We start from the raw sequence: 57,208 nt of genomic DNA on the forward strand, positions 1-57,208 counted from the left end.
CCGATCAGGGGTACGGGTCAAGCTTTCACAGGCCGATCTGGGTTTGTGGGTTTTAGAGCTCTTAAACGCCCAGACTGTTTACTGCGGAGTATTAACAGTGTTAGTCAAATTAATTAGTTTCAGCTAATTAGGGTTAATTAGTTTTGCTTAATTAGCATAGTTAGATACCTTAGTTTCTTAGTGTGGCTTACTTCATTGTAATTGTGTGATGCCAGGCTGTTATAGAGTTAGTTAGCTCTCTGCATAGATGACTGACACGTGGCCATCATCTGTGCATTCATTCCTTGTATAAATAGGGGCTGCTCCCTCATTCTGTAACAATAAAGCAATACGATCAATTTCTCAGAAATATTTCTCTCTCAACTTTTTCTTCTTCCTTTAAGCAAATACTCAAAGCTATCATGGCATCAAGAGCCAGGTTCGATTAAGGATCACAATAGGTTGGAGATTCAAGCAAGGATTGACGATTCTATACACTCGTCTTAGCTCATCATCAATTTTCAGCAGCAACAAATATGTACTTCGTTTTCAATCAGATCTAGTAGACCTTTCTTTGAGATTTGTTGAGATTTACTGCCATTTTTACATCATCGAAGCTCAGATCCATTATAATCAATACTTGATTTCATTGTGAGAAGCTTGAATTTACTATAAAGTTCAGAAGTTCATTTTAGTTCAAGATTCACTGGAAATTGTTGAGATTTCTGTACTCCTTTTCATCTTCGAAGCTTAGATTCATCATAATCAGTGCTCGCCCTTGTTCTAGTGTTGTTTACTGCTATAAACTCCGAAAGTTGAAGATTCTGTTGAAACCCTAGCTTGTTTGCTAAATTTTTTGGTACTATTTCATACTAGAGCTACATATTTGTCATATTAAGTTCTTGATTTTACTACTAGCAGCCTTCTCTTTGTCTCAAGCTCAGAAAGTCACATTATCAGTTAAAACCCTAGCCTTCTTGCTAAGTTTGATAAGATTGAAGTCATGCCTACCACTTAGACCACGGTTTACCTACCTAATATTCTCTTGGATGAGACAAACTACCCTACATGGTTGTTTAGACTTGAGTCTTTTCTCAAAGGCCAGAATCTCTATGGCTTTGTAGATGGAACTATTCACTGTCCACCACAATTTGTTCTTGACTCTGATGGAGTTACAAATGTGATCAACAATGAGTTTGTTACCTGGAAGACTCAAGATCAGAGTATTGTAAACATGCTTGGACAAACACTTAGTCCAGTTTCCATGTCCTGTGCTGTTAGCAGTAAGTCTGCTGCTGAAATGTGGGCTAATCTTAAGCTCAAGTTTGCTGCTCCTAATCGTCAAAACATCCTTCAGTTGAAGTCTAATCTTCAGGGGTTAAAGAAAGGATCTGATAATATAGAAACCTACTTGGATAAGGTCAAGTCAGCCAGGGATGCATTAGAAACAGTTGGTGTATTTCTTGATGATGAAGATATTGTGGTTGTTGTTTTGCGTGGTTTGTCTTCTGAGTATGCTGTAATTAAGATAGTAATCCGTGCTCAATTTGTGATATGTTCAATGGGAGAACTAAAGACACTTTTAAAAGCTGCTGAAGTAGATATTGAAAATGAGATGCAGCCCAGCTCCTCAATGACACTCACTGCCATGCTAGCTCAAAATCATGCATCAACCTCAACTGTACTTGATTCATCTCCTGTATCTGTCCATACTGCAAGTACATCTAGCTCACCTGCCATTTCAACTCAGTCCCCAAAAGTACCTCCTGGTTTCAGTCAGCTACCACCACAGCCTGTTGTCCAGTCACATTCTCCTCCAGCTCCAGAGTCTCCATACATTCCTATACCTGCTCTTCCTTATGGATTCTCTCCATATACACCATTCAGTCTCTTTGACACTTCATTCCCCATGGCTGGCCTTTATGCAGGGAGAGGCAGAAACAACAATTTCACTGGAGGAAGAGGCAATTTTGGTGGTGCTGGCAGAGGCTCATTTTTCAATAGACACAACAATGGTGGCTTCAATATTGCTAGTGGAAATGGCATTAATAGGAACAACAACAATGCTGGTACTTTAAACAAGAATAACAACATCACTGGTGGAGCACATGTCACTTGCCAACTTTGTGGCAAAGTAGGCCATGGTGCAAGAACTTGCAGGTCCCTCAACAACTACAATGCTGGAGGTGCATCAAGCTCTAATGTTGAATGCCAATACTGTGGAAGAGACAATCACACTGCTGATAGATGTTATTATATCATCGGTTTTCCTGGCCAGCAACAATAACAACAACAGACTGAAGAGAAGCAATGCTTGCTGCAGCCACTTCAAATCCTCAATTTTGGCTTGCAGATTCTGGTGCCACAAATCATATGACCAGTGAAGTTCAACTCCTCAATAATGTTGCACCCTACAATGCCACTGATTCTGTTCAAGTTGGTAATGGTAACTTTATAAAAATCACACACATTGGTGATGCAATGCTTAGAAACCTTAAACTCAACCATATATTGCTTATTCCTGAACTTGCTGCTCATTTACTCTCTATATATCAGTTATGCAAACAGAATAATTGCTCTGTTTGGTTTGATGAGTTTATGTGTGTCATACAAGACAAGGTGTTAGGCAAAATACTTTACCAAGGACTGAGTAAACAAGGCTTGTACCCGATACCATTTGACTTACCAGCTAAGCTACAGAAGTTCTCTAAGGCAGCTACCTCAACTCAAGTTACTCAACACTCATCTACAACTTTTCTTGGCAAAGTTGTTAAGCATTCCCTTTGGCACATAAGATTTGGTCACCCTTCTAATGAAGTTGTGAGTCAAATGTTGAATAAAAGCAGTATAGTTAGTAAACCAGATAATGGTTCTATCTGTGAAGCTTGTCTTCTAGGAAAATTTCAGAAACTTCCCTTTTCTAGTTCACAGACTAAGGCTTTAAAACCATTTGAGATTGTTCATTCAGATGTTTGGGGACTATCACCTCATGTTTCAATTGATGGTTTCAAGTACTTTGTTCTGTGTATAGATGACTGTACTAGGTATACTTGGATTTTTCCTATGAAAAATAAAAATGAAGTGTTGCAATACTTTCAGTCCCTTTGTGCTTTTGCCAAAAATCATTTTTTTGCTTCCATCAAAACCTTGAGATCAGATGGTGGAGGAGAATACATTAGTACTGCTTTCAAACACTTCCTTAGTCAAAATGGCATTCTTCATCAATTTTCTTGTCCATATACCCAGAACAAAATGGAATATTAGAGAGGAAAAATAGGCATGTGAGAGAAACTGCAGTAACTTTAATACAAACTGCCTCCTTGCCTTCAGTTTTTTGGTTTCATGCATGTGCCTTGGCCACTTATCTCATTAACCGAATGCCTACACCAACAAATAATATGGAGTCTCCTTTTTACACACTATACAATACACAGCCTTCTCTAGATATCCTAAGGGTTTTTGGTTGTGCTTGCTATCCACTCATGACACCATATAGGACTGATAAGCTACAAGCCAAAACTGCCAAATGTATTTTCTTGGGGTTTGCAGCTGGATATAAGGGTTACATATGTTATCATTTGGGCACCAAGAGGTGTATTATATCTAGGCATGTATTTTTTTATGAAAAGACGTTTCCATATGCTCAATTGCAGCACAAGTTATCATGTCAGCAACCTACATAGCCATCACCTCCAAAGTCAATGGTTCAATCTCAACACTCAAGGGTACAGCCTTACTTTACTCATACTCAGTCCACTCCTCAACATGTTTTGCCCACACCTGTCCTAAATTCTACAATAGCTGCTCCCACAGGTTCAATTTCAAAACTCTGACACTGTTCTTTCTTCACACAATGACTCTGTCGACAATATTGCTTCTACTAGTGCTACACCTAATCTGATATCTTTGCCATTTAGTAATACAGTATGTGATCTTGGTTCTCTTCCCAATGTCACACCTCATGCTTATTTATCAGAGACTGATACTACTGACCATTCATTGTCTCCTTTTAGTCCCAATGTTCACACATCAATATAGTTTGAAGAGCAAAATGGTAATATCAGTGTCAACACTCAGCCTGGTATTGGTATTGAGGTGGTTTTGGATCGTGCCAATAAGAACGTGCTTCCCAATAGTAATTTGTCATAATCAAATATCTTGCATCCTGTAGATGGATTGACTAATGCTATAGTCAATGATCATAGTATGCTGATACGCCCAAATTAGACGCTCAACTTAACCCTGCAAGAATGTAGTCGTCAGTATAGAATAAGTAGAGATCGTTCTAGCCGGGGATTGAGGGTAACTTTATAATTCACACAAAAGAAAACAAAACTAAACTAACTAAAGCACAAATCAAATAACAAAACTAAGAAAAAGAAAAACGTCAAAGAGGAAAAAGAAAAGATGGCAGGACAAGATAGGGATAGAAGGGTGCGTTGCAATCCTAAGTTAAACAAATTTGGGGTTTTTAAGTTCCTGCGAAAATAAAAGGAAAATAAGAAAGCAAAAACAATTTTAGAGTTAGAAAAACAATATGGAGAAGACGTTAGAGACTCGGAAATCCACCACCAATTACTTTCGAACAATGTTAAGTTAACGTAGTTTCAATTACTAAGGTGTGAACAGAAACCAACCAAGAAACAAGTCGGAGCAGATCATGTCATTTATTAATGTTTCCCTAATTACTTAGTCTACGTGAACGCACAATAGCAAAGCCTATCAAACATGCAATCAAGGTATAGAACGATATCCTATCAACAACACATATAGTGTCAACACATTTGAAGCATTAAGATCTCATGGAAATGATTGATTATAGAGTTGCAGTCTAGTGTGGAATGCCTACCTAGCATGCTCTTCTAGTTGTTTAAAACATCAGCTTTTGTCCAAAGCCTTGCATACTTGTGGATTAGAAAACAAGACGATTAGGTGAATTATTTTCTAAACCTAGCTCCAATTACATGCATAAATCCTATGTTCGCGACCATAAAACATACACATGCAAAAGTTTTCAATCAAGCAGAAATAAACAACAAATTCACACCAAAGATCAAGAAACTAGATTTAAACAAACATATGTTCTACATAATTGAGGCTTCAAACCTCGCCCCTAACAAAAAGAATGTTAGTTACACATTATTTTGAAAACCAAAATAAAACAAATAGAGAAAAAGATGATGACGGATGAATAAGAAAGACAGATAGAAGAGAAGGTGAAAGGCATCGTCTTTTTTCACGTTTGCAGAAGCTTTATATTTATGAGGAGCATAGTCCAAGTTTCCTTCTCCAACTCTGCTTTGAAAGCCTCCCCTAGTTGCTTGAGGATTCCATTAATTGGTGCACAATTAAATGATTTTCAAGCCTTAGTAATCTTCCCAAAATCTTGAGAAATCATTATAGGACTCTCCTTGATATTTGCAGCAGCAATAACCTTCCAAAAATGCCCAAGAAATCCATCCATAGAAGATTTCTGCCAAACTGTCCTGTTTTGACTAGGATTCAATTTCTGTCTCTGAAGCTTCCTTCTTGGACAAGGAACGACTTCGTCTTGACAAGTTTCTGGATGGTTCTTGACTCCCACGTGTTCTATGACATCATATATTCTAGAATGATCAATAACCTTCTGGAAAAACTCCAAGAAAATTGCCAGAAAAGATCTCCCAAAAAGCTTCGTGAAAAGCTGATAGTTTCTGCCTTATTGGGAAGCCTTCTTTGAGCTTGATTCCCTACTGCCTCGTTGACACTTCTGACCATTTTTTTAGCTCTAGTTGAAGTATAACATCATATATTCAAGGATCACTGGCCCTTTCTTCATAGGTGCAACTGTAAGGATGTAAGAATTTCTCCTCAAAACTGTTCCCAGAAAGCTGATTCTGAAACTGCAGTTTTCTGCTGTGCAGCAACTGTTTTGCACAATGATTTCTGTGGACTTCCCTTGTAATTTCCAGAAAAAAAGTTAATCAATCTTGGTCCTTTGCATCATTACTTCATGATCCATGGCTTCGTTGCTCTCTTTAAGCTCTTATTTCTCTTGAACTGCTTCACGAACTACCTAAAAAGAAAATAGAGTTAAAACTGACTTTTTAAAGGAAATAGCTAAGAAAAGTGTAAAGGATTGCACATTATATTTGTAGCATTTTATGCTCCTATCATATGCTCACAAGAGGCAAAAGAGGAATTGTGCAGAAGAAAAGCTTTCTATCTGTCCTCACTGAACCCAGTTGTGATCCTGCTGATCTTGAACCTTCTCACTATAAGGCAGCCTTAAAAATCCCTGCTTGGAAATAGGCTATGCAGGAGGAATATGATGCTCTTATGCATCAAGACACTTGGACTCTTGTCCCATTACCACCTGACAAAAATTTAGTCTCCTGCAAATGGATTTTCAAAATAAAGAGAACCTAAGATGGTTCAATTGCTAGACATAAGGCAAGATTGGTTGCTCGGGGCTTCAGTCATGAGTATGGGGTAGATTTTGTGGAAACTTTTTCACCTGTTGTCCGACATACCACAGTTCGATTAATTCTTGGTTTAGCTGTAAGTTCAGGTTGGAAAATTCATCAAATGGATGTCAAAAATGCTTTTCTTCATGGAATCCTAAACGAAGAGGTGTACATGACTCAGCCAAGTGGTTTTGAGAATCCCTCATATCCCTAATTTGTATGTAAGCTACAAAAATCGCTTTATGGACTGAAGCAAGCACCTAGGGCATGGAATGAATGATTTACCAGTTTTTTGCCTTCTATTGGTTTTAAGTTCTCTTATGCAGATCCCTCTCTATTTGTCAAAGTTTCTGGCTCTTCTAGGGTCTAACTTCTGTTGTATGTTGATGACATTATCATCACTGGGGATAGTGAAGATCTTATCTCAGAAGTCAAGGCTGCTCTCCAAGCTGAATTTGATATGAAAGACTTGGGGGATCTTCATTTCTTTCTTGGCCTAGAAATTAAGTATATCAAGGATGGCATTTTCCTATCCCAACATAAATATACCAAAGATCTCATTCATAAAGCTGGTATGGATGCTTGTCACACTCATATCACTCCATGTCAATCTGGTGTCAAACTTTTAAAAGACTATGGTACTCCTCTTACTCATTCTGATATTACACATTTTAGAAGCCTAGTTGGTTGTCTACAATATTTGACTTTTACCAGGCCTGATACAGCCTTCAGTGTTAACTCTATTTGTGAATTCTTACATTCTCCAACTGAGGAACATCTACATGTTGCAAAGCGTATTTTAAGATACTTAAAAGGCACCATGGATTATGGCATTGTTTTCAGGAGGGGTCCTTTTGACTCCAAACATCATAGTGTTCAAGCTGATTTGCAGGCATATTGTGATGCTGATTGGGCTGGGGATCCTAATGATCGAAAGTCTACCACAGGGTTTGTGGTTCTTCTTAACAATTCCCCAATGTCTTGGTGTAGTAAAAAGCAAAATGCTGTTTCTAGATCTTCTACAAAGGCTGAGTATAGAAGTATGGCAGACACTACCTCAGAACTTCAATGGCTTATCAATCTGCTTACAGAGCTTCATGTTGACCTTGCTCACATTCCTGTTCTTCATTATGACAACATCTCTGCTCTAGCCCCGGCTTCAAATCCTGTGCAACACTCCAAGCTCAAGCATGTCAAAGTCGATGTTCATTTTACAAGAGAAAAAGTCAAGGCTGGTTCTATTCGAGTTCAGTTTGTCTCTTCTCATGATCAACTTACCGATATCTTCACAAAGGGACTGTGTTCCCCTTAGCACAACTATCTTTGCAACAGCTTGAAGAGCACTCATCAAGCTGAGGAGGGGTATTAACAGTGTTAGTCAAATTAATTAGTTTCAGCTAATTAGGGTTAATTAGTTTCGCTTAATTAGCATAGTTAGATACCTTCGTTTCTCAGTCTGGCTTACTTCATTGTAATTGTGTGATGCCAGGCTGTCATAGAGTTAGTTAGCTCACTGCATAGATGACTGACACGTGGCCATCATCTGTGCATTCATTCCTTGTATAAATAGGGGCTGTGCGGGGGACCGGAAGAAGAAGAAGAAGAAGAAGAAGAGGAATCTGGGTATTAATCTGAAGCACCTGACTTTTTTGGGTTTTAATTCGTGTTTTTTTGTCAGTCTCTTCTGGGTTTTGTATTTTGATGCTCGGTTGGTTTTTGTGGTTTTGTGTTTTAAGAGGCAATTCTGGATCAGCTGTCTTTTGTCCAAATGACATCGTCAGGTTGTTTGCTCGACAGTCGACACAGAGAGAAACAAAAAGAGAAGAAGGCACAGAGACCCATTTCCTATTTGGTCTCCAATACCATTTTTACAAACCTCCAGCCATTGAATTCCCATCCAATCCAGTTTGCCATTTTGCCAATTTACGATTCTAATTCGCCTTAGTTTTAGGGAATGAGTTTTCTCCTACGGGGTTTTGAGTTCAAGTCCCAGTTTGCTCTTGGGATTTTCATTTTGGAGTTTATGTTGGATAAAATTCCTTTGATCCCTTTGTTTCTTTCATATGGGTGAAATTTTGAAGTTTCTTAGCAAGCAAATCCCCTAATGCTGCAATCCAATTTCTCCCTAAATCATCATCAACATAGATTACAATTACCTCTCTTCATCCATAGTAATCAACCATATCGGCTATTGCAGCCATCTGAAACAAATCGTTCTGAGTAGTCCTAACAAAATATGGGAACTGAAGTGAAGACAGGGTGGCATCTGTTACTGCAAATGACAATAGAGGAATAACTTCATCTTATCAATCTTTAGGTACACATCAAAAAATAGCTCTATCAAAGCATGTTTCTTTATGCCATGGCTCTCAGTGCACATAAACCCCTTTTTTTGGGTGGTCATTATCATAGCCCATATTGTTTTGGGCATCATTTGTCTTGCGAGTTATGTGAACTCCAATTGATTTATAGCAACTTAAGGAATCTGTTTCAATCTTTGGACTTGGTTTTTCTTTAACAAGAACACATATTGAAGCCAAATATTGCTCTTAAAATCAAAAGAATTAGAGAACTACATGTATAATCAGTTAAACAGTTTCTAGAACTCAATGAATTGTCAAATTATTAAAGCTTGGTTGTGCTATTTACACTTTTGTTGGGCAATAGTCTTTTTTTTTTTTTTTTTTTGCCTCTAAATATTTCATTACTTTGCATTCACATTGCAATATTAGAAGTTAGCTTGACTGTTTTTGGCTTGATTACTATGTTGGCTCCAGGATGATTTACTTTTGGCTTGAAATAACGTTTAGAGTTTTTTTTTTTGAAACTTATAGGAGGCTATTTACTTCTTCTTTTTGCAGGAAGATCATAATAGGAAGTGCTGAAAACAAAAACAGGGAAAAAGGTTCCAAGATCCAACAAGTTTCGTTTTCAATCTGACTCATCTTTGTTATTATTTAGTAAATTGTCACTGGTTTCCATTAGTAGAAGATATCAGTTACCATTTTCCAGCAAACCATGTTGTTATCTTATTTATGTTGTATGAATTCTTGATATCATTATTAAAATCATACCTCACAAATCAATATAGATGGGTCCTTCTATACCTTTTTATGTATGTGGAGAGCAGCTTTCTTCTGAAGGTTAAATTCATTGTCTGACATTTCCATTTGCCTTATTGTGCTGGCCAAATAAAGGAGGTACTTCTAAGTTAGAGTGAAAGATCAGTTGATTAACCATTGAGTTAAGAAGAAAGGGGCCTAGGTTCTGGACCGTATTGTGATCACTAGTTTGTAAAACCCCCTACTCCTTGCTGCAGGTAAATTTAGCTCAATTTAGTTACTTTTGTTCGGTTTTCTGGTCATTTTTGTTCTGCACAAATCAAACTTTGGGAGAGGAAATAAAGTGTGTGATTGCATTATTGTTCTATCTTGTTCGTATTCAAGTTTAGTTCAATTCGCACACTATTTATGTCAATAATTGTTTGGCAACTGGTTTATTTTACTAATGTCTGTATACAGAAATTTCTCCTAAAAAATATCAGTTTTCTTTCTTTTTCTTATTTTCTTACCAATCTGAAAGTAGATATCGATTTGTTTTCTAAACTTCAGAAATATTGAAGTGATTAGTGATTACACCGGTATTTATTTTTGATAATGGTATATGTTTTTGTTTCATGAACTGGTTTTCACTATATTGTAATAATGAAGTTTTAAATTTTTTTGACTGGAGGTGTTAAAGTTAGTTCCTTTTGATTCATGAAACATGTATTAGAATCTGTAGCAGCTCTAGCAACTTCATTTGGAAACTGGGTTTTTGGTTTCGATATCTGCTTCTAAACATTGAAGTTTGATTTTTTTTTTTTTTGGCATCGCTATCCTAATGAAAATTGATTACCTTAGATTTAATTGATTGGGATTAGAAACTTCATTTGCTATTAGGTATTTGATTTCACTCTCTGATTCTAACACTGAAATATTCGGATTACAAAATCTTATTCTTTTTGTGTTACTATGCTAATGAAGTTTTGGTGGTATTACAGTTGGTTAGCTTAGATTTGATGAATTAGCTCTTTAATTTCGGAGTTGAGTTATACCAAACGAAATTATGTTTTCGACTTTCAATAACATACATAGGCTTAATGGTGAATTTATCTACTTGGGATTGTTTTCTGAAAGCAACTTTTGTTGGTACCGTGCATTTGAGAAATTACTCTGCCGAATTTATAGGCTCTAATTTGCTGCTTTTGTCTTAGGTTGCTGATAAACTGTTTGCTGCAAAAAACTACCTTCCAAAAGCCTTACTTGAAATCACGAGCGTGGACATGTTTAAATCATTGTGAGTACCCTTGCTTCTGTGTATCTCCAATCTGCGCAAACACTAATTGTTATTCAAATTGCATGAATGCAGAGTATTGCTCTTTGATAATAAAGTCTTCATTGATTCTTAATATTGAATACATCCATTTGTCTCACATGAAGAATCTGTGGGACTATGACCTTACATTTTGTTCATGTATATGTAAGTTAAATTTGGTCAGTCATATATATAAATTGAATCTGTGGGACTATAACTGCCTCTTTGTTTTTTTTTTTCAAAACCTCATTTGCTTTTGTATTGTGATTAGTTACTTTCAAAGATACGTATTCCTGCACCTTTATTAATACCATTACAAGGTGAGCAATTTGGTTTTGGTTTGTTGAAATTTGGTGAAAGATTGGTGGTTTTATTTATAATTTCTTTAAGAAGATTTATATGACTGGTGAAATTGTTTGCTCTCCTCCAGAAGGGCAACAACATGAAATTAGTACTGCGTATAGGTTAGAATCAAATCAGAACTAGATAGTGCTTTTTTTTTATTGAGTGAAATTTGGTGTTTGCACCTTATACATTGATGAGTGGATAAATTATTGTTATGTTTGAGGAGGAGATATATACTGCTGCATGGGTATCTATGATTTCTTGATACTTCCAGGTCCATTATTTTTTTCATTTATATTCTATTCCTATGAACGTGTTGTACTTACCTTCTTAATTGAGTATTTGATCAGAAAGAGTGAGGCTTTGGTTATGCTGTTTTGCTTTATAAAGTTCTGGGTTATGATGCTTTCTTTTGTTTATGGCTGCACAACTCAACTCTGACCTCTTGCCTTTGTTTTCTATAAATCCACATATGAACTCTCTGCAATCTTGAATCAAGTGCGTCGAGAGTCTTTAAATCGTTTATCTATATGCTTTGTTTCGAATAGGGTGTTTAGTTTTAGTACAATTAACTAACATGCTATTTCTCAATGATGTGAACGTGATTAAGGAGGCTTTGATGGTTTATATGTGTCCTTATTGCTTACGTTGAGCTGTATTTTTTTAATTTTTTTTTTTTAAAGATTGAAACATACTTCTGCTATACATTGAAAAAGAAAGGACTAAGCTCTAAAGAAAAGGAAAAAAAAAGAGATTTTACTGTTGTTTGCAAAATCATTTTCTCACATTGGGACTATGCAAGCTACAAATTGCATTTCTAATTTAAATTTTTCACAGGATGCATCTTTGTGATGTCAAATGCAAGTGTGTTCTTTGCTGCAATCTTGATAGTTTTAATGCATCTTAATAAAAGATAGTCGCTCCCAATTATAATAATGCTGAAAGGTAGATGAGTTGCATGTTTATTTTCTTAACTGTCAGATAATATGGTCTCACACTTTAGCTTTCAGAATTCGTTGTAACATTGATTTCGGGATTGCAGAGGGTTTCATTGCTGTATCTTTTCTCAAGTCTGCTGAAATTTGCCAATCATCTTAAAAACTATATTGCAGCACAGTGTCGGTAAGAAGTTAACTCTTAAATTCTACACTGCCACACTATACATATCTGATATCTATGTCTTTTTGTTGGTCGTCTTTTTCAATTGGATGCTGTTGCAATCATCTTAGTTCAGCTAGTAAAGATTATTCTAGCTGCCACTTGAATTAGTGCTATTACTGTTTCTTTTATTTTAAAGCTTTTCAACTTTTCATAGTGTCCAAGATGGTTAACCTGCTATGGATTAAATATTTTTTTGTACCTCAGTGTTGAAATCAACTTTTGCCAAATCTTTTGAGTCCTTTTTGTTTCAAAGTTGTATTACTTTTTCAAAAGATGAAGAAACTTAAAATTTTTGGTACCAGGCGTTGCTGATCCTCATGATAATTTGAAAAAATATGTAATTTTTTGTCTTCCCGAATGTGGTTTGCATGTCTATTTCTTTATTGGGCCTGAAATGAGAGTACGGCATGCTTTGTGCTTCTTTTGGAGCACTACGTAGACTTGTTATAAATTAAGAGCCCCAGCCGCTAGCTCGATCAGTCCATACAATTGATCAAGTAGCCAGGTAAAATGGGATTTGAGAAAAGAGAGTTTTTCTTATTAGTAGTACTAGTGTTGCTCAACAGTTCGGCAATATCAACAGCTAGCCGTCCACTTTCAACCAATTCTGATGATCTCATCGAAGTGTTTGAGGATTGGGCCCTCGAACACAAACGCGTCTATCCTACTGAAGAAGAGAAACAAAGGCGATTTGAAAACTTCAGAGCAACGTATGAGTTCGTGGACAAATTCTACAAGGAAGGTGGTGAGAGTAAACTCTACACGGTCGGCCTGAACGCATTTGCTGACATGACAAACGAAGAATTCTACGATGCTCATGCTTGCTTTGTAGATCATGCCTACGACGTCGTCTCAAGCTCGACCATGACCTCGTCATCATCTTCTGCTAAGGTTTATGAAAACAAAGAGCAAGAATTATGTGGCGGGGTGGCTGACTGGACTGCTTTGGGAATGATTAACGCTCATACATCTCTCTTTCACTTTGCCGATCTAATTGTTAAGGTCAATTTGTTCAGGGGTCCATACAGTTAAAGAGCATTTTGGTACCAGGCGTAGGTTCGTGTATGGACCCCTGAACAAATTGACCTTAACAATTAGATCGGCAAAGTGAAAGAGAGATGTATGAGCGCTAATCATTCCCAAAGCGGCCCAGTCAGTCACTCCGCCACATAATTCTTGCTCTTTGTTTTCATAAACTTTAGCAGAGGATGATGACAAGGTCGTGGTCGAGCTTGAGACGACGTTATAGGCATGATCTATAAAGCAAGCATGAGCATCGTAGAATTCTTCGTTTGTCATGTCAGCAAATGCGTTCAGGCCGACCGTGTAGAGTTTACTCTCACCACATTCCTTGTAGAATTTGTCCACGAACTCATACGTTGCTCTGAAGTTTTCAAATCGCCTTTGTTTCTCTTCTTCAGTAGGATAGACGCGTTTGTGTTCGAGGGCCCAATCCTCAAACACTATGATGAGATCATCAGAATTGGCTGAAAGTGGACGGGTGGCTGTTGATGTTGCCAAACTGTTGAGCAACACTAGTACTACTAATAAGAAAAACTCTTTTCTCAAATCTCATTTTACCTGGCTACTTAATCAATTGTATGGAGTGATCAAGCTAGGGGCCGGGGCTGTTAATTTATAACAAGTGTTCTAGTGTTGTGACTGACAAGAAATGATGCAGTACGATCGATAAGCAATTCAATTTTGTTTATTATCTTCGTCTATACGTTTGCTATAGTGATGAAATTAAGGAATTCAGTTTTATTTCATCAATTCGTTTAGTTTTATCATAACAAGCTATCTTTTGGTACGTGTAAGAAAAATTCATCATAAATGACATAGTCTATTTCGTGTTCTAATTGGCTATGCATTGCAGCTAGACTTCCATCAAACAAATGAGAATCGAACATCTTTCTTGTTCTATCTAGTCTACCACAATTAGCTATATATAATTTAATTTGGTCTATAACTAGATAAAATTTCAACAAAGAGCTTTTCCCACTAATTATCAGTGCATTACACATATCTTCCTTCAAATAAATGAAAACATTGTTCCTCTTTTATCTACACTAGTCCATTTATATGAACAATCGGTTTTAAGCCTTTTGTTTTAGTGCGTATGTAGTGATTATGTATAAAAATTTTAGAGCCATTGAATATGTTTGCATTATACTTTGGCAATCTAACCTACACTTTCATAAAAGAAAAGAAAAGAGATTTCGTTTTGAGGCTATGACTTGAGGGACTCTGATTGCGAAGAAGTTGTTGAAGCGGGTTGGGCAAATGCTACTGGAATGTGTCATTTTAAAAAGGCATGTAACAAGATTTAAAACACTAAGGATTGTTGATTAGTTGGAGTAAAAGTAGTTTAGGAAATCTGCAAGATGAGATTAAAAAATAAGTGCCACATATGCTTTTCTGTTTTTCACTATAACTCTCTCGCCTCTCCTCCATCTGAGGACAGAATTACGTTAGAAAATACGCTGCATGATCTGTTACAAAAAGAATAGATTTTTTGGCAGCAACGTTCTAGAGTTTTATGGTTGGCAGAAGGGGATGTGAAAACGAAATGCTTCCATCAAAAGCAGGGACAGAGTCAGAAATTTGAAATATCCTGAGCTAAATTTGCCTTATGAACTTCATTTAAAAAAAAAAAAAAAATCCTCTATGTTTTTTATTCTTTCATAAAATTCTTCAATATCTAATGGGCAAGGGATGTGTAAAATAATTTTAAAATGTTAAAATAGTCACTAGCACTATATAAATGATTATAGAAGAAAAACACATGGTCCGGAAATGTGATGAATGCTCCGAATTTGCATTTATATTTTTTTTTTTTTTTGAGAAAAGTAAAATATTCCATTAATAACCAGACAACCATACAGGTTGCACATCCATGTAGCTACAGTTATGGGACCGTCAACAACGTGACTTACACAAGCCTAAAAGGCCCGACCCCTAACCAAACTTAACCCTTAACCAAACCTAACTATATCGATGCAATCCTGCCATCAACATTAAGATGAACTGTTTCCACCCGTTCGGACACCGTGTCTAAAACAGCCAGACCACGTGTAGGGGTGATTCATCATCACGTTGATAACCAGAAAGCAACGACCCTACCCAGAAACACCTAAACCCTCCCTCACAAGAGGGACTTATTCTCAGTAAGACAATCACCGAAAACAAACAACAAGTAACTAAACACCATGACACCATACAAAACCAGAGAAGCCCAAGAACAAAAGCCCAGCCCAAAGACCACCATCCCAAGCAGAGAGCCAGCACGTCAGGCAACCCTTCCTACTGCCGACGAGCCCCAAAGCCACCACGCCGTCACCACGCATCAAAACAGCAACACGTCAAATCCCTTTGCCGCAGCACCACCCTGACACGCAGCAAGACACCCCCGCACCACTCTGACGACGATAAGCAGATCCAAAGCAGAGACCGAGACAGATCCCTTCGGGATCAGCACCGCCACATTCAGATCTGACCATCCCAGCCCAGAGAAGTAGGGATGACGACATTGGAACCCACTGCCAGAACTTCGGATTCCGACGCTGCACCTCCGCTTCCATTGCCCACGAATCGAGAAAGACAGATCGAAAACGATCCGCCCAAACCGGAGACGCCGACACAGTCACCCTCCTAGAGCGGCGCCGCTGCCTTGAGAGCCCCCTCAACTCAGAAAACACTCGCCTCTCCCGGACCGAGACGCAGCGGCGGTGAAGCCAGCGGCGCTCGGCCGAGAGAGAGCACACTCACCTTCGGTTTTCTGCCTTCTCTCCTTCACGCGTGGAGCGCGTTCTATAAAGATAGGGTTTTGAAAACTCCTCTCTCATCCTGAATTTGCATTTATATATTGGTAAAGTTGTTAAAGGAAAAACATGTTATGTACCTTCGTCAAAGTAATTGACAAAGAGGGAATTAGCGGTTACAGCTCAGTCATTCATTATTGTAATTGCTATTACCATTGTAATCCTCATCCTATATAAAGGGACTATCTAATGAAATGAGTAGACTAATTTCTCATTTTACTTTTACACGTTATCAGTACACTCAAAGTCAATAGTCAAAAAAAAAAAAAAAGGGGTCCCGTCGACACTAGAGAAAAAAAAAAAAAATCTGTATCTATCAAGTCGAGCCTCGCCGCGTCTTTCGTCATCAAGCCAAGTTGCACGGCCTAGCTCAGAGCACAGCACCCACCAAATCTGCATTGGCTCCTCGGCTCATTAGCTCAAGCCGAGCCGCCGTTCTGACCCAGCCCAGGTGTTGCAACAGTCTTGTTCCCTGCGCGCCACACTAGCGTCTGAGCGACGCAGTTTTCTTAGCCCACCAAATTAGCAGGCTCAGCAGAATCTCAAAAAAAAAAAAAAAAAAAAACACTACGCCCGCCTGCATCAACATGCGTGTGCGCTAGAATTGTTTTGTTTCCTCGAAACCAAGTATGTTCTCTTTTATTTATTTATACTGCTTGATTAGTCAGCATTCATTACTTCAGTAACCTTGACGGCATTGTAGCAATTAGAGAGTGAAGTATTGCATGAGGAGTTTATGCATTTTAGAGGGCTTAGTTTGCCATACTCCATTTTCGTCTGTAAGTCCCTTGATTGTATTTCCAACTCTTCCTTTTGCTAGCACGTTTATGGAAGCAAGCAGAGTTTTTATCTCCGCGGTCACACAGCCATAACGCTCGTGACCATTGACGCCAATACTTCTCTTGTACTGCAAATAAATTGCTATATTTGAAATGCAATTCACGTTGCTCTTCATATTGTTCAAGAGAATAAGCAGCTTCATAAGATCATTCAATTTTTCCTCTATTACTCTCATCTCCACTTTATGTTTATTAAAAGGGAAAATCGTCCAAACAGTGTCTGAACTTTTTCAGACTATTAATTTTCATACCTATACTTTGAAAAATATCAAAATGGTACCTGACAATTTAAGCCCGACCCAATTTCCATACCTGGCAACAGTAATACCGTCAACGGAGTTAACTTTTGAAGGGTATATTCGTCATTTCAGTATTCATCCTCCTATCTCTGCAACTTCACGCTTTGTTCTCTTCTGGTTTCACTTCTCTACACCTCCCCACATTGACATGTTATCAAATAAATTACTTGCTTGCAGTTGGTTATCACAACGGTGGCCTTTGCCTCAAGGATCGTAATCTCATTGAAAGTCTTTTCCTTGAGGGTGATGTTCAAATTCTGTGCACAACAAATACTCTTGCTCATGGAGTCAACCTACCAGCACATACAGTAGTCATAAAATCAAGTAATCAACACAACACTTGTAAGTTGGGATTATGGGATTAAATGTTGTTTCTGATCATTCATCCACTCTTGAGACGGGACAGGGATTGGTGTGAATGAGCCTCCATGGAAGAGCTGATATATTGTTGTTGGGATTGTAAGTATTTGAAGTATTCCAAGTAGCTGTATAAGTTGGGATTCTGGGATTGAATCCCAATAGCTGAAGTAGCTTTACACCTTTCTATCATCTCATCAAACAATGTCCTCGCTGAAATCATATTCCCTACACGAGTAAGAGAAGAAAACATTCTAGTCCATGCAAAACCATCTCTCTCAGGCATTTGATCTAACACCTTATGGGCTTTACCAATTTGTCCCAGCTTCGAATACAAAGCAGTCTGAACAAACATATGTGAATCAAACTCACTGAAATGGATGGAAATCAAGGCACAAGCCTTGGTCAAAGACGGAACCGTACAACTGGTAGGGAAGACGCTGTTCCTCAACATCTTGATGTACCAGCCTAAACCCTAAAATGGGTGTTTGCTCGAGATGCAATGTGCACAAGAACCTAATGGCTCTTGAGAAAAAAAACAACCATAGAAACAAGTCAAAAAAGAAAACCCAAATCAGATCAACCAAGAAAAGTGAACTGATGATGCCTATTTCACAAAGAGAGCCTGTCGTCGCCGATCGAGATGTTGGTTTATCGGTCGATTTCCGGCTTCTCTCTGGAGATACTCGAGAGCTTCATCAGTCTGATGACTCGGCTAAACGCCGGGTGCAAATAAGGTTCTTGGAGTACTTGGGTTTTCTGCTTGGAATTGAAGGGCTTGAGGGAAACGAAGGCGTGCCTATGGATTTGAATGTTGCTTTGACGTCATCCTTGATTTCTTGTTGAGCGCGACGGCGCTAGTTGAATTTCTAGGCTTTGGCATTGTTCCACAGCGCGAATCGAAAGTTCGTGGGCGGGTGGTTCTGAAGCGGGTTGTGGGTAGGGTTCGGGTTCACCGGTGGCGCGAAAATGAGGCACGAAATCGAGAGAGATAGAGAGAGCGCTTTGTCCTTGGTTTGATGAAGTAGCAATTCGAAGAAGAAGAAGAAAGAAAGAAAGAATCAGTGAAGTGAATCAATTGTGAGAAAGAAAAGAATTCGAAATCAGTTGGAAGAAGAAGGTTAACTCCAAAAAAAAGTTTTTTGTTTCGGAAGTACCGCTTTTACCCTTCAAAAGTACAAGCTTGTTTACGGAATTACTATTGCCAGATATGAAAATTGGGTCGACCTTAAATTGTCAGGTGCCATTTTGATATTTTTCAAAGTACAGGTATGAAAATTAATAGTCTGGAAAAGTTCAGACACTGTTTGGATGATTTTCCCTTATCAAAATCAGTATTATGCCACTACATTAACTTCTTTCCAGCTTGTTTATTTTTATGCCCTAATTGCCTTAGAGCATTCCTCATTGTAGGTGTTGCCCATTCTTTCGGGATTATGGCATTACACTCTTTATTCCCATACCAAATCTCTTCAAAACGGAATCATCTTGAACCCCTCTGATTCCGAATTTGCTTAGTACTGATTTTCACAAGTAAAGGACAATGATCAGATTTATTGTGATTCATTGTTAAAACCCTATTGAATGGGAAGCGACTTCTCCATTCTGTAGATTGAAAACTTCTATCTAGACGCTCCTTTGTGAACTTGTTTGCCCACGTACATAAATCGACTACCTTCAAACTCCATGTCAATCAGACTAGCGTTTAACATAGTATAGCGGAACTTTGCCATGGCAGCTGCTCCTTTAGGAGGGCCTCCTGACTTGTCATTCGACCACATAACCTCATTAAAGTCATCAGCCATAAGCCATGGTAGATGACAGCCTTCTGCTACAAGATCATTAATCAAGGCCCAGGTATGATCTTTGTTTCTTCTAGCAGCAATGTAACGTCCCAAACCTAAATTTACCGGTTTACTAGTCTTTCGATCGGTAAACGACATTCACATTTACTTTTGACTTCGTTTCGATCTTTTAGGGGCCCTAAAAGTTGATTTTTTGTTCGTATCAAAATTTGAGAAAACTTTCTTAATGAAAGTCGTAGGAGACGTTAAACCGAGCAAGTGCATATGTGATATGTAAAAATCGGAGTTCGTATACGAAAGTTATAAGTGAAAATGTAAAGTTACTATTCATGATAATTTCCTATATATGGAAAGTTACTGTGGTAGCTTCCATTTTAAGAAATTACCCTAGGTGACTTTCTCTCTCCCCGACCCGGCCACTGTTGCCGGCCGTTTCTTCTCCGTCTGGCGACGGATTTGGACGTCGCAGGTGCCTATGGAACCCTCTCTTCCTCCTCTCCACATCTATGGTCCTTTGGTGGTGTGATTTGGGCCGTAGTAGGCGCAGCAAGGCGGTGATCTTGGTGGCCATTTCGGGTCTCCGGCGATTTCTCGTTTTCTGGCCGTCCCACCACCCATAACATGGAGTCCTTGTCTTCGTGGTTCGACCCATGCCCGTGGGTAAGCTCAATTTTGCCGGATTACGGAAAATCAATGACGAGAAGCATCCCGCGGATTTGAGGACGACGTATCGAGCTACTGCTTGACGAAGGAAACCATTTGGTGGTCGCCTAAACAATACTGTGAGTGGACATTTTATTTTAAATAAGGATTAAATTCTGCTTACTACCCTGTACTTTCATGGGTTCGTCAGTTCAGTCCCTAAACTTCTAATTTAATCAGAAAGGTCCTTGCACTCTCCAATTTCATCAAATTGATCCAATCCGTCACCACTCCGTCAATTTTTACTATTAAAATGCTGACGTGGGACTTCTCATAGGGAAAATTCCCAAACTACCCATCGCTAGGCAGCCCGCCGACGCGTTAATGTTGTGAATGCAGATGGGTAGTTTGGGAATTTTCAGCAAAAATTGACGGAGTGGTGACAAATTAGATCGATTTGATGAAATTGGAGAGTACAAGGACTTTTCTGATTAAATTACAAATGCAGGGACTGAACTGATGAACCCTTGAAAGTACAGGGTAGTAAGCAGAATTTTTTCCTTTAAATAATTATTCATGCAGTATTTGATTTATTTTATTATGTTCCAGTTGAGATTTAATATGTGATTTCACGATATACTGATTTCCTTTAATTGTTGATTTATCGAAACTTTCTAAATTATATTTAGTGGCATGCTGATAATTTTTGAGTATTTGATTTATCAGGATTTATGAAATATGCTTATGGTGATTATTGAGGATTTATGGAATTAATATTGAGTTTTCTTTTTCGGAAGCATTTATTGATTTTTGAGTTATGAGAAGTATTGAGAAGTGGTTTTCGAAAAGTAGTTGATTGAGAAAATATTATGAGAATTAAGAATTTTCAAGGATTATTGAGATATTGAGTGATTTATCAAGATTTCTTGATTTATGCTTTCGACGATTTACAGATGATTTATTTAATTAGTATCGGGTTTCTTTCTGAAAACAATTATTTGAAAGAGTTTGATTCCAGTTATTGAGGAGGTAAATAAGTCAACACATGCATGCATTACCTGGTCGGCAGTCCCCTCCAGAATATTCCTGTCGACGGTTCCCTCCGATGCGTCATCTGGTCGGCAACCCCCTCTAGATGGCATGAGGCAGTTAGTCGGCAGTCCCCTCTAACCATCACCTCCTCGTCCAGTCGGTAGTCCCCTCCAGGTGGCATGAGATGACTAGTCGGCAGTCCCCTCTAGTCATTGCCTATTTGAGATAAGAATAATTTAATGAGATTTGAGATTTGAGATTTGAGATTTCGAGATGTTCGACATTATATGATTGAAAGTTTAATAAAGAAGATGATTAAGAGTGTTTTCAAGATTTTTACTGCATGCGAGGTTTTAGAGAGTAACTTGCGAAAGCATTAAGTTTCACTTGTTCATTCAAAATTACTTTTTTTTTTTGTCCACTCACTCTAACGATTTTCAAATGCTTTTCCCCTGGGCTCTTCGGTTTCAAATGCCCAGTTTTGCAGGCCAGATTAGCTTGAGGCATAGATGTCATAGCTTCCGCATTATAAAAAGTATCGGTCATTTATCTTGTATTCTATCCTCTTGTACACCATGTCATTAGATTGCTCTGATAATCCATGAAATTAATATTATTAAGTTCAGAATTGTTTTGTGAAATTGGAGATGTTGTGATTTTAGGGAGCATGGTGGCTCTAAAAGAATAGGGTGGGATTGTTTGGAAGTGTTTTGTTTTTCTACAGGTTTTTAGGTAGTCCGTTTTAAAAGAGGTCTCGCCAAATTTTTGGTAGAATTTCTTCTAAGATGGACTCCGCATGGCCACTTCGGATTTCAGGGTGAAATTTGGGGCGAGTCCTGTCAGGCAAAGCTACATATGCCAGTTAAATGCCAAGTTGCTTCTCCTGGCCTATTGATTTCTGCATCAATGTGATGCAAAGAGTGAGTTTGTAGGTTCACATGAATATCATCATTCCATGTGATCGCTAGCCCCTGTGAATCCTCTTCGTGATCAACACAGAAACTTCTTTTAAATCCCTAAAGGTTTGTGAGAGAGTCAGTCAAACCCTTGCAGGCTAGGGTTTTCGGAAAAAATATAAGGGAGTCCTGTCAGGCAAAGCTACATATGCCAGTTAAATGCCAAGTTGCTTCTCCTGGCCTATTGATTTCTGCATCAATGTGATGCGAAGAGTGAGTTCGTAGGTTCACATGAATATCATCATTCCATGTGATCGCTAGCCCCTGTGAATCCTCTTCGTGATCAACACAGAAACTTCTTTTAAATCCCTAAAGGTTTGTGAGAGAGTCAGTCAAACCCTTGCAGGCTAGGGTTTTCGGAAAAAATATAAGGCATGGTTTCTTTGCTTGAACAAGATTGATGAGAGCTCTTTGTGTTTTTGTGTTTATAATTCCTCGACAATTCCACACTAGAACACTACCCTGTAGCATGGTTGAAGAGGATGGTGCCACCACAAGGCGCAGTGGTTTACAGCGTCGCACAACATAAGGTTCTGACAGCGCTTAGGGTTTTTCCAGCTAGTATAATTGAGAAAATTTTATTTACTTAATTTGTTTCTGTCATATATTTATCTTCCATCTTGGTCCTTGTTTAAGGAACATATTTGGTTCTCTCTTCTTCTTTTTTGTTTGTTTTGTGTTTGGCATAGAATAATTATGGGTCCTCTTGTACAAGAGCATTTCTTGTAAACATAGATAGTAGTCAACTGTTGGATGATTGTTTCAGAAAACAGCTTTTGATTGATAGAATTTTAGTTGGGTGTGCTTTTGAGAGTGCTAAAGGGCCGCAATGGATGGTAGCATGGGTATGTTAACTAGTTATGGGTTATGGGCTTGTTAACATAGGTTGTGTCAATTTCTTGGCAAGTACTTGTGGTTGACTACTTGAGTATGCTTTTTAGTCTCCCTATGTAGTACCTATTTTGCTCTATTGAAGGAATTGTCTCTTGTTTCTTGTCTTGTAAAAAGTTCAGGACTTTCTAGTTAGCAAAATAAAAAAGGGCAGGACTTTCTTCTCAAGCGAGTCAATGCGTGTATTGGCTGTCTCATTTCTGATCACAGATTTTTCTTCTGCAAAAGGAGCAGAGAGATGAGACATGTTTAATAACTTGGTTGTTTTCCCGAGGGTTTTTCGTTACGAGGACCAAAGATGTTATGGCTTCCCCCGTTGAGATTAAGGAAAAAGGAAGCTCTGCTTCTATACAGGAATTGAGTGTTATGGATGTTCCCCTCCCCAAGCTTCACATTCTCACACCATCTACTGATACTTCTACTCTTGCAGCTACTGCAGATGCAGACATTCTTTTCCTCTCTGTCAGTTCTCTCCTGGATAAGGTGCTTTTGAGCTCTACAATTCTAAATTACTTAAATTTTATACGCCTCATGTTCCATTATGGTAAAGATCCTGATTCCTTAGGTATAGTTGAACTTTGTTTTTACTGCCTTCGATTATACTTTTTGCACCATAACTTTAGTTTATGAGATCAATTACTTGAGGTACAAAAAGAGAAGAAAATAAAACATGTTGATGTCATTGGTGGAGTTGCTAGATATGCAAATTAGCTTTCTAGAAAGAGTACCGTGCCTGTATAACATTTCATGTTAGTGGCCATGTCACATTGCATGTCACTAACCAGGTAACTGGTTTATCCAATGTTGATCACAAGTCAATAGCCACGTCACTGTCAATCACATGTCATTTGCCAAGTCATTGGCCATGTCACTTTATATCCATGGTCACTGGCCATGTCACATTGCATGTCACTGACATATTTTGGAATTTTCAAATCACTGTTATATCCAGCTCACTGGCTAGCTAACTGTTAACGTCAAGTCACTGGTCATGTCACAGTCATGAACATGTCACTGACCATGTAATTGATCATGTAACTGTCAAAGTCACTGATGATCTTCTCATTTTCACAAGAAGAAACCTCGTAAGTATACAACACTTTAAAATGTCACCTTATTGTTATATTGTTCAATTCATTGACTTGAATATTTCTATGGCCAACAGATTGGATTGTGGAATTTTTGTGCTGTACTACATGATGAAACTTTCGAAAGAGGAGCGGATTCCGAAGAAACTCAGCAAGAATTATATTTTGCAATATAGAGCTTATATAATATCTATTTTGCGGAACATAAGCATAGTTGGATCTATGCAAATTTATAGTTTTAGAAATTTGTATAGGGCTTAGGATGCAAGTCATTGGCCAAGTCCCTAGCCAATTGTAAACTCCAGCTTTCTAAATCAATTAGCTTTTTGTATCTTTTTATGGTTTCATTGTTATATTTAGTTTTTCTTAATGAAAAATTAATTTTATAGATCTTTTGTAGCAATTCAAGTTTAGGCATCTTCTGAATTCACCAAGTCACTATCATTAGCCGTGTCATATTGCATGTCATTGGCCAAATCACTAGCATCAAGAGTAGAATCAGAATAAAAAATATCATGAAGTGGACTAATTTAACATAAAGTCATAAGTTTATGGACTGTTTTAACATAAAGTCATAAGCTTATGGATTGTTTTAACATAAGGGAGTGCTAGGCTCACACTCACTTTCAGTGTGGGTGAGTCACATTCACTTCTCAGCTTGCCACGTGTGTGGAGGAGAGCTAACAGAAATTTGATCTTTCTATTTCCTTTCTTACCTTCTTTAAATTACCAAAAAATAAAAAATAAAAAAAATTAGAAGCTCTTTATCTCTCTCTCTCACCCGGTGACAACCCAACAATCTGCTTCCCCTCCAAGCTTCTTTAGCGTCTCCATCGTAATCGTAATTACTAGAAGATTCACCACCACTTTCTTACTCGACAGCAGCACCTTTGGTGTTCCTCTCACGTCGTCTAAAATCCCCGGCGGCAAAACGCTATCGAGGTTGTCAATAAATGACTCGAGCAAATCAACCGTGCTCTCGGAGTCATCATTGTTGTTGTCGGTCTCAGGTTTCGGTTGACCCAAAACCAAAGACTCCGCCGCAAAGATAGTGGCGGCGGAGGCCATGAGATTCGACTACAAACTTGATTCAACTTTCAACAAAAAAAATCCAATCACGAACTCAACACTAACCCCATAAGCAATTTCGCCACCACCTTTACTCCCAGTAGCCCACTTACAGATACATAAACACTTGAACAAAACCAAACCCATTTTAGCTATTTATATATTCTTTCTTAATCTTACAGTGATTGGAGGTCTTATTGAAAACTCTTCCTCCATAATCTTCAACAATCCCCTATATGCAACCAAATCAACCAATCTAAAAAACGATCCAACTATGAAACCGTGGAATTATTGCTCTGAAATTCAATTTCAGAGTAAGCGGCATGAGAGAGAATTAGAACTCTGAAGATGCAGACCATGAAGCGCAAACTGAAACCCATTTTAGCTCTGATCTCAGGCTTGCTAGAGCTCTCAGATCTGAAGCCCAAACTACGGCTGTAGCAGCTCCTGATCCACCATCAGATGCCCTTCAGAAAGAAACTCTTAATTTTTCACAATTCAAAATTTCGTTTAGAAAAATACCAAATTAGAATCGAGCTCTGAAATTCGGAGAAATCTAAAACCTTGAGTTGGGGATGAGCGATTGGGTGGTCATCTTCTTGAAGAACGACCTTCTTGGCGGGGTTGAAAACTAGGTTAGGGTGAGGTGGAAGAGAGCCACCTGGTGGCGCAAACCACATTTTTTATGAGCTCTCCTCCACACACGTGGAAAATTGAGGAGTGTTGCTTATACACACTCAAAGTAAGTGTGACTGTGTGAGCCTAACACTCCCCTTTAATAGAATGAATAATTTTGACTTGATTTATCGTTTACTAACCTAAGAAGGATTTTTTTTTAAATCATTTTCTCATTTAACAATTCAAAAAGTAAAAAAGAGTTGGGAGTGAAAAAAACAAAGATTAACTATTTTTTTTTTTATGATACAGAGTTTCGAACTTCTCTAACCTCAAGGAACCCCAAGGCAGCCTCCGGTTGAAACTTTATTCTCGTTCGGCGGCACTCGGATGTCGAAGCTGGTCTTCGGCCTCACCTTCATCATACGGTTTGTTGTCAGACTGGAGACCTAAATGTCCATGGGGTTGTCGAAGGGTTTTTGCTCAGATTCTGTCTGTGCGTTCGGCTGGGATGGTCGCGAAGGAGGGATCGTGCTTTCCTGTCCGGTTTGCCGATCCCCGATGCTGGGTTTTGTTGGATCAACGTTGCCATGGATTGATGGTGGAGTGCGGTTGTGACGCCAATGGATGTTCTGTGCTGATGCAGGGCGCGGCAGTGGCGTGGCGGATCGGAAAGACGTGGGCCGGGCAGAGTTTGGCCAGACGGTGATGTACGACGGTGATGCAAGAGACGGGGGACTGGCCCGAGCCAGCATGATGGGCCTGGAGCCTTTTCCCTTGGTGGACTACCCTATTGGGCCGTGAACTGTTGGGCTGGGGTTCAGCCCTAGTCCATTGCTATTTGAGCTAGGGTCAAGTACTTCCAAAACAAGCTTGAGTCTCAGAAAATTCCTACTCTTGATAAAATCAAGAAAATACTTGAACAGAATATCGACATCAACCCTCAGAAATTCTGGGAAAAAGATCCAGTGGTCTGTAACTTAAGATTACATGATATGAATGCTATCTGTCATTTCAAAGCTATTCCTCAATACAAAGAGGAAGATCAAAAGGAATTCAGAAAAGATATTAAAGATCTTCTGAACAAGAGATTAATTCAACCATCCACTAGCTCTCATCATGCTCCTGCATTCTACGTGAGAAATCATGCAGAAAATATAAGAGGAAAAACTAGAATGGTAATTGACTACAAAGATGTCAATAGGAAGACCGTTAAAGACGGTTATCAAATTGCTCAAGTAAGAGTACTGATTAACCAGCTCAGAGGAGCTAAAGTCTTTTCAAAATTCGATGCAAAGTCGGGTTTTTGGCAAGTCAGGATGCATCCAGATAGTGTTCCTCTCACTGCATTTGGAACACCACAAGGTCATTATGAATGGTTAGTAATGCCCTTTGGCCTAAAACAAGCCCCCTCAATCTTCCAGAGAAAGATGGATGACATCTTCAAACATGTTGCTGAATTCTGTGTTGTCTATATTGATGACATCCTCGTCTTCTCTAAAAACAGAGAAGAACATATGAAACACCTCCATGAGGTCGTAAAGCTGATAGTTCAGCATGGAATCATCTTAGGAGGAAAAAAAAAATTTTTTACCCTAGATGAAGTTGATTTCCTTGGAATAAACATCAAGAATGGAGTGATAAAACTCCAACCCCACATCCTTGAGAAAATCTGGAAATTCCCAGATAGAATTCCTGATGCTAAGAGTCTAGAAAGATTCTTAGGAGTCATTAATTATGGGAGAGATTTTGGGACTCAGGACTAACAGCGATGTTATCTCCTAAAACCAGTTCCAAAAGAAAATGGAACTTCACTGAAGATGATGAAAAAATAGTGAAGCAGATAAAAGCTCTTTGCAAAAACCCCCCTCCTCTCCAACAACCAGAGGAAAATGATGAAATCATTCTCCAAACAGATGCTAGTGATAATTACTGGTCAGGTGTTGTTCTGGTAAAAACGCCTAGAACTAACATTGAAAAAATCTGTAAATTTTGTAGTGGCAAGTTCAGTCCTGCAGAACAAAATTATCCTACAGAAGAAAAAGAAATCTTGGCTATCAAGAAATTAATTTTAAACTCTCTAGGTTTTCTTGGAAAACCCTTTATTGTACGCACCGATTGTGCTAGAGTAAAGAATTTTAAAAATTTTAAACTTGATAAAGTTGTTGATAGAGGAAGATTAGCAAATTGGCAATTATTTCTTAACCAATATGATTATATTGTTGAATTAATTGCAGGAAACAAGAACTATCTTCCAGACGACTTAACCAGAGAAATGGCAATGTTCAGCCGAAGAGATGATGACGAATGTCGCAACCCCAGAAACAGAAGAACTGGGAAAGAACCTGAAAAGGTAGAGGATTCAAAAGAAAAAGTCCTCAAAAGATTCTTGCTAAGTCTAAAAGGACTAGCCACAACTGATCAATCCCAGGGTAAAGGATTGGCTAGCCCGTCTCAAATGGCAGACGGTAAAGACTCGTCAAGACAGTCGAAGGCTGTTGCTTTGCCAAAAAGCAAATTAACTCCAACTGGAGTTATAAATGTTTTTAATTATGAACTAAAACTTTTACTGATCCTATGTTCAGAACTGGCATGAGGCTAGCATACCACTAGAAGGCAATTCTAGACAACCTCTTATTCGCCTTTCAAGAAAGAAACAATGGAATTATGTTCCCAGCTCTCTTTGCTCTAGTTGAAGAACTCCATGAAAATGCTAGACCACAGTTTGAAGAGGTTTATGAAAATACACAGCAGAGTGCTGTCTAGAATGAAAAAATCCAGTATCTAGAAGATCCTGAGAGTGCTAAAGTTCCTGTTTTAGCACTAAAAGAATCAGACTGGTTCAACTTTTATAATCTTATTGGAAGTCATAATTCTGCCTCATTTCCTCCGACTCTCTTTGTCATCCCTGGACCTTATGTTGGAAGATATGTGGTCAATGTTCAGAGTGAACATCCTTAAGAACACAAGCTCTGGCTTGTTGAAAATGGTTTTGTCCATAATCTTTGGACTAAGACCAATGATGATCTCAAAGGTTTACCCCCCATCATAGTTAATACAGTCAAAAATGTCAAAAAAAACGACTATATCCTCAGGCTGAAATTCAGATCAACTCCTCCAGAATGGATTCAAAATAGAAATGGTGAAGTTGAATATATTTCTCCATATCATTATGTGAGGATTATACAAGGGAGATATCTCAACCCTGCCTGTGTGGGATATAACGGCCAACCAAACTCAAGCATCCCTTGGATGAAGGTCATGTCCCTAGACTATATCAAAAAGATCATCGAAGAAGACCCAGAAAATACATTCCTGACAGTAGGAGAAAAATCATTATCACTGCATACGATCATCTTGAAGTTGTGAGCAGTGACCTTTGTCTATCCCTCAAAAGAAAGGAGATAGATTCCACGTTAGCATGCTTGCAATGGATTGAAAAGCTTGAAAATGACAACCACTACAAGATGTATGCAGATACAGACGTAGAGGATAATGAAGTAAAAGCTAGGATGGATAACAACTCACTTGTCCTAGGCCACAATTTAGAAACAGATGAAAACATGTGAAGCAGCAAGTGTAAAAATCACCGAAAGCAACTTTGGCTTTTCCTAAAGATGCTTTTACTTTTCAGACAAGAGCAAGGTGAAAAACATTTCATCTAAATGAATCTGTTTTTTGCCAACCGACCTCCATCATCAGGAGCACTCACAAAAAGCATAAAATAATAGAGTTGTGCTGTACATTTTTATGTTTTGAATTCTGGTTTGAGTTCCGCTCCCTATAGAAGGAGCTTTAGATTCAGTTGTAAGGCATCATAAAATTGAAGAGAAGAGTCTTCTCTCAAGAAGTAAGAAAGCCATAGTAGCAGTGTGCTCTTTCATTTCCGTCTAGTGTGGAGTAGTGAGCTTTCTTTTCAAGTAAGTATCTGTAATCATTCTTATGGATAGCTAAACAGCTTTTTAGTTGTTTAATGAGGCTCTGAATTCTTCGTTTGTATCTATGTTTGAAAAAATAATTTCAGAATGCTCATCCACTTCGTCAGTATTTCAATATGTTTTTAATATATTCGTATGCTATTCTGTTTTAGCCTAAAAAACTCCTGTATTATCTCTTGAGTCTAGATTTTCTATTTCGAAGAAAGATTTGCCTCCGCTTTTTTTTTTTTTTTAAACAAGCAGCAGTTATTTCGCCTGTTAAAGTAACCGTTAGGGCCCTAGGGGTTATCATTTGGCCCTTCGGCCCTAAGCCCGCCCTGCCCATAGGGCCAAAGCCCTACCCGACCCTTGCATTAGGGCGGGCCGGCCGACCCTTTCTCAAATAGGGTAGGGTAAGGGCCATGCAATTGAAACCCGGCCCGGCCGTTTAAGCCCTAATATTTTCTATTTTTAAAATAAATTTCTCTTTTTTCTATAGCATACAACTTATCTCTTTTTTGGTAATTGATTTCCTAAACTTTATTTTCTTTAATTCTTGTTTCCTTTGTTAAATAAAAATTAATTTAGAAAGATAGTTAATTAAATATAACCTCATTAACTAATATTTATAAATGTTATAACTTATAACTTATAAGTTAATCTCAATATATATATATATATATATATATTAAATATGATCAACAAAAAACAACTTATAAGTTAATCTCAATATATATATATATATATTAAATATGATCAACAAAAAACAATGAGTTTTATATTGTCTATATGACCATGGAACCACATTTTAAGGAAAAAAGAATAATGTATTTATTTTTGTGAAACAAATTAAAGCCCTTTTACGCCCATTTCGGCCCTATTTGGCCCTATTTGGAAGGCCGGCCCGACCCGGCCCTTTTGGCCCTCGGGCTTTTCGAGCGGGTAAGGGTTAGCATATTTAAGCCTCGGCCCTACCCTACCCCTCTCTAAATTTTGTTGACTTTGACTAAGCCCGGCCCGGTCCTACCCTAAGCCCTAAAATTTAGGGTAGGGTCGGCCGTAGCCGGGCCCATGATGACCCCTACGTTAGGTGAAAAATTTGGGCATATTGAAGGCTAGTTTTGTTTTAAAAGAAAGGTTTGAACATGTTTTTCTAAAGAAAAAGTATATGTTAGACCCAAAAGTCAACATAGGATACATTAAGCACCACTTTTGAAAAGACTACCCTTATGTGTCTTTTTTCTTAAAATTTATGTAAATTAGCACAATACAAACTTATTAGTGTAAGTTGGCAAAATACTAGGATTTCTGGATAAACGGGAATTATGTTAAATAAAAACACACTTTCATATGGAACTCTGGAAAATTCTTCAGTTAGGTGAGAGCATATCTGTTGCAACATTCGTCGAGTCTAGTAAGCAGAGGAAATGGATTGGGGTTTTGTTCATAAAGCTTGGGACAAGTGGGCTTCTTTCAGTGTTGGCTCTTCAGGTCACTGCTCAACTCCTTAGCCTTGTCTCTCTGTGTCTCTGTATTATACAAGTTTGTAAATTCCGGTTTTCATGCATTCAACAATGGTGTATAGGTCAGCCGCTAAAAGCTGCTATACTCGTCAACTATGACCCAACTGGTCCGTCTCGCCTCTTGTCTACCATGTAAGTCCGATTCCATATAAACTTTACAACATTTTTCCATTTAATTTTTTTTCTTTCAGGGGGAGTTTAATTTGGTGGGTTTGTGGAAATTGCATATTCTTTGAACAAAATTGCACAATGTAATTTGATATAGGAATGTTAGAGTCAAAGGTTAAGGCTTGATGGTGTTGACAAGTGTAAGGTTTGGCTCTTTTGTGAGTTACTCTGTTGGTAGGAAGGGGATAGAGATATCTTTCCTTTATTTACTAGAGATGGTCCTTGAATTTGCGGCTCAAATCCGGTTATTTCTCCAAAATGAAAGATTTGATGCTTGTGTAGGCATTTGGAAGCAGTATTGTCATTTGCATATCAGTCGTAAATGTTCGTATACACCACATAGACACTGATATTTTCAGTTGTCTAGCGATTCCATTATGAAAATTTGACTCTTCTTGGATTTGCGGAATTCCAATAGAACTTGTACAATGGCGGGTTAGGCAATGTTGTAGACTAAATTGGTTCTATTGATGCAAAGTTTGACTCTTTAATGGCAGAATGTCTTTAGTAATAGTTGTTCCCAAGTAGCATGAGCAGCAGTTGACTATTACCACTGCCATTTTTAGTTTCTTTTTTGCATGGGAAGAATGAGCCTTTGCTTCTGATGACCTTGATGAGTGGGTGAGTTGTTCACTTACCTGAATAGGGTCTTTGGGTGATCAAGAATTCTGATGGCTTAGGTTGTGACCTTTATTGCAATTCTATGGTCTCCCAACCCAGTCCTACCTTTTTAATAAAAAAAGAGTGGGCAACTTGTTCTGAAAGATCAGGTTACAAGATCATTTGCTTTTGGTTATTCTATGTTAAGGAATTAACAGAAGGTGCAAATCTGCCGAGTCTGTTCTATCCATCTCTCTGAAAATTCACAAATGATAGTTCTAGGAGCCGTTTCTAACTTCTGTGTAACTTTCAAGAAAATTGTTTTTCTCCTCTTTCTTCCGGATATCAACATGGTTTCAAACTACCTTCCTTGAATGCTCAATATCCTCTCCAACCGCCTTAAAGGTTTTACCTTTCAAAATATTAACTTTTATGATCCTGAGAAACAAATAATACTATTAAAAAATTTTGAGTTTAGATCCTTTTGGTCTGTTTGTGATAAAATGATCATTGGATATACTTTTTGGACACTCAATTGATCAGATATAGTGTCATGTTGTAAAATTTTATAGTTGAATCAAGTTGAGTTGTTAACTTTGTCATTATTCCCAAACATTTAGAGTTCATTTTTTTTTTTGCTCTTTCTTGAACTTGCTTTATATTTTCTGGTTGGATGCCAATCTCGATCACCTGAATCTTATTAAGATCTTCTAGCGGCTGGCTCCTATGGTTTTGAGACAATTATTCAAATTCTTGATCAGAATTTGTAGCTAAGCCGGTTAATGGATTTAAAGATTCACTGCTTGTTGTCATTTTGCCCAACTTTAGTCAATCGATGAATCTTCTCTAATCATTTTCAAGCTTGTGGGAAATATAGTTGGGAAATTTTGTATGGTGGACCGGTGGTGCTTGTGGTTGACCAAGCTATTCCACAGTCCGATTCATAATAATTGCGGAAAACCACTACAGCCATTTACAAGGTGAGCAAATATGCAAAAACTTTGCTATATGTTAGACTTTGGGTTAGATGGAGGAAATGAATGTGGGGCTGTCTGAGATCGGCAAATTTTTCTAGTATTATAAATGGAAAAGAGGGACATTTTCTGCCTTTAGGGGTCTGTGGCATGGTTATCCTTAGTCACCTTGTTTTTTCTATTCTTGAACTAGTGAAGATTTGTCTGTTGGGAGGGAAAACTAAAATTTGATGATGATACCATTTTTATTGTAAAGGACGACAAACAAAACTGGGCCTATTTAACTACGATTTTAGAAAGGTTTCGTTTGCTATCAAGGCTGATTATAGATACATATCACTGCCCTTGGTTATAAATAAGTTCAGAAAGTGGCAACCTGGAGAGGTTGGCAGCAGAAGTTGGGTTGTGGGGGAGGGAGTTGACCTATAAAAGACTTGGGATTTCCATTGCATGGTAATCCTAGGGTTGCCTACCCACTTATTACTTGTCTTTATTCTGAATCGCACTCAGTGTGGAGAAGACCACAAGGATCACCTTCTGGGTGGTAGAAAAATGGAGTCCCAACTTAGAAATAGAAGTTTTTAAATTATAACAGATTTTGAGGTTATTTCTGAGATAACAACAGAGGAAGCAGTCATCTGTCTATAGCTTTTCCTTTTGACCGGTAGGAAAAACCACGACAGCCATTTTACAAGGTGAGCAACAAGGATACAAATATAAAGCCTTTCAAGATGTTTATTTTTATATTATAATTATGGTTTTTGTGACTCTGCTCAAGTGATTTGGCACATGCTGGCTAATCAAGTTGTATTCTTCAATTTGAAATGCTTATACAAAGATCTTAGATCACCTTTCTAGAAAGATTCAAGGGTTGTGAAGTCGCCAACCAACTTTTGGTGAAGCATTGTGGCCCAAATCATTTGATTCAATGAAGAGTGTTCACTTCCCTATCAAGTGGCAAAACAACCTCTTAAAATAGAACTTATTCTGCTAAAATTACATTTCAGTTTTGGGAAGCTCTCAAGTTTGTGCTCTCTTGCCCTCACCCTCCTCTTACAGTCCTCACAATTCTTTTCTAACTTCCAACTATTTTATCTTAAAATAATCATATAGAAAATATTATACTGCAGAATATTTAGTTTCTTTGAGCAACATTGAAATTCTTCTCTGAGAATTAAGGATTGTGTTTTACTGTTTTTGTCTGAAGAACAAATGTTAATATTCTTACGAGTCTGCACTATCCTTCTCTGCTAATGTAGTGATATGCTACATTTATCGATCTTTTTGACAAAGTTGGCATTATAACTTCAGGTTGTCTCACTTCTGCATCTTAGCTTTGAGAAAATTGTTTCCTCATCCTTTTAGTCCAGATATCAATGTGGCTTTGAACTAGCTTGCTCGATTGCTTTATATCCCATCCAACCCAGTTTAGGTTTACTCTTTGAGAATTATGCATCGCGTGCTCCTAAGAAGATAATTATACTATTACAAGCTTTGAATTCTGTATCCTTTTGTACCCTCTTTGGTGTGTTTGTGACGCAAACTGCTTTATACCTATTTGTACCACTTAATTGATCAGACACTATTTCCTCTCGCAAAGTTTTAGATTTGAAAGCAACTATGTCTTTTTGCTCTCTCTCAAACTTGCTTTGTTTTTTGCTTTTATGTTGATTCAACTACCTGCCTCCGTATTAAATCTTCTAACATTTGGTTGTATAAATTTGAATCAGTTGTCTGAACTCTATGGGAATTAGTAGCTAAATCAGTTGATAATTTTATATCTGCATTGCTTGTTATTCCATTAGCCCCACTTTATGGAAAAGAATTATCTCCAAGATTACTCAAGCTTGAATTTATTTATTTTTAGTTTATATATCTATATACTGATTGATAGGAGGAAACAAAGAGTCACTAGAAAAGAGAATGAATGTAGTGGATTAAAAAAATCCACAAAACTTAGGACTGAGTTGGTCAACTTGGTTTTCATGCATTGAAAAATTGTTGGGTCACCCATTATGACCTGCTACACTGATCAACTATGACCCAACAGCAGCACAAACAGCCTTAAAGTACTGTTCCATGTCTCAAAAGTCTTCGATCCTTTTCGCTTGATTCACTGTCAAGCCACTGCTTATGGCCTTCTGTAGTATAGGCACTGTCTCAGTTGTTATCTAGTATTCAAGTCTGATTTAGATAATCACTAGCATTTGGCCTAGTATAAAGGCTCCAACTAAGGGTTGGTTGAGGTCTCAAGTTCAGCTCCCCCTCCCCTTTTGATAAAAGAAAAGTAAGATTCAGATTCAAACTTGATCCGCTTTTGGATTCTCATTGTTTTCTTTTGTTATGGAAACCAATTTGTTATTATTGATCATCTCATTTCTGTTCAAACAAGATTGCACAATGAGATTTGATATGATAATATTAGTTAATCTTTAGGGAGGGGTTCGATTATTACTGTTTTTATTTTTATTTATTTATAATTTTTTATGGCTTTGAGTGTCTTAGTAGCTTAGGGATAGTCCCCTTTTTGCTATTTTTTTAGATTCGACAGCTGTTGCTGTCAAGTGTCTTGGAGTTTCTGTTTGGTAGCCGCGTCTTTGTTATTTTGTGCTTATTTGTTTTTCAGCTGTATCTTTTCATGCGTTTAGTGCATTCCTTGTCAACATTTTGCAGGACCTTTTCTTTTTTCTCTCTCTCTTTTTTTTTTTGTTTGTTTCTGGTAATGTATTCAGCTTCAGGGGAAGCAAAAAAAAACCTAACTACAATGAAAGAGATTAATGCTTGATAATAGATAAAATAGAGAATTTGGACTCTTTCGTGAGTCAATCATGTTAGTTCTGTGGTAAATAAGCCAATGAAGAAATCTTTACAACAGAGTGTCTTTCTGATGGATTTATATCGAGGCTCAAATCTAAATCATATGCTTGTATAGCAGTAGTAAGCAATATTCTAATTTGCAAGACTTGTTTATGGGAATGCAAAAGTTTCAAAGTTTTCTTTGAGTTTGTTCATTTTAAAAGGTCATTTCTTGTGTCTTTTCCGCTATTAGATTTACTTTTTGGTCATTGTTTTTGTAGCCTTTACATCTTTCCTTGATCTTGGTCCAGTGCTTAGGTTACACATTGTGTGAGAACATCCTAATTTTAAATTTGAAAATGTAGCATTTTCATCTTTTATTTGTTTGATAGCTGTGCAAACCAGTCATGTAAACCTGTCCAAAGAGTTGAACCAAGTGCAGTATGGACCAAAATACATATTAGGAACGTAACAAACTGGGCTTGTGTGCCATTATTCTTACATTCAGCCATATTAGGAACGTAACAAACTGGGCTTGTGTGCCATTATTTTTACATTCAGCTTTACATATCATGTTTTGAACATTTTTCTTCTCGAAGATATAATGATTGGGGGAAATGACCCTTTCATCTTTGATTGCCTTCTGAATTCTCAGTATAGTTTAGCTGCAAAAATTTTCTTATAGGTGTCATGCTTGTCATTTTATATTTTTTTGGAGGCACTGTACCTGAAGGTTAATTGTAATCCTGCAGTGTCGAACAAGAAGGCATAAAAGTGAATGCCATTGAACTGAGCCAATTCATTGACTTCATCAAATGTGACAAGCTCCATACAGAGAGTTTCATTATTGGGCTCAACCAATGTAAGTTTTATCCTGTCAGTTTATGGTATCTGCAGATGTCGTCTATAATGATTATAATGCTTTGTCAACTTCAATTACGGTAAAGTTTACTGGATCTAGTTTCATGGACAGATATTGTCACATCAATTCATGAGAATTGGTTCTGTGCAAGGTGCATGAACACATCAAAACCAGCTGGTGAAGGGGCTATCGTCATGCAAACAGCAACATTTATCTTGGTTGCACTGTAAGCCATACCATCTGTCTATAAGCACTGAAATAGAGAAATGTGATTTATGATGTGATTGTAACATATATAAAATGGAAATTCAAACGTTGCATCTGTTTTGACTCATTAGTGGTTTTTGTGAACTGTAACTCATTCGTGCAGATATGATGGTTCTATTGGCTCAGCTTCTCGTGCTATGTTTGCTGTTGATCAGTTTGCGTGGCAATTAAATCGACGAAATCTGTAACCTTGCCAAATACAGCTGTACGTTTTTAGTACCTTGATTTTGTCTTTGTGAACTAGTCTATTCTTAATGGTTTACTTGGCGCTATAGTGTTGCAACAACAATAGTAATAATGAATAACTTTTTAGCACTAATGAGCTATTTCTTTATTGATACGTGAAATTTAAATCTTGGCATGAATTTCGACTTCCTGCTTTCATATTATACTGATCTTTTAATATACCAGACTTACTTCCAGAAGTTACAAAATGATTGAGCATCGCTTCAACAAAAGCCAATTCAGTTCCTACTTGAAACAAATTAGTCTGTGAATGCATCTGTGGTTTTGAAATTAAAATAGTTGATGGTGCCATGATCATATGTTGTCATTTTCAACATTGGCTAGTGACTAAAAGCAAAGTCTGCATAAGTTTGAAGCGGCTGGATTTAGGCCTTTTATGAAAGCTCAAAAGTTTTACAACCTGAAATACTTGTTGCCTTTTTTCTCAGTTGAAAAGATAAAGATCTTATGGGGCGGGAAGAAGGCTAAAATTCTATGGGGATATGCTAGGTGCTTGGTATTATTTGGGTCATTTGGCTGGACAGAATCAGAGATATATTTTTAGGACAAGGATGGGACTGAGTCTGACCAAGAGGATTCATGGGACAAAATTAAGTTCAGGAGTTCCCTACGGGCTGCGGATACTTCTGAGATCAGAGATTTCTCTTTCACAGCTATTCTCAGGGACTGGAAGGTGACAGGGTGGCAGCTTAGTAATTTGTCTAGAATAGAAGTTTTTCTTGTTGCGTGCAGTTTGCTTACTTCTAGTTTCCCAAGTCTTCTTTTCGTTTGGATTTGTTGTTGTTCACTACTCTGAGATCTATCTTTATTCTAAGGACTAAAATCCTGTTTCTTTTCAACAGCAGCAAAACAAAATGATGTGGTTGTTTTTGCTATTGTTTTTATAACCTAAAAGATTGCTGGACATGCTCGTTTTATAATTGGCAACACATCTGATTTGAATCAAATGGTCAGCCCTGGAATTGTGGTCTTGCTTTGTGCTGCTAATGCAATTTCTACTGGAAATTTGGCATATACAGGATTGCATACTTTCAAGAAAACCAAATTAATTTGGTAGGCCGGCCATAGGATGTATAATTTATGTGACTTTATTTTATTTTATGGTCTATTATTACACCCTTCGAGTTTCCTAAAACATTGCCATTATGCTTTGGGAAATGCCACCGGGGCAGAAAGGATTTCTTATTCATCTTTTAGAACTTCCTACAAAATCTGTTCTGTTGCTTTTTCATTTGTGCACATAGTAGACTCTAATACAAGTGTTATTTGATTCCAAATGCTTGTGACCTCCTTACATGTAATTTGACTGCATTTCTACTATTTTTGGGAGTCTTATATGCCTTTTGCCCTTATGTTTTCACTCACAGCACAAGTGTTGTGTCTACGAGTCTATGCCCACAGGCCAGTGTTACGTCCACGCTTATGAATCCCCACCATGACCATTACCTTTTGAGTTTGCACTGAAAAGAGTGATATTATATATGATTATATGCTTGGGGGATCTAGTGTGTTATGCCGATTCAAACAACTTTTGGTGCTGCTTTGGGCATTTTATTTTTATGGTTTTAGAACAAAAGGACTACGGTTTTTGGAAGGTGTCATTCTGCCTGCATGGATTTTCCTCTTGAGCAGCCACAAAATCTGCTTGAGCCATTTTAAAGACTGAGCAATAAAGTTTTGCTATAAATACAAAACCACACGATGTGGTCAGAGTGATCTGGCACTTGCTGGCACATCAAGTTGTTTCCTGCAATTTGAGATGTTCATACATTGACATTAGACAATGATCTAAGGATTTCTTTTAAGAGAAAACCAATTGCCAGCCAACTTATTGGTTAAGCACCCTAATCAATTGGTCTACTGATGAGTTTTGACTCCCTTATGAACCGACACATGAACCTACGAATTGGCCTTATTCTCCAGGGCTTAAACATTTCAGATCAAGAGACTCAAACTTGTGCTCTGCGCTTATGCTCTCGCAGTTTTTCTTGAGAAATAGTCATATGGTTTCTTTGAGCAACCTTGATATCCTCAGTTGTGAATTTGAGATGGTCTCATATCATATTAAGCCTCGATTTCATCATATTCTAGGAATTAATATGCATCGAGCTGTATGATCTTTCACATATCTATCTTCTTTCCAACCTCATAGTTTTTTGTTCTTCTGAAAATAGCATATAGAAACTATTATGCTGCAGAAATAGATTATGGTTTGGTTGCGCAACATTGATATCCTACTATGAGAATTCGGGTTAGTAACTTTGTGCTAAATCTTAGCATCAGTTCAGGTACAAGGCTTCCTTTCACTGTAGTCGGAAAAAATGTAGTATGTATTTTATAATTATTATACATTACCTTAGAACTACATCTCTAGTAAGTTCTGCTAAGACTACATTTTTGTTATTGGCATTTTGATCGAGGGAGTTTACTTCAGAGCTCATGTTGTTGAATCAGTTTGGCTGAAAAATTTTCAAGAGGTGGAAAAGGAAGGTACTTAAAATGTACCTTTGTTCTTAAAATCAAAAGGCCAATGGAAAATGAAGTTCAAATTGGCAGTGCAACATGAATCAGCAAGGTTGGATCAAGATGCAAGGGCCACGCTTCAAATGCAATTTGTGAATTATCTATGATGTCATTTGTTTGATATGATCAGTGATTTTATTTTATTACGAGTGAGAAGTTCCTTGTAATCTCTAATTATAAAATGCAAGTAACTATGTAATTGAGCAGTTGGGTGAGTTAGTACATATGCCCAATCAATTCAATCTATTCAAGTACATGGACGTTGATATGATTATTTCTAGTTTTTGGACAGAAGAACCTCCTTTTTGTGTGTGTGGTCTGCAAACACCTTTTCTATGTGGCCACGCATCAAATTTGTCCCTATGAGCTGTCAGAGGCTGGTTCTATCAAAAGTTATCTTTGAAGAAGCTCTCGTCTTTCCTCTGATTTGAAGTAGGAATTGCCTATTTGACGTTTTTTATTAAACACTTTGGACCGCATAATTCCCAAGCATCTGGATTTATAATCATGCCTAATGATGAACATAACCTTTTTTTTTTTGGTCAAAGATGAACATAAACTAGTTCAGCAACCTGAGGATTTCGAAGTACAGAACCAAGCTCAAAGGAATTAAAATTTATTTAGAACAATAAGTAGCTCGATCATTACATAGAAAGTATACAAACCTTGAAGTCGTATACAACTTTCAAGTATAGAAACTTTTTCTTCTGTATTTAACATACAAGAAACTAGTTTGAATCAAATTCTTTATTTTTGCAGGTAGGATTGCAAGGGTAAGGACAATCGATCTTTTTTGATGGACTTCGGTTGTAATACCAGTCTCCGACGGCCTTTGCAATTGTCTGCATCATACATTATAGATAACAATAAGATCAATAGCTATACTTTTTGGAACTTGTGATAGTAATTGATTGATAATCACACCAAAAGTTGAGATTTTAAGTGAAGATTTGAGTGTCATACCGTCTTACTGACAACCGGGGAGTCAGATGCCATCCATGTCTCTTGAGTTCCGATTTGGCAGTGAGCATAGCAAGAGTCTATGAATGCTCCATGAGATGGAGAGTTGGTGAGACCACCATTGAGTACATTTAAGAACTGTAACCTATAATCTGAAATGACAAAAAAACAACCATCCAAATAAGTGATCCAGTAGAAAGTTTTGTTACAGTTCACAAAAACAATAAAAGCTTTTCTTGGTAGGTCGGAACAAGGACTTTAGACAAACATGGAACCAAAAAATTTAAGCTTTTTTACCTTGCATGGTTTGAATTTGCGCAGGTGAGCAGTTCTTTATACCAGACTTGCAGCTTTTCCATGTGCCTTTAGGATCAGCAACACTCGGTGCCAAAATGTTCTTTATCTGAATTGATTATGGATACAAGGAAGAGTGAGAAAATGCATATGCAAAATATTATTTGAATTTGGATAGAGAAAGGAAAAGAACGAGAGAAAAAGAGGACAATATTGACGACTCCTTTCTAGTAATAGTTGTGGACAATATCAGGGTTCATATTTATAAATCATTTGTCTTTCAAAGATTTAAGCAATTCTCCAACTACATACTGGAATTAAATAGGTATGATTAAATTTTTCCATGCCAACTACTTTTCATGCACACATGAAAAAAAAAAGGAGATAATAGAGCGGATGTGAATCACTTTTTAGAAAAGAAAAGGAACTAGAAAAGAAGGTTGGAGACAATACATAATATTAGAAAGTACGGATATGCAATTAAGGATCAGAATGAAGTTACCTGCCACGAATCATAAGCAGCATTTACCAAAAAAATAGGAGTCCGGAGTTGCGGTATCACATTTTGTGGGAAGAAGCACTGCAATATTTTGAAGGTAGTATTAGAATACAGAAGTAAATAGAGACGAGTCTAATCATAAGAATTTTAAACACTTACCAACCCTGGTCTCAATCTTGAAGTGCAGGATGCAGGTAAATGCTTTGCTGAACCCTGCACAACACATATACAATCAGAACCACACCAAGCCAATGCTACCACATGGACATACTAAAGGCCTGAACAGAGATATATTACATGTAGTGCAACCACTTGACTATAAAAGGCTTCAATTTGTTGTGACCCAGTAATAGTCTTCCTGTTTAGTCAATACAAGGCATCAGCAACGATGAAATTAGTACAGAAATATATCAAGACTAGAAGATAATATATGATGCTTACGCATTGATGAAGTAACCAGCATCCGCAAGGCATTTCACATTAGTTCCGGCGGGTAAGAGAGAACGGAAGTTATCACATTGAAGAATAGAAGCCAATCCTCCAGCCGAACAACCAGAGAGTAGAGCCTGTAATCACAAGGAGTACTCATAAGCGATTATAAAGGAGGACAAGACAAAGACAAAAGTAGAGATCGAGTTCAAATGAATTGGCAATACATTTTTGGCATTTATCATTCCCTTTGCTAATAGATCATCAATGATGGCACGAAAAACCCTTCCTCCTCTGAAGTGAAGATTTGTAGCCTGGTCAAGATATAGAGTTTATTAAACACCAACTTCAGAATCTCTTATGGCAGTATATAACTTGGACTGCTAACTAAACTTGAGTTAACTTACTGGGTCTACTGCTTCCACATCACCGGTGAATGATGACCCATCACAGTACCTAACCTTGATTCTGTTCCAGTTATAGAAGTCTAGAATAAAAAAAAGAGTCCAACTTTTACTGTTAGAACTTAGAAGAAACTGGTCTTAACAAATGGGAGCTATGATGATTAGCGACTGATTCATTTTTAGGATATGCTTGTTTTAACAAAGTATGATGATTAGCAAAAACTTTTATAAAAATATGTTAAATTATGAGATGTAAAGGTAAAAAACATACCTGGATTCATAGTTTGCTTTTTACCAAGAACTCCAGAAAAAGATATTGTCTTTTCCATTTTTGTGGATGAACCTCTGAAGTTTTTCGTTCGCTCAACGCAACTCTCAACATCCTTACACCATCCTCCTCCCTAAGAACCAATTCAATCAAGACAAGTTTCAAAGTGTAATCCAAAAGTTCTTATAACTTTTATCAGTTTACTAAGCTAATGACTTGTTGATCCAATAGCTTTCTCTTCTCCTATGATCTCTAAGAACCATTAACGGTACAATCCCCCCCTATCCTTCCTTTTTTAATTTGAAAGCATTTTAGAAGGACAAGGAAACAAACCTCAATATGAACCAACCAATTGTTAATCCCTGCACCAAATCCCTTGTCAAAGTGGTATGCTGGTGGGCTCCCGTCTAAACAAACTGTACGGTATATCAAAAATAGAAATTAGGACACCGTGTAGGACTCAAATTCAAAACAAACTGATATGGGAGCAATGGAACTATAGAAAAGGACATGATTGCGATTTTTCTCACCAGCTCCTTTGGCAACTGCACTCTGGACCAAGGTGAGTTCCACAGGATGGCTTTCAGCTTTAAGCAATATCAGTAAACATACCAGAAGACTTAACCACTGGCCTAATCTTGCATAGGCCATTCTGCAAATATAAGTATGAAACATCTTAGTATACAAAGACTAACAAAAAGAAAAGAAAACAGAGAAAGCAGAGCATTTCATAGCATGATTGTGATTTCCAACTATAAAACAGGTATTGTGATGTGCCGTTCCTAGAAAGGAAAGTATTGATCATCATCTACATATTTGTGAAAGAAGTAAACAAGAATTAGAGCATAATGTACTTCATCACTAGAATCAAGTCAAGTATGAAAAATAAGAGCCTCTTCTCTAAAGCAAATTAGCAACTCTAAAATCAAAAACCCAAGACAAGAAAAAAAAGAAAAGAATCTGATACCAATCCTCACATTAAGCTGATTCTTGCTTCAAATATTATCGTTAGCAAAGAATGAACACAAACTCAATACAAATTTCATAATAAGCTCATTATTATTCCTACAAACCAACCCAACAAAGAACAGAGTAAAAGATGAGAGCTTTTCAGTATTAGGACCTCCAAAACTAAAAAAAGGTGACCTGAAAGTGTAGTGAGAGAGAAAATCTAAACGCCTGAGAGTATATAAGAGAAACCCAGTTCAGAAAACAAGCTGCTTTAAGCCAATAGCTAGCTGAGTTGATGGAATGAGACTGAAAACTGAAAGGCAAAGCTGTGAGCTGTGCTTGCTTCTTTTCTGTGGTTAGGTTGAGAAAGTTTCTGCTTTTATAATACACAGAAAGTGACTTTTTTTCCGTTATGTTTATGGTGTTGGGGTGAAATGTACAGAGTGAAGAGTGCATTATGTGAGAGAGTTAACAGTAGTGATAGATGCAGCGAACCAAACGCCAAAGAAGAAGACATAATTGGTCACAGCTTGCAGAGTAGAGTATGACAATGGTCTTGTCGGTGATGCCGCGTGTATTCATTGATGAAACGAAAGCGAGTGTGTGTCAGATAGAAAGGGAGAATCTGAATAGATCAATGGACTACGTACAGGCTTCCATTTGGATGTCTTTCTTTTTCTATATTTCGTCCATGAATTAATTGAATAATAATGAAGCATTATTAAAGAAAAGACTCTCTCAACTAGTCAACAGCCGTCCAAATTCGAATTCTAGCTTTAATAATTTTTTCTCCTTTAAAATTTTCTTTTCTTTTCAGATGGAGGTGCTCCTATGACGGTGTCATCAGTTGCTTTTCATGAAGAAGTTGGATACTTAATTAGGAAGTCTCCATTTCGTTGAGTTAGAGTTTCTGAATTTCTCTTTTTGAGATGATTTTTTTTAATTTTTTTTATATAGAAATTGAAGTCTTAATATGAGTATTGGTCGTGGTCTTATTACTATGCTATGGACCTATGGTTATGGGGTTGTTCCTGTGGGAACTAACTAATTTATCCTCATCACTGTGTTTTTATTGTCAATGCTAGTGAGCCGTCTTTGAATTTCGTCAACTTACTACTCTACATTTTTCAATGTCAAGTGGCTCTTGGCTCTTGCCTCAAAGAGTGTCAAGAATTTAAAAGAAAGGAAAAAAAAATCAAAACAAAACTTAAAATGCATAATATCTTGGAATTAAAGATTTACAAAAACAAAACAAGACCACAATTGAAAAAGGTGAGTGAAATTCACATTCCTCATTTTACAAATTACAGGTGCCAACAAGTCAACATCTTTAACAACCCCAAAAGACAAAGGATCCAGACTGACTCAACCAAAGCAAGTTACGTGCCCGCCAGCCCTGATGCGCCCACCTCCAACAACTGGGCCTAGCGATTCTTTTAGCCCACTTAATTTGAACACGAAATGGTGATAAACTGTTGATCAAGATAGAAACTATTCAAGTAGTTGAAATATACTAAGAGTCTAAGAAAAGTAGTTTTGATGTATCTTGGGTTTGTTCATCTAACTTTTTGTGTTTAAATACTTGTTATGATAATTTTGATATATGGTGTTATGGAATAACTTATGTATACTCGTAGATGTTTTACTTATCAATGCTTTGTCTTTTTAATTTCCTATTGGTAGTGATGTGAGATAAATGTTGAAAGTAACCTTCTATTACTTGGGATATATTGTTCACCATGATAGTGCCTTTTCATAATCCTTGTACAGAATAATACTATCTATAGTAGGATTCAAATTTGCTCACCACTTTTATTTTGTGGTGATATCACCACCCTATTAAAACTTGCCATGTCATATAGAATTAATTGAAATTATTTTTTAATAAAACATCATGATTAACCATAATTGTGTTTTATAACACATGGCAGTTTTGTATTGAGCGGTGGTATCACCACTAAAGTATTGGTGGTGAGCAAATTTAAATCCTCTATGGTATGTACTCCTAAGAACAAAGAGGGTTTAAGTGTTAGACTTCTAAAAGTTGTTCTGGCTAAATTAGATTGGAAAATTTTAGCAGACCCTGCCAACTAGTAGGTACAAACTGGTATTTAGAGGCATATATTCTCCAATCCTTATATATCATTTTTGTTTCAATTACTTTAAAATTCATTTAGTTTTTCTTTAGTGAAAATTGGAAAAAAAAAAATTGGATAAAACAATACATGGGAAGGGGACCCAAGTCACCCACCTCAGTTTGACCCCATCACTTGCCAATAAATTGTCCCATCCATAGTCCCAAAAATTCCAAAATAGCTCATGCATTCAGACCCGCAGCACCAAAATAGGACCTAGTATAGCTTGACTCCCTAATTCTTATTGACTTTTGACTCACAAAAATTCAACTGGGGACTCGAACTGGGTTTGGCACCCATGGTTGGAGCTGCCCCAAGTTTCAGGTTTTGGTCTGGGAATCATAAGCATACGACTAAGAGGTGAGTGGATCATGCAATCATTTAAGTCTTGCATGGCAATAGAGCCAGATGATCTCAATGACTTTCGAGTATGAATCCCCATGCTCAAGTAATTAACCACCATAAGTAGCCGAGAAATATAATCACCCTTCACTGCTATTGAGATCAATGTGGTTGATTTAATGGAATCGACACCAAGAAAGTTGAAACACAGGTGATCAACCCTTCATGAACAGATCCTTAAAAGCACTACTGAAGTGCGGTGTTCGGCCTGCTTAGAAAGTTGGATTGGATTCAGTTGCTCAAAGTCACATTTTGCGTTGGAAATTTGGTCGATTGATGTTATTTTCGTCATCAGATTTCGTTTCCTACAAAATTCCACAAATACAATATTTTATTAGTAAATAAATATAATCACATTAATGCCATAATAAACTGAAAATAGAAGATCAACACTTATCTTTTAGATTTGCGAACCGCTACCCAATGGTTATTTCAAAAAGAGTTTAAGGTTGAGGCATGTAAACACTGCCCTTAAGAGTAGATTTCGCCCTTCGAAGACAATGTCTTGGTGTAGCAGGTTTGTGGCGCCCTACCCTCCAGGATACAACAACCTCGATCCTTGTAGTTATACACTCACAATACTCGGATCGTATCGAACAGCTTGAAACATTCTTTTGGTGGAATAGATAAATTAAAGGAAACACATGAATACTTTGAGCTCGGAAAGGAAACAAAGGAGATTGAATTTCTTGTTGTATATTTTTATCTGGAAAGCTAGGGATTATATATATGGCAGGAATGATCAATGAGATGACAATAGCAATTAAGCTATGTAACTTATATAACCGAAAGGAATATTATGACATTGATTAGGAATCAAAACGGAAGGTATCAAATAAGGAATGAACCCATAAATTGCAGAGTTAATTTGACCAAATCAATGGTATATGAATAAAACTTATGAAATCTTTATATCAATCACAATCAAAGAGAGTTAATGACAAAAAAAAGAATTAATGGCTATTACTATCTGCAAATAAAGGTTCAAAGGAGGTTTCAAAAATAGCAGGTATTTTGAAATATTTTAACTAAATTCCAACAATCCCCCACTATTTCAAAATACCAAAATTTCAAGGAAAGTGAAAGATAAGGAATACCAAAAGAAAGTGAGAATCAATGCATCAGAACTAGTGTCTTTTGGACTATGAACCAGCCATAGGACAAATTAGTCGTGACCCACGAAACCTTGGTGAAGATAAAATTTTCTATGAACCAAAAATTTCTAATTGTGAATCAGACAACTAACCATCCACATTAACTCTCGGATCAAGCTGTTCGAAGCGGGGTGGCGCGAATAGGCCATGCGCCCTACCTGGATATCATGAATGCTCTAGAGAGTATGCCTTGCTCTCATAGGAAGCAGCCCCACTTCCACATCCATATAGGTGAATCCATCGAGTGTGTACTGCAAACAAACACACCACCCAAATGTTTGGGTTATGGAACTCATTAAGAATATTTGTTCAACCTTACACAATGCAGTTCAAGCACTATTTATTTACACCATAGGGAGGGACCATCAATAGTTTTATTTCGTAGTGCATCACTGACCAACAAGTGACTTGTTCTTACTCATATGAACCTACTTCATGGGATCTCCAATCACATAGGTTGGGTTACCATCACTCTTGATCTTTGTCTATAGGCATAAGCCTCATCCCCCTCGATGTATTAACCACTACCTTTTGGCCTTAAGTCTAGTGGTTTTGTCAGAGTATTGGCCAAAATCAACTCTGACTTACAAAGACAATAAGTAATCTTCATTGAATTTTTAGTTATCCACCCTCATTTAAATATAAGAGCCTCTTTGTCTTTGTTTTTCCTTGACCCCCACATTTTTTAGTATGTATGAATTAGCCTTAGGCTCATAAATATAGGCAAGATAATATTAAGCCATATATATTTACGCAACTAATCTTCTCAAATCAAGGACTTGAGAATTTAGTAGGCAATATTATGTATCATATTTCGTGACTTTGGATACTTTAGTCACCCCCATATTTGTAGCCATCAAATGTCTCTTAATTCTTGATCAAAATTAAATTTGATCATGGAGGTACATTGAATGTCCATTTTCTCAAAGCATAAACCGAAGGCAGCAATCAATGAGATAGTTTTTCAAGGCATCAGCATAAGGGACGGTATCGAGGCGTCAATGAATAAAAACTGCATATATTTATTTGTTTTGAAGCAACATTGACCGAAAAGCAACGAAAATTCGAAAGGCAACCCAAAACCTTAAGGCAGCATATATGGAGCTAATCTTCCGAGCAAATACTAGAGTAAGCAACAATATATAATTGTGGTATAATATTGATGCCATCAATGGCTAGGCAACCATGTTTAGAGACTTGTTGTCTCTGCATTATACATGTAAGCACCGATAATATATAATTAGGCAACTATTTTCTTGGCAACCAAATTCTCAAGGCAACCATATTCATTACCATTAAAGTATCGAGGCAACCATTATATCTAATCCATAGGATATGGTCCGATTCATCATTTAAGATGTAAATGTGACAACCTTATTACTTGTAACCAAACTTTAAGGCAACATTATTATTTTTTTCTTTTCGAAGGCATTAACCGTAGGCACATTTATATTCTGAGGCATCAAATTACTATAGGCAACCGTCAATGTAAAATTGACAAAATAATTTCTCAATGCATTATACATGATAACACATTTATTTTTCAGGCAACCGAGGCATCATCTTAATCAAGAGGCACTGGAAATATTGAGAGGCAACAACTTTATTATTTCCGAAGAAACAATAATCCGAAGGCAACATTTACACTTTTGAAGGGATATATTCCGAAGGCAACACCAAGGCATAACTTTTCGAGTTATGACGGTAAAGAATATATTAATGTATAGAAAATAGGCCAAACCATAAGACACAATAAATAGTACGAAAATAGTAAAATGATTACAAACATTATATACAGCTATTAATATAGAAAAGTAAATGTGCAAAAACGGTTAGTTTTTAAGTTACAAACACAATACATTGAATAATGAGGTGAATGCAAATTAAACTAAAATTAATGGTAGCACATGCTCCATGCATTACTAACCAAAAAATGCACATTATCAACATTCAAATGCAAAAGAAAACCCATTAGTAATTAAAATATATATACACTTTACTATCATAACATTTATTAAAAGACAATAAATTATAATAAAATCATGTATGTAACTGTAACCATAACCGTGCAAAATAAATAGTATTACAAGAAAATCTTATTGGAGCAAAACAATAATGTAAGACTGCAAAACTGTTTTGTTTTTCAACGGACAACCATTAAGACCTCAAGGAAAGGAATGAATGCAATAGATTAATAACAATCTGGGCATATTGAGATCTTAATTGAAATGCTAAGCACACACCTTATAATCATAAGCCAAAATAAAATTAAAATTGAAGCTTAATGTATGATTAAAATGCAACGGACATTTTGCAATCTGTAGGAAGCTAACTGCCATACTAATAATTCTAAATCTAGAAGAACAAACTCATTCATAGATATATCTCAAGATATAGTATTATTGACTTCATTCTCAAAACAACTCACAATATATTCTTTTCAAATTTTTGGAGTAGAAAGGCAATATGTTTAATGAGAAAGAGTTATACTTGCAACAACTAAATGAATACCAGACTTATCTTTATGTCCAAGCTTTTCACAAGGAAACATCCACCAACGATTTCTACTCTTAAGATTGTTGGAAATTTGGTCGATGGATGTTATTTTTATCATCAGATTTCGTTTCCTACAAAATTCCACAAATACAATATTTTATTAGTAAATAAATATAATCACATTAATGCCATAATAAGCTGAAAATAGAAGATCAACACTTATCTTTTAGATTTGCGAGCCGCCACCCAATGGTTATTTCAAAAAGAGTTTAAGGTTGAGGCATGTAAACACTGCCCTTAAGAGTAGATTTCGCCCCTCGAAGACAATGTCTCGGTGTAGCAGGTTTGTGGCGCCCTACCCTCCAGGGTACAACAACCTCGATCCTTGTAGGTGTACACTCACAATACTCGGATCGTATCGAACAGCTTGAAACTTTCTTTTGGTGGAATAGATAAATTAAAGGAAACACATGAATACTTTGAGCTCGGAAAGGAAACAAAGGAGATTGAATTTCTTGTTGTATATTTTTATCTGGAAAGCTAGGGATTATATATATGGCAGGAATGATCAATGAGATGACAATAGCAATTAAGCTATGTAACTTATATAACCGAAAGGAATATTATGACATTGATTAGGAATCAAAACGGAAGGTATCAAATAAGGAATGAACCCATAAATTGCAGAGTTAATTTGACCAAATCAATGGTATATGAATAAAACTCGGATCGTATCGAACAGCTTGAAACTTTCTTTTGGTGGAATAGATAAATTAAAGGAAACACATGAATACTTTGAGCTCGGAAAGGAAACAAAGGAGATTGAATTTCTTGTTGTATATTTTTATCTGGAAAGCTAGGGATTATATATATGGCAGGAATGATCAATGAGATGACAATAGCAATTAAGCTATGTAACTTATATAACCGAAAGGAATATTATGACATTGATTAGGAATCAAAACGGAAGGTATCAAATAAGGAATGAACCCATAAATTGCAGAGTTAATTTGACCAAATCAATGGTATATGAATAAAACTCGGATCGTATCGAACAGCTTGAAACTTTCTTTTGGTGGAATAGATAAATTAAAGGAAACACATGAATACTTTGAGCTCGGAAAGGAAACAAAGGAGATTGAATTTCTTGTTGTATATTTTTATCTGGAAAGCTAGGGATTATATATATGGCAGGAATGATCAATGAGATGACAATAGCAATTAAGCTATGTAACTTATATAACCGAAAGGAATATTATGACATTGATTAGGAATCAAAACGGAAGGTATCAAATAAGGAATGAACCCATAAATTGCAGAGTTAATTTGACCAAATCAATGGTATATGAATAAAACTTATGAAATCTTTATATCAATCACAATCAAAGAGAGTTAATGACATAAAAAAGAATTAATGGCTATTACTATCTGCAAATAACGGTTCAAAGGAGGTTTCAAAAATAGCAGGTATTTTGAAATATTTTAACTAAATTCCAACATTTTGTTGATCAGAAGCTGGTAAAAGATAGAGAGATAAGTCTCTGCATGTCTGTATCATCTACACTGTTTTAGGAAAATAGAATTGTAGAGAGAATTGGGAAAAGAGAATTATGAGAATAGTTGTATCTTTCATTGATAATAGGAGCCTCTATATAGTATATATAGATAATACAAGTACATAATCTTTGAGTACAAGGAATCTTATTCTAATTAAAACTAGGAATCTAGAACAATCTTCTCCTATTACAACAATAGAAAGTAATCCTAGCTAGTTTAGTAAGGCACACATAATCCTGATATCCTTCAACACTCCCCCTTATGCCGTCCAAACGTGATGTCATCGTGACACCATGGCGCTTCAAATGTTGCTTCGTTAAAAGCCTTGCTCGAGTAATAAAAACCCTGTGGGAAGAAAACAACCTCGTGGAGGAAAAAAAGAGTGCAACACGCCCTTCACTCTTCGAGATCAAACATGTAGACATCATGCCTCCCCTGATGTCAAGATCTCTCCCTGATTGCTACAATCATGGGAGTTCAGATAATTTCCGCAATCCGATGCTGGCTCTTCACATGTTTCTCGAAAGTGGACTTAGGTAACAACTTAGTAAATAAGTCCGCTAAATTATCCTCAGCTTGGATTTGATTAAATTCAATTTTTAGAAGTGTTTGTTGTTGCTGATTGTAGAAAAACTTAGGCGATATATACTCTGTGTTGTCGCCCTTGATGAAACCTTGCTTCATTTGTTCAATGCAAGCTACATTATCCTCATAAATGCACGTAGGTTCATCTATGGTAGAATTCAAACCACAATTTCATCAAACATGCGTAATTATGGATCCAATCCATATACATTCACAAACCGCTTCGTGAAAAGCAATAATCTCTGCATGATTCGAAGAAGTAGCGACTAGGATATATTTTGTAGACCTCCAAGATATCGCGGTCTTACCCATGATGAACACATAACCAGTTTGAGAATGACCTTTGTGTGGGTCAGAGAGATACCCAATATCAATAAAACCTTCCAAAACACTGATGTCGTTTTGGGATGGGGATAGAGGACGCAGACAAGTGTTTGTGGCATTCCTGGTGTGTGATGGGTTCGAATCCATCATCTCTCTATAGAGATAGAACAAGCCCATATCAATCATACATCTCAAGTATCGAAAGATATCTTTTACACCAGTCTAATGTCGTCGCGTTGGAGCAAGACTATATCTAGCCAACAAGTTCACAACAAATGAGGTGTCCGGTCTTGCATTGTGCTAAGTACAATAATGAGCCTATTGTACTCAGGTAAACACTTCTGCTATTAACACGACTTCGTCATCATCCCTGGGACAAAACTGATCCCTCTTAGGGTCAAGACTACGGACGACCATGGGAGTTCTTCTTGACTTTATCAAAATGCCTAAGCATCCATTGACATGGTATTCAAGTTCTAAACCAAGACAAAACCGTGTTCTCCCAAGGTCCTTCATCTCAAACTCATATTTCAGGTGTTCAGCAGTTTCCCTTAACTTTTCAAGGGTTCCAATTATGTTTATCAACATAAACCGCGACAATTGTAAATCTGGAACTTGTCATGGAGACCCGCGGGCATAGTTCATCATATCCCTTCCCAATCAAGTAGTCACTTAGTGAGTATTGCATCCTCATTGCAAACGCGCTCCATGGTCTAGAGCCACTTGATTTGAGTAAATAAAGTCCATCAGGGACCTTTATGTATATTTTCGTATCTAGATCTCCATAAAGATACGTAATGACCACATTCGTAAGTTGCATGTTCAGTTATTCGGAAACTACCAAACTGACAGGGTAGTGGAGTGCAATGACATCCATTACGAGAGAATATGCCTCCTCATAGTCGATTCCGAGGGTTTTGTGAGAAGCCTTGCGCCATAAGGCAAGATTACCATCTCTTTTTCTCATCACACTTTCTAACGAAGTCCTATTAGACAAAAGATTTTATGTTAGAAAGTGTTGGCATCAGTGGCGGATTTAGGATTTGAAAACAGGGAGGGCTACATATTTATGTGTCCCTTTGGGCGAAGCACAAATTTTTTTTTTTAGTACAATAATGCACAGGTGTGCGAATGCAAGAGTGTGGAGATGAGAACTTGAGAGTTCAAGTGTTCAAAAATTGAATTTAGTCCGTAATTTAGGCCTTTTTGCGAAGAAGAAGAATGAGAATTTGTGATGGACGGAGAAAATGGAAGAGCCAGAGAGAAGTTTAACTTCGATAATTTGAGAGTTTGGGTGGCTTCGTTAAACAAACATACATATAAACAAAAAATATACATCATATATATAGTTTTTTTTTTAACCCAAAAGTTTGTTCTAAATATAAAGCCATAGATAGGACGAAATAGTTAGCAAATAAACCCAAGCCCAATCTGCAAAGTTAACTCTATAAACTTGAATTGATTACTTGACATTCGAATGAGGCCAAGCTCCTGGCCGAGATATTGAGATAGCACAACAATTGATAAAATGATAAGTATTGAAATCAATTAATCCCACAACAATTGCACAGCAGAAAGAAGACTCATTGATCGACCTTGATAAGTTTTGAAATCAATTAAACCCACTTACCCACGTCAATTAAACATTTAAACCCACATCAATTAAAGTATAAATCTAATTTTTTTGAAGCCTAAAAATCTCGGACGGGCTCCAGCCCGCCCAAGCTACTACTTGGATCCGCCCATGGTTGGCATCACTGGCTTGAAAAACCTTTCTCTTCGTTAGAGAATCCAAGTTAACCTAGATCACATCTTTTCTTTTAGACCAATTTTCTCTACGTTGGCATTCATTCATCAACGGAGAGTGGTTCGATATCATCGGACTCAACGAACTCATACGTAATGAAATGTGCGAATACATCATCAATCATGATGGAGTTTTTATCTCACGTCTCATATACACTAGTGTAATTTTCAGAGAGCTCTATATTCTCAGGAATAAGTTCTAACATTGAGGCATCCCCCAATGATAACCTCAATCCAAAACATTCTCATAAGACGGATTTTGAGCGTCGATGATCAAAGGATTGAGTTGTACCAAAGTATCATTCGAACTCATGGGCCTCCCACGCATTCTAGCTAGGACCATGGCCTGGGACGCTAGAGTGCCACTCTCTATGGCGTTGGTGCCATGCCTACATTCGTGTAGTGTGGTGCTATGTCCTCTCTTAGGGACGTCCATCCTTGTAGGCCCGTTTGCAGCAGATATGTGTAATCTCATTACTTTATTGGGGATCGAGATGAGACATAGTGGGGATAGACCATAATAATTCTTGTCGATCCTGTTGAACATCCGTATTCTTATCTCCCTCTAACGATAGGAAGACTGTCTCATCAAAGTGACAATCAGCAAATCTAGTGGTAAAAAGATTGCCTAGCAAGGGTATTAAGTGGCGGACTATTGTTGGAGTCTCATATCCAATTTATTTGCCCATTCGTCTCTGAGGTCCCATCTTAGTGCGCTGTGGCTGCGCAATAGGCACATACATGTCACACTCAAATATGCGTAAGTAAGAGATACTTGTACTTAGTCACTAGTTATAATGCAAAGATAGATTGAGTGGCAGTGGATCATAGACGAATTAGCATAGACGCATTGTTGCATGTGATATTGCATCACCCCAAGTGGATATAGGGAGATTGGTGCGCATTACCAATGTCCAGGCTACCATCGTAGTCGTTTCCGCGAGACCATTTGGGTGTGTACATTGGAATATGATGTCCAACATCAGTCCCAGTGATATACAATAATCATCAAAAGTTTTCGAATGTAACCTCTCTAGCATTGTCAAGTCCAATAACGTGTTTAAGGAAAACTGAAATTGGGAGAGAATTGAGTCGTGCTTTCATTGATAATAAGGCCCTCTTTATATAGATGATTACAAGACATAGAATCAGAGTTGTACAAGGAAAGATAATCGTACAATTAATCGGATATCTATGAATATCTCCGAGAATATCTCCGAGAATATCTCTAATTCAAAACCCTATTACAACTAGGTCAAGTAACCTAGAGTTTGGACCAGACACATATTCTAGATTTACTTAAACAATCCCCCTTGTGTCTCCAAAACGTGGTGCTCCTCTCGTTGCCTCATCAAAAACCTTGCTGAGTAACAAAAATTCAGTGGGACAAAAATAACCTCGATCGAAGGGGAAAAAGAGCACAACACACCCTTCACATTTCGAGACCATACATGTAGACATCTTCCCCTAATATTTGCATCTCCCCCTGATGACTACGGTCATGGGAGTTCGGATAACTTCCGCAAATGATGTTACCAACATGTTTCTCGAAAGTGGAATTAGGCAATGACTTAGTGAGCAAGTTTGCCGCACCATCCTCAAATTGAACCTAGTTCACTTTAATCTTGACTAATCATCGAAATTTTTCGAATGTAAACTCTCTAGCATTGTCAAGTCCAATTGACTGAATAGGATGATCCGGGGAGTGAGCCAGTCGCAATACGATCTATGCTAAGAGTGTAGCGTAAGCAACATTACAAGTGAACAATGGTACAACACATGACCAACATGTTTGTGTGTCAACCAACATCATGAAATATTTAAACGTCCGTAAGTTGGTTGAATCGGTCCACAGAATCTCCTCGGATTCTATATAAGAACAGAATAAGTATTTTCGTATCTTTTGCGTAAGACAGTTTCAGTCCTAATTTTCCTAAGGAACAGGTTTTATAGAAAGAAAGAGAGGTGTTAGAAGCAACCAATGAGGATTTTGGTTATGCTTGAGCGTCTGAAACGCTATTGGAAGCAAACTTGGTGATTGCAGCATCACCTGGGGCGCTATCACTGCTAATGTTAGAAACCGAAGGCTATAATTAACGTTTAGAGAGAGAGAGAGAGAGAGAGCGAGAAACACAAGAAGTATAGTGGTTCGTCTCTCGCCTTAGCGAGAGACTACATCCACTTGAAAGTTTAACTAGTGTGTTTGGGCCTTGCAGCCCAAAGGGATTACAAAGTGTGTATTGGGATGGATTTTAAGTGGGAGGAGGGGTCCCTTTTATAGGTAAGGGAACCCCTCTCCTTCACATTTTCTTCAATGTGGGATGTAAAACCACTATTCTAGTCTTAGAAAGCATGTTGTGAAGGTAACTTGGCAAGGTAAGAAAGGTTGCTTCCCGGCGAGGTCTTGGCCACTTCCGACTACCACGGGGTAGGTTGTATATTGGGCTACGGCATGTATGTCATGGTTGGGCCCCACCATGGCTTTTGGGCCCACTAAGAGGGTGTTGCTTATGCTTGATGACATAGAGATTAAGCCATGCTAGTGGAGGTATCTACAAGTCCCCGAAGTCCCCAAGTAAGAGGAACTTCTTGGTTGGGGATTTATAAACATGATGTCATCAAGCATAAGTGACGTCCGAGAGGCGCCAAGCCCATACAAGTCCCCGAACTCAGTAAGCAAGAAGGGACTCGTTAACCTGCACAACAAAGACAAAAGCGTGCATATGTAGAATGCTTGTTATATTGGGCAACGTATGTGAGTTGCATTGATATGCAATGGCATATATGAATGTATGAGGTGCATGATACATTATGATGTATATATGCGAATGGCGCCGAGTATGATCGATTATGACGTATAAACTCGAGAACGCATATGGTTGTGTGAACATATCACGAATAAGCATATGAATTGCATATGATGCGCGTGGTGCTCGTAAGAGAACGAACGAGGTCGAGTTGATGAGGTTACGCTCGGTGTAAGTTGTATGAGTGCCATGAAGGCAAGCGGTTGTAATTCTGAACGATGACTACGCGAACGCTTGTGTTTGTTTGGTTTCGCTCATATTAATAGAACGCGAAAAGAATTCGATTTGTTGCAAACGAAAAATGGTAGAAGAATTCAATATTCCATTAATGTATATTATGTCGAGGAGAAGTGAGTGTGAGGCTTGGGATTTCCTGGAAGGCAAGAGCGTGAAAGCTTGAGGGTGCCAGGGAAGCTTTAGCGTGAAACTCATGGTTGCCGTTTAAGGCGTAAGCGTGAAAGCTCGAGGGTGCCAGGGAGGCTTGAGCTTGAAGCTCGGGGTTGCCGTTTAAGGCGTGAGAGTGAAAGCTCGAGGATGCCGCGAAGGCGTGAGTGTGAAAGT

The 57,208-nt window shown here is 37.5% G+C and overlaps 2 protein-coding genes and 1 long non-coding RNA gene across 10 annotated transcripts; 2 read left to right on the forward strand and 1 right to left on the reverse strand.

The window, feature by feature from the left end:
• Nucleotides 1–7,911: 7,911 nt before the first annotated feature.
• On the forward strand, nt 7,912–23,352 carry LOC112180790. 5 transcript variants are annotated; one of them, XR_005803348.1, is made up of 6 exons: nt 8,055–8,742; nt 9,287–9,744; nt 10,681–10,763; nt 12,169–12,248; nt 17,424–20,190; nt 23,047–23,352. It is a non-coding gene; the product is annotated as an uncharacterized LOC112180790 (long non-coding RNA). The 5 variants fall into 5 exon arrangements; XR_005803346.1 differs by lacking the exons at nt 17,424–20,190; nt 23,047–23,352 and adding an exon at nt 7,912–8,048 and having other exon boundaries at nt 8,162–8,742; nt 12,169–14,678; XR_005803347.1 differs by lacking the exon at nt 23,047–23,352 and having other exon boundaries at nt 17,424–23,040.
• A 7,597-nt stretch (nt 23,353–30,949) lies between these two features.
• On the forward strand, nt 30,950–38,023 carry LOC112175994. Of its 2 annotated transcripts, none has more exons than XM_040511031.1 (6): nt 30,950–31,108; nt 31,203–31,272; nt 36,431–36,540; nt 36,640–36,766; nt 36,911–37,012; nt 37,482–38,023. In XM_040511031.1, exons 1-5 carry the CDS (start codon nt 31,045–31,047, stop codon nt 36,993–36,995), a joined length of 456 nt encoding a protein of 151 aa, XP_040366965.1. In that variant the 5' UTR covers nt 30,950–31,044; the 3' UTR covers nt 36,996–37,012; nt 37,482–38,023. The 2 variants fall into 2 exon arrangements, with proteins under 2 accessions (XP_040366965.1, XP_024169559.1); XM_024313791.2 differs by having other exon boundaries at nt 36,652–36,766.
• A 2,140-nt stretch (nt 38,024–40,163) lies between these two features.
• On the reverse strand, nt 40,164–43,767 carry LOC112179843 (pectin acetylesterase 8). 3 transcript variants are annotated; one of them, XM_024318330.2, is made up of 13 exons: nt 43,554–43,767; nt 42,961–43,082; nt 42,764–42,846; nt 42,434–42,563; nt 42,166–42,245; nt 41,986–42,072; nt 41,771–41,895; nt 41,627–41,687; nt 41,489–41,542; nt 41,333–41,410; nt 40,834–40,939; nt 40,540–40,688; nt 40,164–40,418 (listed from the first exon to the last, which is right to left on the reverse strand). In XM_024318330.2, exons 2-13 carry the CDS (start codon nt 43,079–43,081, stop codon nt 40,305–40,307), a joined length of 1,188 nt encoding a protein of 395 aa, XP_024174098.1. In that variant the 5' UTR covers nt 43,082; nt 43,554–43,767; the 3' UTR covers nt 40,164–40,304. The 3 variants fall into 3 exon arrangements, with proteins under 3 accessions (XP_024174098.1, XP_024174097.1, XP_040366964.1); XM_024318329.2 differs by having other exon boundaries at nt 43,577–43,766; XM_040511030.1 differs by lacking the exon at nt 43,554–43,767 and adding an exon at nt 43,408–43,429.
• Between the last annotated feature and the right edge of the window lie 13,441 nt (nt 43,768–57,208).

This window comes from Rosa chinensis, chromosome 7, assembly GCF_002994745.2.
Source record: "Rosa chinensis cultivar Old Blush chromosome 7, RchiOBHm-V2, whole genome shotgun sequence".
Classification (NCBI taxonomy): Eukaryota; Viridiplantae; Streptophyta; class Magnoliopsida; order Rosales; family Rosaceae; genus Rosa; species Rosa chinensis.

Excerpts from the sequence above, each read along its gene's own strand:
- LOC112179843 (XM_024318330.2), bottom strand. The coding sequence starts at position 43,081 with ATGGCCTATGCAAGATTAGGCCAGTGGTTAAGTCTTCTGGTATGTTTA. Across the intron at positions 41,896-41,985 it reads GAATGATAAATGCCAAAAAT|GCTCTACTCTCTGGTTGTTC; the intron begins GTATTGCCAATT and ends TTGTGATTACAG. Across the intron at positions 40,419-40,539 it reads CCCCGGTTGTCAGTAAGACG|ACAATTGCAAAGGCCGTCGG; the intron begins GTATGACACTCA and ends TGTATGATGCAG.
- LOC112175994 (XM_040511031.1), top strand. The coding sequence starts at position 31,045 with ATGGATTGGGGTTTTGTTCATAAAGCTTGGGACAAGTGGGCTTCTTTC. Across the intron at positions 31,109-31,202 it reads TTTCAGTGTTGGCTCTTCAG|GTCAGCCGCTAAAAGCTGCT; the intron begins GTCACTGCTCAA and ends AATGGTGTATAG. Across the intron at positions 36,541-36,639 it reads CATTATTGGGCTCAACCAAT|TTTCATGGACAGATATTGTC; the intron begins GTAAGTTTTATC and ends TACTGGATCTAG.